Raw genomic sequence first — 62,552 nt, forward strand, 5'->3', positions numbered from 1 at the left:
CAATCTCTGTCATGCCCATAGACATGTTGGCTTAGCAGTAAATTCTGGTCATTAGCAACCAAGAGGTTGTGAGTTAAAATCTCCAAGTGAGGTATAGTCTCAAGTAATCAGCAGCTTACTTCACATTTACAGCAATAACAACTTAATTCTACTGTAAAAATACGGTAACACAACCAGTAGCCAGTAGTGTGCCGTAAAGTTACAGGAACTTTTTAACATTGTAGGATTTCATTGCCTAAAGGGAAAACATGGTGAAGAGGGGAAGAACAGGAAGTAAAGAATCCTTCCCAATATGAAAATAACCCTTTGATGAAAATGGTTCAACATATAACCCTTATGCTTGACAAAAAAAAATATTCAGGAATGTAAAAAGGTGTTACCTAAAACCATTATGGGTTATTCAATTGTCCCAATAGGAGAACCATCTGAAAATATATATTTTTGGTTCCAAGTGGAACCCTTTCACGATATATTTAAGGTCCTACGTGGATCACTTTCATCACTAAAAGCATCTAAGTAGAACCTTTTTCACCAGCAAAGGGTTCTACCTGAAACTATTCTACCTGAATAGTTCTCCTATGGGGGAAATTTTTATTTTTATTTTTTAAAGAATGTATATCTCTCCATTCTCTTTCATTTATAAGTCAAAGTCACTAAGTAAGTGTCAGAGTCGTGTGTATAGGTGGCAGGGAAGTCAGGCGCAGGAGAGTCAAATGGAGTGTAAAATTGAGTCTTTTAATGAATGTCCAAATACATGCTCCATAACACTAATAAGAAATGAACTTAAACAAATATGGGTACGAAGACCCGTCGCGCACCTATACACATAAAAAACAATACTAACAAGAAACAATCTCTGACAAAGACATGAGGGGAAACAGAGGGTTAAATACACAAGAGGTAATGGATGGGATTGAAAACAGGTGTGTGGGAAGACAAGACAAAACCAATGGAAAATGAAAAATGGATCGATGATGGCTAGAAGACCGGTGACGTCGACCGCAGAACACCGCCCGAACAAGGAGAGGCAGTCGTGACAGTACCCCCCCCCCTGATGCGCGGATCCAGCAGCGCGTCGACACCGGCCTCGGGGACGACCCGGAGGGCGAGGTGCAGGGCGATCCGGATGGAGGCGGTGGAATTCTTTTAACATGGAAGGATCTAAAACGTCCTCCACCGGAACCCAGCATCTCTCCTCCGGCCCGTACCCCTCCCAGTCCACGAGGTACTGAAGGCCCCTCGCCCGACGTCTCGAATCCAAAATGGATCGAACAGAGTACGCCTGGACCCCCTCGATGTCAAGAGGAGGCGGAGGAACTTCACGCACTTCAGCCTCCTGGAGCGGGCCAGCCACCACCGGCCTGAGGAGAGACACATGGAACGAGGGGTTAATACGGTAATTAGTGGGCAGTTGTAACCTATAACATACCTCGTTCACTCTCCTCAGGACTTTAAACGGCCCCACAAACCGCGGACCCAGCTTCCGGCAGAGCAGGCGGAGGGGCAGGTTTCGGGTCGAGAGCCAGACCCTGTCCCCTGGTGCGAACACCGGGGCCTCACTGCGGCGACGGTCTGCGCCAAGTTTCTGGCGCCTTATGGCGCGCTGAAGGTGGACGTGGGCTGCCTCCCAGGTTTCCTCAGCGCGCCGAAACCAATTGTCCACCGCAGGAGCCTCGGTCTGGCTCTGATGCCAAAGAGCCCGAACCGGCTGATTCCCCACATTGAAAAGGAGTGAGGTTAGTGGAGGAGTGACGTAGCGAGTTCTGGGCCATCTCTGCCCAGGGCACGAACTTCGCCCACTCCCCCGGCCGGTCCTGGCAAAAGGACCGCAAAAACCTGCCCACATCCTGGTTAACTCTCTCCACCTGCCCATTACTCTCGGGGTGAAAACCTGAGGTAAGACTAACCGAGATCCCCAGACGTTCCATGAACGCCTTCCAGACCCTTGATGTGAACTGGGGACCCCGATCAGACACTATATCCTCAGGCACCCCATAGTGCCGGAAAACGTGTGTAAACAGGGCCTCTGCAGTTTGTAAGGCCGTAGGGAGACCGGGCAAAGGGAGGAGACGACAGGACTTCGGAAACCGATCCACAACGACCAGGATCGTGGTGTAACCCTGTGAAGGTGGAAGATCAGTCAAAAAATCCACCGACAGGTGCGATCACGGCCGTTGAGGAACGGGTAAAGGTTGAAGCTTACCTCTGGGCAGGTGTCTAGGAGCCTTGCACTGGGCGCACACCGAGCAGGAGGAAACATAAATCCTCACGTCCTTGGCTAAAGTGGGCCACCAGTACCTCCCATCAAGACAGCGCATCGTCCGACCTATCCCAGGATGACCAGAGGAAGGTGACGTGTGAGCCCAATAGATCAATCGGTCGCGGACAGCAGACGGAACGTACAGACGACCAGCTGGACACTCAGGAGGAGAGGGCTCTGCACGTGACGCCCGCTCAATGTCCGCGTCCAGCTCCCACACTACTGGCGCCACCAAACACGAAGCTGGGAGTATGGGAGTGGGATCCATGGACCGCTCCTCTGTGTCATACAGCCGAGACAATGCGTCTGCCTTGATGTTCTGGGAGCCTGGTCTGTAAGTAAGGGTAAACACAAAACGAGTGAAAAACATGGCCCACCTTGCCTGGCGAGGATTCAGTCTCTTCGCCTGCAGGATGTACTCCAGATTGCGGTGGTCAGTCCAGATGAGAAAAGGGTGTTTAGCCCCCTCAAGCCAATGCCTCCACCCCTTCAAGGCTTGTACGACAGCTAACAGCTCCCGGTCCCCCACATCATAGTTTCGCTCCGCCGAGCCGAGCTTCTTCGAAAAGAAAGCACAGGGGCGAAGCTTCAGTGGCACACCCGAACGCTGAGAGAGCACTGCTCCTATCCCAGCTTCGGATGCGTCCACCTCCACTATGAATGGCAAAGAGGGATCCGGATGAGCCAACACAGGCACCGAGGTAAACAGAGTCTTCAGGTGTCCAAAAGCCCTGTTCGCCTCAGCCGACCACTGCAAGCGCACCGGGCCCCCCTTTAGCAGTGAGGTAATGGGAGCAGCCACCTGACCAAAACCCCTGATAAACCTCCGGTATTAATTGGCAAACCCTAAAAAACGCTGCACCTCCTTTACCGTGGTTGGAGTCGGCCAATTACGCACGGCTGTAATGCGGTCGCTCTCCATTTCCACTCCTGAAGTGGAAATCCGATGCTCTAGGAAGGAGATGGATTGTTGGAAGAACAAGCATTTCTCAGCCTTGACATATAGATCATGCTCCAACAGGCGACCAAGCACCCTGCGCACCAGGGACACATGCTCGGCGCGTGTAGCGGAGTATATCAGAATATCATCGATATACACCACTACACCCTGCCCGTGCAGGTCCCTGAAGATCTCATCTACAAATGATTGGAAGACTGATGGAGCATTCATCAACCCATATGGCATGACAAGGTACTCATAATGACCTGAGGTGGTGCTAAATGCCGTCTTCCACTCATCACCCTTCCGAATACGCACCAGATTGTACGCACTCCTGAGATCCAATTTTGTGAAGAAGCGTGCCCCGTGCATTGACTCAATAACTGTATTTATCAGAGGTAACGGGTAACTATATTTCACCGTGATTTTATTGAGACATCGATAATCAATGCACGGGCGTAAACCGCCATCCTTCTTCACAAAAAAGAAACTCGAAGAGGCTGGTGAAATGGATGGCTGAATGAACCCCTGACGCAGGGATTCAGAGATATATGTATCCATAGCCACCGTCTCCGCTTGCGACAGGGGATACACGTGACTCCTGGGATATGCAGCGTCTACCAGGAGATCTATCGCACAATCCCCCCGTCGATGGGGTGGTAATTGAGTCGCCTTCTTTTTACAGAAGGCGAGAGCCAAATCGGCATATTCGGGGGGAATGCGCACGGTGGAGACCTGGTCTGGACTTTCCACCGTAGTAGCACCAACGGAAACCCCTAAACACCTACCTGAGCACTCTCGCGACCACCCTGTGAGAGCCCTCTGTGGCCAAGAAACAGTGGGGTTATGACAAGTTAACCAGGGTAGGCCTAGCACCACAGAATACGCAGGAGAATCAATAAGGAAAAGACTAATCTTCTCCTTGTGACCCTCCTGCGTTATCATACACAAAGGTGCGGTGACCTCCCTGATAAACCCTGAACCTAATGGTCGACTATCTAAGGCATGAATAGGGAAAGGCATATCCACAGAAACAATAGGGATCCCTAAACTATGAGCTAAATCTTTATTAATGAAATTCCCAGCTGCGCCTGAATCTACTAGCGCCTTATACTGGGAATGCAGGGAAAAATCCGGAAAAGTGACAGAGACAAACATTAGTGCGACAGAGGGCTCTGGATGAGAATGGTGCCTACTCACCTGGGGTGATGCCAGAGTGCCCTGCCTGCCTTCTCTATTTCCAGAGGAACCAACCCGGCACCGACCAGCAGTGTGATCTCTGCCACCATAGATGGTGCTCGAGCGGGAACCCCCTCCGGTCTCCCTGCGCACCATCCCTCCCAATTCATAGGTTCGGGAGAGAGGGTGCGGGAGGATGGAACAACCAGACCCCGATCTAGACGTCCACGAGTAGCCAGCATGTTGTCCAGCCTGATGGACATGTCCACCAGCTGGTCGAAGTTGAGGGTGGTGTCTCTACAGGCCAGCTCCCGACGGACGTCCTCGCGTAGACTACAGCGGTAATGGTCGATCAGGGCCCTGTCGCTCCATCCAGCGCCGGCAGCCAAGGTTCTAAACTCCAAAGCAAACTCCTGTGCACTCCTCGTCTCCTGCCTCAGATGATAGAGGCGCTCACCCGCCGCTTTGCCTTCGGATGGGTGGTCGAATACCATCCGGAAATGGCGGATGAACTCCTCAAAATGGTCCAACGCCGCATCCTCCTCTCTACACACAGCGCTGGCCCACTTCCGGGCTTTCCCGGTGAGGCATGAGACGAGGGCGCAACTCTTCTCACGGTCCGATGGTACTGGGGAGACCGTGGCCAGATACAACTTCAGTTTAAGGAGGAAACCCTGGCAGCCGGCAGTATCTCCGTTGTATCCAGTGGGTAGGGGTAAATGGATTTTGTTCGGTTCAGGAGGGGACAAAGTGTTCAAGGAATACCCTGGTTGTGGGAGTGGAGGCGCTGGAGAAACTCCCTGTCTCTCCCAGCGGTCCATATTCTGGACAATGCGATCCATGACGGCGCTCAAACATTCAATCTCCTCCGTTTGTTCCCGGACGCGTTCCTCCACCTCCATGAGCGTAGTGTCCTCTCCGGCTGACTTCATATTATGGTCAGAGATTCTGTCAGAGTCGTGTGTATAGGTGGCAGGGAAGTCAGGCGCAGGAGCGTCAAATGGAGTGTAAAATGGAGTCTTTTAATGAATGTCCAAATACATGCTCCATAACACTAATAAGAAACGAACTTAAACAAATATGGGTACGAAGACCCGTCGCGCACCTATACACATAAAAAACAATACTAACAAGAAACAATCTCTGACAAAGACATGAGGGGAAACAGAGGGTTAAATACACAAGAGGTAATGGATGGGATTGAAAACAGGTGTGTGGGAAGACAAGACAAAGCCAATGGAAAATTAAAAATGGATCGATGATGGCTAGAAGACCGGTGACGTCGACCGCCGAACACCGCCCGAACAAGGAGAGGCAACGACTTCGGCAGAAGTCGTGACAGTAAGTTTGGCAACATAAAGAGTTGTCCAATGGATAAGATATTGTAAAAAACCTTAAGGCATCACCAAGTGACCTCGTCAAGAGGTTAGGACCTCTTGGCATACCGGTTAAAGTGTTAGCTAGACATTTATTTGACCCCGGTTTAAGTCCCAGTTGAGGCTACCCCCCTGAATTCACTACAATATAGTCCATCACCTTCATATCTATTCATGTAGCGCTCTATTCTCTGCCATTCAAAAGTCAATGTGTCAACATAAAATATATATCTATTGAAATATGCCACAGATATATTAAAATACATATGAGTAGAGATATGAATAGTGTTCTGTTTCTGAGGTAGATAGGTGAGGTATTTTAGCCAAAGGGAACACAGAAAGATAACTATTGTCAATAATGTTTCCTGGAAAAAGGATAAAAGGCCTTAATGCTGAGCACAAATACTTTTGTTTCCTTTTTTGTTTGTACTGGAGGTGCCAGACTCAGCTTTTCATTGATGGCACTGAAGCACCGATGGCCTCAAGCAACTCATGTAAGAATGCCATGCTATTTGAGTGTTATGTTCCTATTGTCCCATTTTAACAATACAGGTCATATAAACTAGCTAGTGAACTGTTCCTGGGTGACCATTTCCTACAGCAAGCGAATTTGTAAACAACAGTAAACTCCCATGAAGGCTGCTCTTATTGTTGTTCTTGGGAGAGAGTACACGTCTTTGTCTGTCAGTCACTTTTAACCTACAAATTTGAACCTTCCTCTCATCTCTGTTGAACTGAGTTCTATCCGCTTCCTCCTCCTCCTTCTTTTTCCTCCTCCTCCTCCTCCACCCCTCTTGTTTACCTGTCCTAGCCCTGTGTGTGCACACTTGTGTGCACGCAAGGGTGTGTGTGTTACCTCGCTGTGTGTGTGTGTGTGTCACCTGGCTAATGGTGACGTTCCAGGTTGTCACTGCTCTCCTTGGTTTCAACTAGGACAGGTTTTTCACAGAATCAAACCCTGTTTTGTGTGTGAGGGCTGGGGGGGCTCTTTCACTTACGGGAACTTGTCACCAGACTTCCCTGTTTCAACAAAGACTTTCCTGGCATGGACTTGTGAATGTTCCCCCGGCCTCTGTACTGTTACTCAACCGGGATTTACACAAAACACGGTCCCTAGTACAATCTGCTCCAAGGCCTGTGGAGAGGAGAGGACATCTGGGGAGGAAAAGGGAGAGAGAAAAAGAGAAAGTGTGAAGAAAGGGCTGATAACAGAATTTCAGTGAAAAGAGTTACAGTAAACCAGTGTTTTCCTCATGTACTGAGTGACCTGGCTGGATTTCAGCTTGACCTTCATGTAAACCAGTATCAGTAGGATACAGAGTCCTCTATTAACAGTGTTTTTATGTAATACTTGGACAGAGTTTGTGTGTGTTTGTGCACATGTATGTATCTGCTAAGGTGTGTGACCTACAGTAGCTAGAACATTCAGTTCACCTCAGTCATTTAAAATAGATACATTTAATGTCAAATTTACATTGTCTATATTTACCTTCCAACAATATCGTGGTGGCTGTATACTGTATGTCAATGTTAACTCAACCGAACCACTGAAAGGTTACGGGTATCAAGTAACACACCTGCTGCTGTTTACCTGTATGTCTATTTCTAGAAATGTCCCATTCATTTCTACTGTCAACATATGGCTCACAATGATGACCTCACAGGTATACCTGTCCAGTGTGGTTTGGTTTGCCTTAGTGATGACATCCTGTTGTTGTGGATGGAAACCAGGTTATTTAGGGATCTTTGTGTATGTGTGAGTGAAAGTGTGTGAGTGCGTGTGTGTGCGTGCGCACCAGAAGACCACAGAGTGAGGCTGAGGTGACGTCCCACACAGGACCAACATCCTGTAAACACCTGGCTTTATTGTCCCTTGTCGCCATGGTGACCAGGTTTATTGTCCAGGTGTTTGTTCTAGTGAGGTTTAATTATGCAATGACATCTTCGCCGCCATCATCCAATCCATCCATCCGTGGAATGGAACGGAACCTGGAACCGGAATTGCACTTATTCCAATTTCCAGCTGTCATGGTTCCAGAATAATCATGGAGCGTTTAGATGATGTCATAAAGATCCTTTCCTTTCTGACCCGCTGGGGAGGTCTGTTGATGGAGTGGCAGTAGTGCATGGCATAGCTGTTACCATAGTAGCCTAATACGGCTCAAGTCAATAATAGCACAGTATTAATATTGGGTGCGAATTGAGATTTGCCCAGAGAGTGTGTGTGATCCAGAGACACGTCTTTGTTTTTCAAACTTCTGCCCAGCACATATTCTATCAAGGGCCTTGACAGACACACATCTGTCACATAGTTGCATGAGTTCCTTGAATAATACATGCATGGCCGTTGGTTGCCAATATGACATGTCAGCATACATTGTGTTGTGAACAAGAAGGAAGAAACGGAAAGTAACTTGGAAGTAGGAATATAAAGGGGCTGGTCAGCAAGTTTATCTTGAGTAGAAAGCAGGCACACATAGGATTACCCAACAGAAGTTGTGGTTCACGGAATGGCCAGAGCTAAAATCTGGGTCACACTACAGATTAGAAGAGAGATATAGGGAGACCCTCTTCATTGTATACTTGTACTACTATTTGTATCATCCCCCATAGTATCATGTTCTTGGCTTTTAGATCGTTATCTTTCCCACATTGACATATTGCTATGGGATTTAGCACTAGCAGTTTTAATATTATTGGTTTCATATGCATAAGGTTGACAAAACTTTGCACTGGTAGTGTACTAGTGTTATTGGTTGCAGAAGTAGTTTGTTGTTGTTGATGCTGACGTAGGGTATAAAGAGAGAGTGTGATGGTAAATAGCTTGTAGCAGCATTGTTGCTATTATTGTCATTGTCATAATGAGCAGTGTTATACTGGTACGTTGTGTGTGTGGGTGGACTGCACTATAAAACATTTCCTGTAATTTTTACAGAAAATGACTGGCAGATTTACAGGACCTATACTGTAACACAAATCTACAGCATATTACTGGAACACCTGACTAAACCTTTGCAGATTTACACTGCATGTAGCTAGTGCCAACGATGTGCAGTATTTCAATACCTATTTTGTATTTTACTGGCATGATCAACAATTCATGTAGCCTATTTTGGAACAATTGAATTAGAATACATTCATTTTGTATTTTCTAATACAAATATAGACTTGCAAGTAGCCCGCTTAACTACAATATTCTCGCTAACAGTAAAATCATATTTTTCCTTGCCTATGACTGTGGTATATTCTTGTTTACCTTAGTTTAATACACTGACTAAGTCGCTCTGGATAAGAGCGTCTGCTAAATGACCAAAATGTAAATGTAAATATGAACACTTGCAAAGCACACTGCTCGGTATTATTCTAATGATCCGCCCCCAAACAAGGCCACATTTGATCAAAATACAAATAGTTTGAGGGTAGAGCTCATTAGAATAATACCCAACAGTCTGCATTGCAAATTTCCATTTTTAACATTTACATTTGCCATTTAACAGACGCTCGTGTCCAGACAAACTTACAGTCAGTGCATTCATCTAAGGTTTATAAAAAAACACATATCACAGTCATAGCGAGTAAAACATTTCTGTAACCGTTACTGGGAATGTTTTTGTGTTTAAGGATACATTGGTCTTCAAAATTTACTGTATTAAAAACAAGATATCTTTTGGATGTATCTCTAGCTTGTGCAAACTATTTTATTGTAATAATCACAGTAATTTGCCTCCAGATTCCTGTAAGTTACTGGAAAATGTAGAACAATGTCACAGTAAAATACTGAAAAATATGCCTATAAGAATATGCCTGTAAGAAAGTAAATGTTACTGTAATCATGTTGGTGTTTCACAGTATTTTACTGTAATTACATGGGATTAGTGCAAACAGGTTATTACAGCATATTTCTGAATATTTTGTGTTTTATATAACTTGCACTTGTCGGGGCCTCAACAAAGGCTTCTAAACTGGCAGTGACCTCGAATCAAAAGGACATGGCTATCAATCATTATAGGTTTGAGACTTGCTTCCACTCTGATCTGTTCACTGTATACATTTGATTATAGGGAACTACTACCACCTACAGTACCTTCAGAAAGTATTCACACCCCTTGACTTTTTGCACATTTTGTTGTGTTACAGCCTGATTTTAAAATGACACAATACCCTATATGTCAGTGGAATTATGTTATTAGAACTTTTTACTAATGAATAAAAATTAAAAGCTTGTCTTGAGTCAATAAGTATTCAACCCCTTTGTATGGCAAACCTAAATAAGTACAAGAGTAAAGATGTGCTTAACAAGTCACGTAATAAGTTGCATGGACTCTGTGTGCAATAATAGTGGTTAACATGATTTTTGCATATTACACCATCTCTGTACCACACACATGCATGTAATAATGTGTAAGGCCCCTTAGTCGAGAAGTGAATTTCAAGTAGATTCAACCACAAAGACCAGGGAGGTTTTCCAATATCTTGCAAAGGGCACCTATTGGTAGATGGGTGAAAATAAAAAAAAGCAGACACTGAATATCCCTTTGAGCATGGGGATGTTATCATTTATGCTTTGGACGGTGTATCAATACACCCAAAGATACAGCCATCCTTCCTAACTCAGTTGCCGGAGAGGAAGGAAACCAATGAGGCCAATGGTGATTTTAAAACAGTTGCAGAGTTAATGGCTGTGATAGGAGAAAACTGAGGATGGACCAACAACATTGTACTTACTCCACAATACTAATCTACATGACTGAGTGAAAACAAGGAAGCCTGTATAGAATACAAATATTCCAAAACATGCATCCTGTTTGCAATAAGGCACTAAAGTAATACTGCAAAGGAAATGTGGCAAATTAATTAACTTTTATTCCTGAATACAAAGTGTTATGTTTGGGGCAAATCCAACACATCACTGAGTACCACTTAATATTTTCAAGCATGGTGTTGGACACATCATGTTCTGGGTATGCTTGGGAGTAGGGAGTTATTTGGATTAAAAATAAATCGAATAGAGCTAAACACAGTCAAAATCCTAGATTTAAAACTGGTTCAGTCTGCTTTCCAACAGACACTGCGAGACAAATTCGCCTTTCAGCAGGACAATAACCTACTACACAAGGGCAAATATACACTGGTGTTGCTTACCAAGACAACGCTGAATGTTCCTGAGTGGCCTAGCTACAGTTTTGTCTTGAAAATCTATGGCAAGACTTAAGAATGTCTGTCTAGCAATGATCGATGACCAATGTGACATAGCTTGAAGAATGTTTGAATAATAATGGGCAAATATTGTACAATCCAGGTATGCGAAGCTCTTAGTGCAGGGTTGTCAAACTCATACCCTGGAGGGCCTAATCTCAGCTGTTTTTTAAGCCCTAGACAACCAGGTGAGGGAAGTTACTTACTAATTAGTGACCTTAATTCATCAATCAAGTACAAGGGAGGAGCAAAAACCTGTAGACACTCGGCCCTCCGTGGAATGAGTTTGACTCTTGTCTAAAACCTTGTACACACTTCAGGCATAATGCTGAAATCAGTTTTGTTTTTCAAATTCATGTGTCTACTGACTTTTCAAACAACAAGTTGCAAGTAACCAAATCGGATGTGTGTTCAGACAGCAGTCATTTGCTGACAAGGCTATGCTAGTTGTCATAGCAACGACCGGTATGTATGCAGTGGTGTAGGCTGATTGGTGGTGGTGCTGGTGCTTCCTATCACTCAGAAGTTATGTAGCAAGCTACGGTGACAACAAAGCCTGCCATAGACATTTCCAAGATGCTTTGAATGTTAAAAATCATAGGGTAACAACACTTAAAACCTCAAAGGATAACATGATCCAACTTTCAAAATGAGTCCTTTTTGGCTAGCCACACTAGTCAACTTGTCACGACTTCCGCCGAAGTCGGCTCCTCTCCTTGTTCGGGCGGCGTTCGGCGGTCGACGTCACCGGCTTTCTAGCCATCGCTGCTCCATTTCTCATTGATCCTTTTGTTTTGTCTTGTTCCCTGCACACCTGGTTTTCATTCCCCAATCACACTGCATGTAATTATTCCTCTGTTCCCCCTCATGTCTTTGTGTGAAATTGTTTGTGTTACGTGTTCATTGTTGACACGCCAGACTGGTTTGCTTATACCATGTTGTTCACGAAGATGTTTATTGTTAAACATAGATTATTGTGACTGTTTTGCGCATTTTGCACTTTTGCCTATGGGCTGGAGGTTTTGACGCAGTTGCGTCCGTCTGTTGGTTTCTCCTGCCTCAATAAAGTGGCTGTTCACAACTCTCTGCTCTCCTGCACCTGACTTCGCTACCAGTACGCACACACCTGACACAACTAGCTAGCTAGGTAGTTGTTTTGCTTTTTAGCACAGTCACTAATTTGTTTGTAAACAATTAACAAGCTAGTTATCTACCATATGTTCTTGTCAGAGTAGCTAGCAAGCATCAAGATATGCCAAATAACAGTCTAAAGACTAATAAATATATCAGATTTGACCATTCAGATACAAATCTGATCCCTGTCCATGTGTATCTGACTTCAAACCACCTATGAAGGTGGCTATTCAGACTGCAGGAAAAATAACAGATTTGAATCGGATATGCACAATTGTATTTTATTTAAATAGGCAAGTCAGTTAATCTGATTGGGCTACTTCAAAAGTCTCCTGTAGGTATGCGCACGTTCATCCAAAATCTAATTCCAGCATCCTCAAAATGGGTTGACATTAACCAGGTTTCCGTCCAACCTTTTTATGCAGTAAAGTAGCCTACATGTTGGGTAAAAAATGTCATGACATCATGGGAAAGCATGCAGTTTATTCGTCTACAGATTAAATAAGTTATGATGAACTTCCCAGGGTGGTGAAAGTGCACAGTGATCAGGTTTAGGGATCCTGAGTGGCAAAGAGGTCAAAGGCACTGCATCACAGTGCTAGAGGCATCACTACAGACCCGTGTTCACCCCGGGCTGTATCACAACCGGCCGTGATCGGGAGTCCCATAGGGCAGCGCACAATTGGCCCAGCGTTGTTTGGGTTAGGGGAGGGTTTGTCTGGGGTAGGCGTCATTATTGATCCAAGATGGCGTAGCAGTCAGAAGTCTTTGTCCTTCATCTTGTCGTGTCCCATGTATATATCTTTTTAGATCTTTTTCTTCGCATATCTTTTTTATATTTTTCTAAACCGCAACTTCAAAATACTCTCCTGCAACCTTCCTCACCCAATGTGGTGTGGATCTGTTTTTTCTAAAGTATTTTTTTTTACCTCAGAACCGGAATCCCACAACAGAAGCTAGCCAGCTCACTAGCTACTAGCTAGTAGTCAGCTAACCACTGCTAGTGGTCATCAGCTAACCTTCAGCTCGGAAAGCTCTCACCAGTTTGTACAACATGATTCAAACCAGAGCATACCGGACCTATTTTCTCTCCATATCCCCGGATTCCTACCACAAGCTCTGAACCTTTTCACCCGATCATTGCAGCTAGCTATCTGCAACCCAAGTGACTACTCCTGGCTAACGTCTGTCCCGAAGCAAGCACCAATTAGCCTGGAGCTAGCCCATGCTAGGCCCATTCTCCCGGCTAGCTGAAGAGGCCCATCAGCCACTCCTGGGCTACAATACCCGGACCCCTTCTACTGCCGGTACGGGGAACGGAACCCCACCGATCCTTCACGACTGGACTACCGACATAACCTGCTCGAGGGAGTACTCAACTAGCCCCTACGCCACGACGTCCCATGAATGCCCATCTAATAGCCTGCTAGCCACGGCACGCTAGCTGTCTAGAGCATAATTGGACTGTTAGCTGAATAGATCCATCGGCCAATTTCTTGGGCCACTATACCTATTTTGCCAATTGGACGTGGACCTCTCTGCTACTCGGAACCCTACTAATCCATCACGACTGGTCTATCGACGTCACCGCACGTGGAGGCTAAAACAGAATTTTCTCCATTGCGACGTCCTTCTAAGGCCCTTCTGCTAGCTTGCTAGCCCCGGCCTGCTAGCTGTCTGAATCGCCGTGTCTCCAGCCAGCCCAACCACTCACTGGACCCCTATGGTCACTCGGCTACGCATGCCTCTCCCTAATGTCAATATGCCTTGTCCATTACTGTCCTGGTTAGTGATTATTGTCTTATTTCACTGTAGAGCCTCTAGCCCTGCTCAATATGCCTTAACTTCATCGGGATAGGGGGCAGCATTTCGACTTTGAACAAATTGCGTGCCCAAACGAAATTTCCTCCTACTCTGTCCCAGAAGGTAATACATGCATATTATTATTACTATTGTATAGAAAACACTCTGAAGTTTCTAAAACTGTTTGAGTTATTTCTGTAAGTATAACAGAACTCATTTGGCAGACAAAAACCTGAGAAGGGAAATGAGAACTCGATTTTCAAAACAGCGTCAAATGATACCCCTTCTCGTTATGAATGAACAAAGACTTCCTAGGGCTTCCACTAGATGTCACCGTCTTTAGATTTTAGTTATATGATTCTACTATAAAGGAGAGGCTCATAGGAGCTGTTTTAGTGAGTGGTCATCCGAATCTTTCAGTCTCTTTTGGCGCGCTCACGAGAGAGAGTGCTCTCGTTCCAATGCTCTTTCTTCAGACAATGAAATTCTCCGGTTGGATCCTTATGGATGATTAATGTAAAACACATACTAAATATGGATTGCAAACATCATTTGACCTGTTTCTACGACCTGTAACGGAACTTTTTGAGTTTTTGTCTGGAGGGATTGCTTGTGCGTTATGAAAATGGATTCCTGGCCTGAACATGCTAACAACAAGTGGCTAAATGATGGGCTTTATGGAACTTTTCAGTCATTTATTGTCGATCTGGGAATCCTGGGAGTGCCTTCTGATGAAGTTATTCGAAGGTAAGTGCATATTTATAGTGTTTTTGTAGCTTTTGTTGACGCCAAAATGGTGACTATTTCTTTGGCTGGATTGTGCTCTGAGCGCCGTTCTCAGAATAATCTTTTTCCGTAAAGTTTATTTTGAAATATGACACAGCGGTTGCATAGAGGATAAGTTTATCTTTAATTATGTGAATAACACTTGCATCTTTTATCAATGTTTATTATGAGTATTTCTGCAAAATCATCAGATGTTTTGGAATCAAAACATTACTGCACGTAACGCGCCAATGTAAACTGAGATTTTTTAAATATATATATATGCACATTATCGAACAAAACATAAATGTATTGTGTAACATGATGTTATATGACTCATCTGATGAAGATTTTCAAAGGTTAGTGATTAATTCTATCTCTATTTGTGGTTTTGTGAAAGCTACCTGTGCTGTGAAAGAAATGTCTGTGCTTTTTTGGATTTGGTGGTGAGCTAATATCAATATACGTGGTGTTTTCGCTGTAAAACATTTGAAAAATCGGACATGTTGGCTGGATTCACAAGATGTTTATCTTTCATTTGCTGTATTGGACTTGTTAATGTGTGAAAGTTAAATATTTCAAAAAAATATTTTTGAATTTCCCGCGCTGCCTTTTCAGTGGAATGTGGGGGGGGTTCCGCTAGCGCTAGCGGAACCCCAGTCCTAGACAGGTTAACCAACCATTTAGTTCCACCTCCCACATATGCGGTGACATCACCTGGTTTAAACGTCTCTAGAGACAATATCTCTCTCATCATTACTCAATGCCTAGGTTTACCTCCAATGTACTCACATCCTACCATACCATACCGTACAATCCCAAATCCGTAAACACGGGCACCCTCATAGATATCATCCTAACCAACTTGCCCTCCAAATACACCTCTTCTGTTTTCAACCAAGATCACAGTGATCACTGCCTCATTGCCTTATCCGTAATGGGTCTGAGGTCAAACGACCACCCCTCATCACTGTCAAACGCTCCCTAAAACACTTCAGCAAGCAGGCCTTTCTAATAGACCTGGCCCGGGTATCCTGGAAGGATATTGACCTCATCCCGAGACACTCTAGACCCAAACTGCTATAGACCTATATCGATCCTACCCTGCCTTTCTAAGGTCTTCGAAAGCCAAGTTAACAAACAGATCACCGACCATTTCGAATCCCACCGTACCTTCTCCGCTATACAATCTGGTTTCAGAGCTGGTCAGGGGTGCACCTCAGTCACGCTCAAGGTCCTAAACGATATCATAACCGCCATCGAGAAGAGACATTACTGTGCAGCCGTATTCATCAACCTGGCCAAGGCTTTCGACTTCGTCAATCACCACATTCTTATCGGCAGACTCAACAGCCTTGGTTTCTCAAATGATTGCCTCGCCTGGTTCACCAACTACTTCTCTGATAGAGTTCAGTGTGTCAAATCAGAGGGCCTGTTGTCCGGACCTCTGGCAGTCTCTATGGGGGTGCCACAGGGTTCAATTCTCGGGCCGACTCTCTTCTCTGTATACATCAATGATGTCGCTCTTGCTGCTGGTGATTCTCTGATCCACCTCTACGCAGACGACACTATCCTGTATACCTCTGGCCCTTCTTTGGACACTGTGCTAAAAAACCTCCAGACGAGCTTCAACGCCATACAACTCTCCTTCCATGGGCTCCAACTGCTCTTAAATGCAAGTAAAACTATATGCATGCTCTTCAACCGATCGCTGCCCGCACCTGCCCGCCCGTCCAGCATCACTACTCTGGACGGTTCTGACTTAGAATATGTGGACAACTACAAATACCTAGATGTCTGGTTAGACTGTAAACTCTCCTTCCAGACTCACATTAAGCATCTCCAATCCAAAGTTAAATCTAGAATCGGCTTCTTATTTCACAACATAGCATCCTTCACTCATGCTGCCAAACATACCCTCGTAAAACTGACCATCCTACCGATCCTCTACTTTGGCGATGTCATTTACAAAATAGCCTCCAACCCTCTACTCAACAAATTGGATGCAGTCTATCACAGTGCCATCCGTTTCGTCACCAAAGCCCCATATACTACCCACCACTGCGATCTGTACGCTCTCGTTGGCTGGCCCTCGCTTCATATTCGCCGCCAAACCCACTGGCTACAGGTCATCTACAAGTCTCTGCTAGGTAAAGCCCTGCCTTATCTTAGCTCCCTGGTCACCATAGCAGCACCCACCCGTAGCACGCGCGCCAGCAGCTATATCTCACTGGTCACCCCCAAAGCCAATTCTTCCTTTGGATACCTTTCCTTCCAGTTCTCTGTTGCCAATGACTGGAACAAACTGCAAAAATCACTGAAGCTGGAGACTCATATCCCTCACTAGCTTTAAGCACCAGCTGTCAGAGCAGCTCACAGATCACTGCACCTGTACACAGCCCATCCAACTATCTCATCCCCATACAGTATTTATTTATCTTGCTCCTTTGCACCCCAGTATCTCTACTTGCACATTCATCTTCTGCACATCTACCATTCCAGTGTTAAATTGCTATATTGTAATTACTTCGCCACCATGGCCTATTTATTGCCTTACCTCCCTTATCCTACCTCCTTTACACACACTGTATATAGACTTTTTCTACTGTATTATTGACTGTATGTTTGTTTATTCCATATGTAACTCTGTTGTTGTTTGTGTCGAACTGCTTTGCTTTATCTTGGGCAGGTCACAGTTGTAAATGAGAACTTGTTCTCAACTAGCCTAGCTGGTTAAATAAAGTTGAAATAAATAAAAATAAAATTGTAAATAAGAATTTGTTCTTAACTGACTTGCCTAGTTAAATAAAGGTTAAATAAATGAAATACATAAATATAGGTTGATGCTCCTTTTAATAAATATGGAGGGTCTTATTCTTGTGACATGATGATCGATGCTTGGCTGCAATTTGACAAATAAAAATAATATCACACTTTTGCCCATAATAATCTCATCATGTAATAATGGTCCCGTGTGGCTCAGTTGGTAGAGCATGGCGCTTGCAACGCCAGGGTTGTGGGTTCATTCCCCACGGGGGGACCAGGATGAATATGTATGAACTTTCCAATTTGTAAGTCGCTCTGGATAAGAGCGTCTGCTAAATGACTTAAATGTAAATGTAATAAACTATACCTGCACTGTATATGCAAGCTGTTGGCTAGAGCGCACGTGCCAATAACAGAGTGGGCATATTGCTATACCTACTCAACATTTTTTTGTCACAAAACAATCAGTAGGTCTAGAGTACAAATGTGATGGAAACCCATTTAACTTGTATTTTTTATTCAGTACATGGGAATTTCAGTTTTTCAGCGGCATGGACTGGGAGACTAGTCAGGATCGAGGGAAAGATGAACGGAGCAAAGTACAGAGAGACACTTGATGAAAGCCTGCTCCAGAACGCTCAGAACCTCAGACTGTGGCGAAGTTTCACCTTCCAACAGGACAACAACCCTAAGCACACAGCCAAGACAACACAGGAGGGGCTTCGGGACAAGTCTCTGAATGTCCTTGAGTGGCCCTGCCAGAGTCCGGACTTGAACCCGATCTAACATCTCTGGAGAGACCTGAAAATAGCTGTGCAGTGATGTTCCCCATCCAACCTGACAAAGCTTGAGGGGATCTGCAGAGAAGAATGGTAGAAACTCCCCAAATAGAGGTGTGCCAAGCTTGTAGCATCATATCCAAGAAGACTCAACGATTTAATCGCTGCCAAAGGTGCTTCAACAAAGTACTGAGTAAAGGGTCTAATTACTTATGTAAATGTAATATTTCAGTGTTTTATTTTAAATACATTTCCCAACATTTCTAAAAACCTGTTTTTGCTTTGTCATTATGGGGTATTGTGTGTAGATTGAGGGGGGAAACAATTGAATCCATTTTACAATAAGGCTGTAAAAAGTAAAGGGGTCGGAATACTTTCCAAATGCGCTGTATACATTTTGAACAAGATAATCTATTTTGGATGCAATTTCAATGGAATAGATGGAGAGAGAGTGTTCATGTGCACACTGATTTAAAGCAACAATATTCAAGTATGTTGTTAACTCCAACTGAAAAAAAAGGTGAAAAGCCCAAAAAGCCAGATGGAGATGTGTAAATTAGATGTGCATTTAGTCCTTATATTACTGTAGCAAATGCTGCAGCAAATGTAGGTACTACAATGACTTTATTGTGCAATCCCGTTGACTTTTACAATTATTTGTGTGTATATATGTAATCAATCAATCCAAACTGTGCAGCAGCAATTTTGATGAATGGAAAGAGACACCAAAAAGTTTAAATGACATTCAGAGATTGTCAAACCAAGCCTTCGACACTGGGTAGGCCTAAAGTAGTGTCACGCCCTGACCATAGAGAGCTTTTTATTCTCTATGTTGGTTAGGTCGGGGTGTGACTAGGGTGGGTCATCTAGGGGATTATGTTTCTGTTGGCCAGGTATGGTTCCCAATCAGAGGCAGCTGTTTGTCGTTGTCTCTGATTGGGGATCATATTTAGGCAGCCATTTCCCCTTTGTGCTTTGTGGGATCTTGACTATGGATAGTTGCATGTTAGCACTATTGTTAGCTTCACGTTTCGTTTAGAGATTTATTGTTTTTGGTTTTGCTGTGAGTTTCACTTAGAAATAAAAAAATATGTGGAACCCAGATCATGCTGCGCTTTGGTCCAGTTATTATGACAATCGTGACAAGTAGAGATGGCTGTGTTTTCTGTTTGTTGAGATTGACAGTCTATTTATTGTGTTGAAAACGCAAACCATGAAATTGAAATGCCCGAAATCGGTATGTTTTGTTTATTGGTTGTGTGGCGCATTGGCATAAATACCTGTTGAAGGAAAATTTGTTGCATATATTTTTTATTATATATCTGGCATCAAAATGTTGAAAATCTGATTTCCCCCTAGCTGATGACGGATTGCAACTGGCTCTGATCATGAAGTAATAAAACAGGCAGGGAGAGTGAGCTCGTCTGTGGTGATCAGCAAACCTTCAACCTTCTGGTCGTAAACATTATTTTGAGTTCATTCGTAAGCATTATTTTGAGTTAAATATATGAGGGGGGAAGGTATTCAATTTATTTTACAGTAAGAGGGTCATGTGAAAAAAGATATATAAAAAACATGAAGTAGCAAGTTAACCTATTTAATCCCATCGGTCACAATAGTGACCGTAAAAAACTTTTTAGTTATAAGGCTCTAAATCTTTTACTGAATGACGTATCAATGCATTTACAGCAAATATTGAAATAATAAAGGGTCTCAATGAAAGATGTGTAGTGTCACATGTTTAGTGTAAATTGTCACATGACCAGAGCTGTTTACTTCCTGGTTGCACCATGAGAAGAGGATGGCTGCATCAAAGCTCCCAAACAAAAGGTTAGTAAAGTATGTTAACATAAAGATAGGACAAAGATTTTTGGTACACATCATCTTTAAGGTGTCTAGTATTGATACATGCATTTGCAATTACTCAACTTTGTTCAGTGTGGTCATAGAATGTGTAAACATGTTGACGGCAACAATAGTGACCCGTGGGATATCACAGTGCATCTAGGTATACACATACTGATACACATACATAGGTCTTGTTCTACCTAACTTTCTACTCTGTTCTTTCTTTTAGTTTCACTTTGAGTCAAGTTCGGGATATGTTGGATCTAGGTGACTGCCCAGACAAGGCATGCAACATTGCAGTTATCCCTCAAAATGAGAAAGATGCTGTCCTGAGTGATTGTGATAGCGATGGGTCAGATATGGACTATGGACAGGCCATTTGCCAGCCAGGCTGTTGAATGCATATGCTGAACCTATGCTAACAGATCATGACAGGAACAATGTTATCAGTGATGAAGACCTACCCCTCACCCCCCATCCACAACCTCCCCCACCCCCCTCCATTGTTGATAATGAAGAGCCAAGGGACCTCTACCCGCCAGAGGGTCCAGTCAGAAGAGCCAAGGGCCTCTACAAGCCATAGGGGTCAGCCAGAAGAGCCAAGGGAAAAGCTGCAGGTGGCCAAAAATAAAGATTGAGTGTTCAAACGATCGAAGAGGCCTGCCACCGCTGTGATTCCAAAACACATAGTATACAGCCCAAATATGCAAAAGTTTTGCACGATACCACTGAGCCACGGAAGGAGGTCTTTACTGGCTGCTACTGTTGAAGATCAGGCAAGATATGACAAAGCTTCTCACTGGCCAATCAACACGATGCACCGGTTCCAGAGAAGTCGTCATTGTGACAAACGTACTACCTATGCATGTGAGAAATGCAAAGCGCCACTGCACATTGAGTGCTTCAAGATATACCATGGACAGTAGAAAAGGAGATAAGAGCGAATGAAAAAGGGCTGAAAAAGACAATAAAATAAAAATTGAAAAGTCGATAAAGGGTGAGGAGAAGCAGTACAACGGACTCTAGGAAGAAAGGAAAAGTCGACAAAAAAGACAATCAAAATGACTGAAATGTTTTTGGAAAAGAAGGTCAATTGATTCAAGACATACTGTATGACAGTAGGTCTGACTCATCACAGTTTAAAATAGTTATGCACAAACTAATCTTGCACTTGGTTCTGAAGCCTACCTCTATGATGTGTATATATATATATATATATATAAGCACTCATTGTGCAGTGGCGCTTTTTATATAAATAATTGTATTTTGTTCAGTGTAGGCCTCTACTTGAATGCATATTCTACAGGCTACCTCTATCCTAAACGTTACCTTTATGTTCAGTGTAGGTCTCTACTTGAATGCATATTCTACAGGCTACCTCTATCCTAAATGTTACCTTTATGTTCAGTGGGAATGAATCACACGACTGCTATACAGTTGTTAGTGAATGTTTCACTAAAATGTCACAATGACAATGTTACAATGAATATTGCACTAAAGTAACAGTGTTACAATGTATGTTACAATAAATTAACAATGTTGAAATACGCTGATGGTTGTTTTTTTGTCTTTGCTCTCAGTGTTCATATCGTGTTGTATAAGGGTTTTTGATGTGTAAAATAGTCACACTAGAACGTGACGGGGCATTCTAGAGGCAATGCTGGGGACTGCCAGTGACAGAGTTTTAAATGTGTTAATAACTGGGTTGGGATTTATAAGAACTTTGATAACTGCATAGGAGAGATATGTTAATTTAGTATACGTAACATTATCCCACCGGTCACAATTGTGACCGACCATAAAACACACTTTTTCACCTACTTTTCCATTAAAATTTCAAAAAAGAATGATTGATTACTTCAAAGGGTTACTAATGACACTTGATTTGGATATTTTCATGTCTGGGAAAAATTTGGGATTAAATGGGTTAAGTGAAGTTGCCATATACCTAATATGTTGACCTTTAGGATATTGGTTAGGCTACAGTGAAATGCTTGTGCTTTTAGATGATAGCCTATAAATACTGAAGCAGCTCAGATGTAGCCCAATGGCTTAATACTAGGTAGGTCAATCGATTGAGCATAAATGAAAGTGATGACAATATTTAGCTATTATATAATTCAGTAATCTCGGGTTTTCTTTTGAATTCTTTTTTTTTTTAAAGTCAATCCTTTGTGTCCGACTAGTTAAAGAAAAAAATATTCCAGTACGAGGTGAGTAATCGCTGTCCTGATATCTAGAGACGGTGGCAGAAACATTATGTACAAAATAAGTTGTGAAAAAAAACAATAGCACAATTGGTTAGGGGACCATAAAACTGCAGCCATCTCCTCCAGTGCCATTATCATGTGATCGTATACAAATGTAAGCAAGGTTTGAAATGATTATGTTTTAGTCAAATATTATATCCGTTTGGGTTTCTTTCAGTCAATTTGCAGTCTACAAATTATTTGTAATTATGTTCTAGCACCCGACCAGCCGCTCAAGAAAGAAATCTAGTTGATGATCCCTGGTGTAGTCTGTTGTTATTATTTTATTTGTTTCCTATTTATTTATGTTATCCAAAAGTGTCTAGTACGGTCATTTATCATCAAGATTGGGGGTAAAATATCACTGGACTGTCCATATTTTAAATATGTAAAGAAATCAAGCCAATTTGGGGTGGGATTTAATTATTAGTGCCAGAAGGACATGGACCAGAATTGAACCCATGCCAACCTGGTAGGCCTATATGTGCATGCTCAAGTCAGTGACCCTAACCACGAGTCCACCCCAGGCCACGATTTAACTGAATTTTTACCTTAGGATACACTTGCATGCCGTAACCTAATGGCATGCAAGAAAATGATTTTGATGGGAGCAAGCCATGATCCCAATGACTGCCCACTCATGGGGAGAAAGAGAACTGCTCATTTTCAGAGACTCACCAGGCTCATTTGAATTTCCTATGCAGCAGGTACATTTTCAGCAAAAAAGAGTGATCAAGTTAAGATCTGTACTAAGCAGGATCAATGAGTTGGCCAGCTAACTTTGATAAACAACCCAAATTATCTACTGATTTTCAAGAACATTAAGAAAGCCAGACTTCAATGTGTTTTTGGTTGTTAAGTCAAATAGACAATGTTCATTTCAAGCTATCCTTTCTAAAAAAAAGTAAAAAAGGATTTCTGAATATTTAGGCAAGTTAGCTGGCCAACTCATTGATTCTGCTTTGTAGTATACCCCTCAGATGTTGCGCCCCTATCTTATTGTGTGGCTGTTTTATTGTTGTTGTTATACCTGCCAGCTAACCAGGTGTAGAGTGGGGAGGAGAGAGGAGGGGAGCACGGAGAGCCAACTCTCGACCACTTGGTGCCCTGTGGTGAGGAAGTTCATGGTTTATCATGGACTCTGGATCAATGAGGGCACCAAAGGATTTTTCTCTCTGTATAACCGTGTTGTACCTCACGTGCTGTCCGCAGTCAAAGAGCAAATGTACTGTCAGGACCATGACAGAATGACATATAGGATTATAGTACCTAACAACTCAGAGCTTTTTCTGGTCAGGAAAATCTCCAGTCCCCGATAATAAGAGGTGAGAATTTGTGCGAGATGGCTGTCAATAGAGATACAGTACTTTTTTAGGAAAATGTAGGGAGGCCTGGTATAAAGAGGTCATTCAGGTCATATACTGTCACCCAGGATGTCACACACAGAGCAGGCCCTGTCCTGGCCCCACTTCGGCAGGAATGATAAGAATGGACATTTACATTCACTGTTGTGAATGGTGTTTTTTGTTCATTTGTTTGTTTTATCAATTGGACTCAGGCCAGGACCTTCAGAGGGTCTTTGTCATTGGTCAACACCAGTAGGCAGCCATTGTCATTGGTCAGAGCATGTTCTGTGAACTGTGAAAGAACCTATGAGCATCAGCAACATCATCAGCAGCTCTGCCATTATACTGGGCCAGGGCTACATTTCCTGCAACACGGCAGCTGCATTATCACACTTTACAATAACACAACACAGGGACATGAGTGGGTAAGCCATCAAATACAACCCTTCTCTTTCATACCATACTAATCTACCTTCAATAGGTACACTACACTCTTTCTGTTTCACTGAAAACCATGCCGTTCACCTTTGGTTCACCCACCAACAACTGAGTGTTTCCCTTGCTATAATGAAAACAGATAGCGATTGTTTGAAGCAGAGGTGCACTAGAAACACAGTTATTGACCAGGGGAGGGATGGTTGAATGATTGAACGAACAAGAGCTCTGCTTCAGTTTTCACCAGTGCCGCCAATTACCACCCCATGTGTTCCTCTTTGAATGACAGGATCGACCAGGTGGAGATGTTTGTGAGAGAGGGGGGCATTTTGTGAAAGAGGTGGGTATTCCACTTCAGACAGAGCACAGAAGTTCCCTTCACAAAGACAGATCTTGTGCTTGACCTTGATGCCCCCCCTGGCAGTGGTAATTTTAGCGTTTCAATCTTGGTGGGGCAAAATAACAAATAAAGGGGGGATTCATGCCAGCAAAGCCACTACACAAAACAACACTAAACAATACATGAATTGCACTATAACAGTGCCCACAAACTGTTAGGGCCTACACAAAGCTGCTCAAAAGCAGAGCTTTCTTTTCAGCAGCATTTAGTGAATCCTTACCACTGCTACACCTCGCTATAAGCAGAGCCTTGTCTGGCGGAAAAACAGTTAATTCAGCCTTATTTACTGCTTTAAAAAAAAAAGCTAAAAATTAAGACAGCTGATATGGCTGACTTGCTTAAACAAAAGTGGTTTCTACTGACAATTGAGATGTACAAATTATGGCATAAGGGGACAACGAGAAGATAAGAGGTAATCTGTAATTTTGATTAAGACATTAATGAGAGAGCTAGGACGGACGTAGTCAATATAACCATTTGTTCAGGACTTTTGAAATGTACAGCGACAGAATTCAGAACATGGGCCGTTCTTACAGTATTATCCCTGTACACCAAGTTAGAACTGTAGGATAAATAAAGGGGCATAAAAGCAGACAATGAAAGCTCTTACAATATGTGATAATAACATTTCTCTAAAACGGGCAATAGGCCACATGTGCACCATCAAGTCAGAACAGTAGGCTAAGTTATGAAGGGGAAAGGGACCAAATTATTAGGGTGAGGCACATGTGCTACTAATGGCTTCCTACACAACATACACTTAGTATTACTGTCTTAGCTACAGTATACATATCTCCCTGGCATATTACAATTTATGTGGTAGCATACAATACATTTTACGACTCACCTTGTTTTGCTGTGCTCACTTTTACAGGAAGGTGGCGCTGCGGTCCTTCTTGTGGGCAAATTTTGTCATCAAACTTTATCATCAAAGTCTGGCATTCTCTGGATTTATGGTGCTTTCAAGACAACTGGGAACTCTGAAAAAAACAAGGTTAAATCATGACATCAGTGATCTTCATGTCGGAGCCTTGGAATTCCGAGTTCGATGACTGTTCCAAACGTATTTTCCCAGTCAGGGTTCCCAGTTGTCTTGAACTCACTGAAGTCTGATATTTCCCAGTTCTGAGTTTCCAGTTCTTTTGAACACAGCATGCTGGATTGACAGCATGGCCAATGTATTCTAACTTTTCTGGCCCATGGTGTTGAATGTTTATCCTTTTAAGCTTAGAAAAGAGACCCTTAAATCCAGACATGGACCACACACTCACTCCACTGAATAGCAGGCTAGTGATTGCTTTGCAACACTTGCAGTTAGCCACTGATTCCTTTCAAACCCCTCATTGTTGAATTTGTGATTTCCAACTTGTGTCATGTTTATGTCCAGTGGCCGATGAGCACCGATACATTTTATCTATAATTTCTCTTTATATGACAAGGATTTGACAGTAGATTGTTGACGTGATTCATGATGATGAATGCTTGTCTAGCTTTTTAGCTACGATTTTGAAAGTATGATGTTGACATGATCAGTCCAATCAAAGCTACGGTAGATATAACGTGATTTGATGTAATTTTATCTGTGGCTAATGACCTTGAGCCTTCTTGGATGTGCACTTCTAATGTAACTCTATGGCAGCACCAAAGGGGCTTGAACTTTCGAGCTCTCCCCATAGATTTTACAGTGACGTAGTGTCCCCATGAGTGACAGAACACTGAGCCAAACACGGTGCAACGAACGAACATTAAACCCCTACGCTCCATATTTTCCGCTGGCTGGCCCACCACCACAGAAAGCACTGAGCTAGGCGGAAACACCTGCATTTTAGAGCTGCCTTAGTCAAGAAAGCAAAAAAAAGAGACCATGTTTGTATCCGGCTATATTAAACGCAAAGATTCTTCTTTTTTTACATTGTCACATCAGTTTGCAAACACGTGTATTAAATTCCAAAATAACATGCAAAACAGGCAACAATACGTATGTATATTTTTAGCTAAACAGGTGGGGCAGAGCGGGTCGTCACTGCCCCCTGGCTGCAAGCAGGTTATTTGTTTGTGTGGGAGAGATGCTCGGTTCTCTCTGGTCAAGGTCATCAGGTCTACTCCATGTCTCCACCAGGCATATCTCTCTTTATTTATATTTGAGTAATGTATGTGTGTGAGAGTATCCATGACTGAGTGAAAGAGAACATTTGAACCTCAGCTCTCACACAAGCTCCCTCACTTGGCTCTGTTTGTCCAGGCCAGGTAGGCCAGGAGAACAGCCCAGGGAACAGGTCTGGGCCTCTGAGTGTGGAAACTGGGGCCTAGAGCAACAGAGCAAGGTGACACCAGGCACCACAGAGAGCCTGTTAGGCTCACTTAACACTGGGGAGAGCAGGGCTCTGGTCAAAAGTAGTGCACTACAGGGAACAGGCTGCAATTTGGGATGCTGGCAGACCAGGGGGAGCTGGGGGCATAGCTGTGTGTGGCGGGAGCCTCTACATTTTGTTCTAGTTAGGAACTCTTTCAGTGGACCTGGGTTGCATTTTAAAACAAGCAGCCGGCGTGAACGCAGTACACACACAGGTGCAGGGAGGAATGACGTATATAGGCACACACAATCGCAAGGATACTCTTTTCTCTCCCATCTCCACCCACTAACTAAATGGTCACATTCTGCGAGCAGTGTGAGCTACAGGGGAGGCAGAGAGGGGAGGCAGGGAAGAGAAGGGAGGCATAAAGGGCAGGCAGGGGGAGGAGGGGAGGTGGAAAAGGGACCAAAAGCCAGCTCTGACTGACTTCCTATCTCACAAAATGAATATTGAAAGATACATTTGTTGCCATGCATTGCGCATAAGAAAGTGTTCTCACCCATGCTTTGCCACCAAGTTCAACTCTAAGTTTGAAAATTGGCCTGAAATGTTAGTGCTGCTTTGTAACAATGTCCATTCTGATTCCGAATGCCTCCACCTAGGCTTCAGTGTTTTGGCTCCAGTTGGCTTCTGTGTATGTGTGCATACCTGTGTGTGTGCGCACTGGTTCCTTTTGGCTTGGATGCAAGTGTGTACGATTGTGTGTGGGCAAGAGCCGGATGGAAAGAGTGGGAAGTAAAATAAAGCACCATTCAGTTCCACAGTCAGTAACACACAGACAGAGAGCCATAGTGCTGCACCAGCACCGGCTGCAATGACACACTCATTGCTGAATCAGTGCAGAGCCAGAAACAAACCAAATCTTGGCCAAACAAACAAGCACAAATGCCATAAACAATTATATAAATGTCTGACCAAGCTGACTGCTTATTGGCCACAGGGACATTCTATTCAGGCATTCCTCTACAGATGATTAGAGGTAGGAACAAAAGTATTATGACACCCTTGATGCATGCGTTACCCTGAGGTCAGAGTGCAGGGAAAGGTCTACGAGGGTGTTGTGAAAACACTCACGCTGCCTTCCCAATATGTTCAACATCTTAGCTATTTCATTCACCATCGGCCAATCGCTGAGCCGTTTTCCAAGTTGTCAATCGGACCATTGAGAAGGGTTTAGAGTTTAGGCAATAACATGTAACCACACAAAAAGTGAAGAGGGAATGGAGTAGGCATGTGGAAAGGATGGAGGGGGAAGCAGCTGGATGGCTTGTTATTCTCCTACGAATTAGGCCTGCGTACACAGACCGCAGCAGTAGGCCAGGCTTGTCCTGTCTCTCCTCTGAAGATTGTAGACTCACAGGGCCCACCTCCTCTTCTACCGCTTTACTACTGGCTGAATACGATACACAGGCCAGGTACAGAACCATCCTACTCAGGTAGAAGAGATGAGAGGATGAAAGGAGGCAGGAGAGGGTAAGAGGAGAGCGGTGGAGGGGAAAGAAGGACAGGAGGAGAGAGATGGGAAGGGGGAATGGATGTTAGCCCCGGGGGCAAAGATATGCACTGATACAGGTGGCTGAATGGGGGCTCAGCAGGGAGAAAATGAATGGGTGTTGGTGACACACATCTCCCAGACACTGGTCAGTTTAGATTTTTTTGCTCTAATGGTTTTGGCTAGTATTGGGGGAGGGAAAGCTGATCCTAAATCTTTGCCTGGAGGCAAATTCTACCTGGAGTGTTCCAAAAGGGAAGCTCCCTCATCGCTTACGTAAGACCAGCTAGATCAATGGCTATAAGCTGGGCCACAAACTAAAGTGTTTGGTCCTGAGGCAAAAATACCAACATAATTTAAAAAAAACAAAATTCTGGCAGTCTGACTAGGAAACGGTCCTTAAAGCGGCAATCAGCAGTTGAAACAGTAACAAAGTGGCCTCCCCGTCACAGTTTTGTTCAAAGCTGAGGGATGGGGCTGGAGAAATGTAACCACTCTCAATTTCACAGAGCTATGGCTGCAAGGACTGATGTTCCATGATATCAAAATATAGTTTTAACCATGTTTCGATGGTATCTAGAGATTGTTTACATTAACTTTCTTTACAAATATCGGAGTAAAACAAGCTTATATTGTGGGTTCTGATGAGGTACAAAAATGTTACTAAGCTCAAAAAGTTATATTCGTCAAGAATCAATGGGTACATATCAGTGGAAGCTGCTGAGGGGAGGACGGCTCATAATAATGGCTGGAATGGAGTGAATGGAATGTTATCAAACACACACATCAAACACAAATGTATGTAACGACTGCAGATTGCCCCTTTAAGACAACTGCAGTCTACGGCTGGTGTGGCATTAAATTGTTAATGTGGCCAGATTATATTAGTGATACTGACGTTTAACTCACTGAGTACAGTACGTTTGTTTAAACAACTTCACCACCTAGTGGAGAATAGGCACTTGAACAAGATCAATGCCAGCATCAAATTAGTCCTGTCCACCAGCCTGATACTGGTGGTGGTGGGGGGGGGGGGAATAAGGATGATACTCAGATTAGCAATAGGCTGACATGTGTAAACAAGTGTGCCCAAAAGAGCTGTTGATATATGCCCCAAATTGCTGGCCTGTTCGAAGGCAGCTAGCTGACCCAGCACTGCTCCCTGCCTCAATCTCTACCCGGCAGGAATAGGACTGCAGAGTCATCACTGTCTTTCTCTCTCTCTGCCCCCCACCCAACCCACTCTCTAATACACACATGCGCATAAACACGTGTACATGCTCACAAAATGTGATTATTCCATACATCACTTTCATTACAGCTGCTGATTAATTCCCAATGACAATACACAAACATGAATGGTGACATAACTGTCTGGCAAGTGGTAGATGTACTGTACATTCACAGCAGTATTAAAAGTACCCTGAACTCTTGAAGTACTCTTCTGAAGGGAGAGGTAAGTTACACATGACATGGTGGAGTGGCTTTCCACTGTATTATGTGACTAAACAGCAACACAATACAAACCTACATTCTATTTTCACAGGATTACATTACAGTGACAACCCAGTCCTTTGAAATGTCATTCAATGTTTTGGTATTTCAATTTCATCTTCTTCAAAAATTGTAAACTGTCAAACGTTATGTGCTTAAGTTAAGTAACATCCAGTAGTAGATCAAGGTGGTCAGAATGATGATAGTGTGTGAATTACTCCGCTAAACCCTCATAAGATTCTCAAAGAGGAACGCATCTTATTCTCAATCCCACTCAGGGTCACGGTCGAGATAAAACAGAATCAGATGATATTGGTCAGGAAATGAAAGAGAAGAGAGAATGCAGAAGCAAAAGGTTATGTCCCAAATGGCACCCTATTCCCTATGTAGTGCACCACTTTTAACCAGAGCCCCAAGTAATACACTATAGGGAATATTTGAGACGCATACACAAGATCTGGATAAAATATAAAGCCTGTTTTAATAAGCAGCATACGAGCTGGTACCTGCTTTGAAACTGTTGTGGCTATGGTTTTCTGTGATGTGGTGGCTGGGGTTATTACAAACAGACTTTACACAAAAGTCAAGACTAATTTCCCTTCCTATACAGTCTCAATATTATGAAGTGATGTAATAAAAAATAAAAAGGCATAACACAGTATGATTAAAGAAAGTTGTCATGGCATAATTTAGATCATAACATTATAATGCTGATGATTCAATGGCTCGATGTTATGCTGACTAAACATTGATTAATTTTATATTGAAGGACTGTGCATTCGACACACCATTCCATAAAGTAGACATGTGAAATTTCACCCGAATGCCTAAAACAGACTGATGGCCAGTCTTGAGAAAAAGCTTCAAACATTTCGTACAAATGTCTGAAAGATACTGAAGGCCAGAAAGTAGCTTTTCAAACATCTTCCTATTCCCTCCTAGTGCCTCATGGACTGGATATATCATCTCATAGCTTCCTTGTTCCTGCTCGTCCATGTTTGTCTACATCCGTCATCATTATAAAACATGGCCCAGGCCAACACCACTAAATGCTGAAGCCATGGCACCTCTCTTCTTCGACCAAGCAATGCAGTCGATGTTCATTGACCGCACTGAGCTGAGGCTGGCGTGCAGCTCTCGTCTAGTGGAAACCAGACAATGCCTTCCTGAGAGATGAAAGTCAAAGTCCTTTAATTCCTGAAGTGTGTGTGCTAGAGATCAGAGCGGTGACATACACGTAAACGTGCAAGGGTGTGTGTACACACACACTGGCTCAGAGATCAGAGGGGCAACATCAATCCATCTGACCCGTCTGTCTGCAGTCTCAGTAGCGATGCACAGCAGAAGTGTGTGTGCCAACACCACTCCCTCCAGTCTCCTGAGAAAAATGCTGTTGTCTGCCTGACTCAGGTCTGCATCAGACTGCAACAGACAGCACTGGTTACATTCAGACTCACTCCTAGGAGGAGAGCACAAGTCTCAAATCAATTTCTATTCCCTGCATAGTGCAATGCTTTTCATCAGAGTAATACATCATATAGTGCACTACTAATGACCAAAGTAAGCAGCTGTGAATAAGTGAAAAGATTATGGATATTCATCATAGATCTTTTCAATGGCCTTGATGCATCACCCTAATTTAGCTAGAAGGGAGGGTGAGCGACTCAATGATATCATGATGGAAAGGCAGAAGTGTTGGTAGTCCACTGTATAAACACTGTGCTCAGCTGCTGAAGGGTGTATATCAGCAGCATTAAGATGACACAGAGCTCCCTGTATCTCAACATTAGGGGTCTGCCATGTTACAGAGGTCACAGGGAGGGCAAGTCAGTCAGCCCAGGAAATTAATTCACTTCACACAACAATACTATTTCCCGCAAGCAGCTCCTCTACTCTGCCTCAGGCCACAATACAGGCCCCAGCTGGTTTCTCCTCTACTCAGACTCAGGGTCCATCCCAAAGTCCACCCTAATCCCTATGTAGGGCATTACTTTTGACCAGGGACCATAGGGCAGTAGTGCACTACATAGGGAACAGGGTGCAATTTGGGACACAACCTTACACACATCCAAGGCTTCTGACTATCCATTCTCCAACTGTCTGCATGGCTATAAATTTGTCCAGGCTTCATTGATGGACGACGGTTTCTCAGTCCAGCAGAGGAAAGAAGCGAGCCACATCAGGCAGTAGCCTAAGCGAAAGGACATGATGCAACTGCTTCACTGCTCTGTAGCGATCCAAACCACAAACCACAGTTGGAGGGGTGAGAGGAGAGGGAAAGACAGGGCACAGGGTTTGAAACCAAAGAGAGAGGAAAGGGGGGAACGAGTATCCTGCATTGCACTTCCGTGGCCCATCATTGACTCTACATCCATGGGCACACTGCCCTCAGAGAAGTGAATTCAGATCATAGCATGACATTCATTAAGGTCAGGCCCATCCAAAACCAGAGTCATCAACATGCCCAACCAGCTGGTCGGCCTACAGTCTCAGACAATTTAATAAGGGGTGATGACACCAGAGATGCATGTAAACGTATCAATGGATGACACCTGTTTTGAACTCATGAAAGCATTTCTGAACGAAAATAAACAATTTCATCATCCCTTGGGAAGTCCGTCTGTACTCCCTGTCCTTGTGGTCACCCTGAGTATAATCAGACCATGTGGACCTCAGCTGGCCTTTATTGGCAGCACAAAACCACAACAGATGTGGAAAAGAGCCTAGCACCCCTTCAACCAACCAACCAACACACACACACACTTACTTTTGTACTTCAGAGGCCATTTGACAGTTCAGGCAGGAATTTACTCCACAAAAGGGTTAGAATGCAGGCTAAAAAGAACATCAATGGAGCGTACTAGTTCCTTTTGAAGTGCCTTGGTCTAGGAAAGTCAGCTGCAAAGACTTCCATGTCAATCTTCACAGTCTATTGTTGTTTTCGAGCTTGAGAGCAAGAGCGACAGAGAGAGAAATGGTGGAAAAGAGCAAAGTTGAAGGACCACTCATGGCATCACTAAGTCTCCACAGCAACCTGTTGTGACACGAACACATACTTTCCTCACTGACTGCAATACAGTGTTGAGTTGGTGGAGTACTGCAAGTGCAGCTTTCCTTGTGTTTCAGAGCACTATTAGGGCATCACAAAAACTAAAATCAGCAAAAAAAAGAAACGTCCTCTCAATGTCAACTGGGTTTATTTTCAGCAAACTTAACATGTGTAAATATTTGCATGAACATAACAAGATTCAACAACTGAGACAAACTGAACAAGTTCCACAGCCACATGACTAAAAGAAATGTAATAATGTTTCCCTGAACAAAGGGGGGGTTCAAAATCAAAAGTAAGTCAGTATCTGGTGTGGCCACCAGCTGAATTAGGTACTGCAGTGCATCTCCTCTTCATGGACTGCACCAGATTTTCCAGTTCTTGCTGTGAGATGTTACCCCACTCTTCCACCAAGGAACCTCAAGATCCCGGAAATTTCTGGGAAAAAAGGCCCTAGCCCTCAGCCTCCGATCCAACAGGTCCCAGACGTGCTCAAAGGGATTGAGATCCGGGCTCTTCGCTGGCCATGGCAGAACACTGACATTTCTGTCTTGCAAGAAATCACGCACAGAACGAGCAGTATGGCTGGTGGCATTGTCATGCTGGAGGGTCATGTCAGGATGAGCCTGCAGAAAGGGTACCACATGAGAGAGGAGGATGTCTTCCCTGTAACACACAGCGTTGAGATTGCCTGCAATGACTACAAGCTCAGTCCGATGACGCTGTGACACACCGCCCCCAGACCATGACGGACCCTCCACCTCCAAATCGATCCTGCTCCAGAGTACAGGCCTCGGTGTAACGCTCATTCCTTAAACGATAAACGCGAATCCGACCATCATGCTCTTCGTCAGGGAAGAGCACTTTTTGCCAGTCCTGTCTGGTCCAGCAACGGTGGGTTTGTGCCCATAAGCGACATTGTTGCCAGTGATGTCTGGTGAGGACCTGCCTTACAACAGGCCTACAAGCCCTCAGTCCTGCCTCGCTCAGCCTATTGCGGACAGTCTGAACACTGATGGAGGGATTGTGAGTTCCTGGTGTAACTCTGGCAGTTGTTGTTGCCATCCTGTACCTGTCCCGCAGGTGTGATGTTCAGATGTACCGATCCTGTCCAGGTGTTGTTACACGTGGTCTGCCACTGCGAGGACGATCAGCTGTCCATCCTGTCGCCCTGTAGCGCTGTCTTAGGTGTCTCACAGTACGGATATTGCAATTTACTGTCCTGGCCACATCCGCAGTCCTCATGCCTCCTTGCAGCATGCCCAAGGCACATTCATGCATATGAGCAGGGACCCTGGGCATCTTTCTTTTGGTGTTTTTCCAGTCACTAAAGAGGCCTCTTTTAGTGTCCTAAATTGTCATAACGGTGACCTTAATTGCCTACCATCTGTAAGCTGTTAGTGTCTTAATGAACATGCACCTGTGGAACGGCCGCTAACTGTTTATGGTTCATTGAAGAAGCATGGGAAACAGATTTAAACCTTTTACAATTCAAATCTGTGAAGTTATTTGGATTTTTACAAATTATCTTTGAAAGACAGGGTCCTGAAAAAGGTTTCTTTTTTATTGAGTTTACTACTCCCCCTAACCTATCTATACAAACCTGAATTGCATTTGTTGTATTCCGTTGTGTGTAAACCTACATAGGGAGATCTTGGCCCATCTTACTTAACAATGGTGACGTAACATCTTGCATCTGGGTGCAAAAAAACAAAGCCATTATGCACACAGATGGGGAATATCATTGAGGTTTCTTGTAAACTAGTCTCATCTCACTTTTGGCACACATTGCTGTTTTGAGCAGATGAAACACTGGAGAAGTACCACAGACAGAGAAGAGGAAATGTGGGCAATAAGTGGTATGTGTGAGCTGGAGGTTGTGTCTTCTTCTTTTTGTGGAAAGCACCAGCCAGGACAGGTTTCAACCAGCTCCTCATCCAGCGCTAAGGCTGCAAAGACAGTCATAACAACTTACATCATCCCTTAGGGGGGGGGGGGAAGAAGCAGATTAGTGGGATATGCTGCCTTTGATCAGGAGCAGACAAACCATCTTTCAACTGTTAGGATCACACACATTTAACTAGTTGATCCACAGGACATTGCCTAACCTTAAAATACCACCACATTTGATCCATTTCATATCCAACAAAACCAGTACATGTCATTCTGCCGATTCATCCAACTAACAGCGGAATTGAGATATATTCTGTGTGATTAGGGTGCCACTCTGTGTTCAACTTTGAAAACTACAACAGTATTTAAATTTGCATTGACGTCTTAGGCACTTCTAATCCAGAAAAATGCATAAAATCAGAGATATGCAGCATAATTTCTGTTCTCAAACTTTATTTGAATAACGTTCAAAATCCTGCATGAATTTAAAAACCAGATAACACTTGTTGGGTTAACCACAGCAAAAACAAGAACCAGAGTACATAGGGGTTGAATCTTAAATTCTCTCAGCCATTCTGTTGGCTGTCCATCCATGATCGACAGGTATAAATCTGTAGAGTGCAGTATGCATGTCGAGTGTTCAACTGCCATGTAGTCGCAATGCTTTAAAAAGGAGTGGCCTCAAGATATTCTGATGCTGTGAGCTATAGGGGTGTAGTCTCACGGGTGACACCCACCTCATCATTTACTCCAAATGCTCTTCCTGGTTTGTTCCTATTGGTTCATTTCCTGAGGTCAAAGGTCTTCGTGCTCTTCTGGACGTTTCACTGTTTCTGCCTCATTCTCCTCTGAAGGTAACCAAGACAAAACCAACAGCACTTGAAAATAAGAACTGACCAGCACAAGTCCCACACCCCTCAACTCATGTGCTGTACAAGGCAACACAATATCCTTGTGTTTATTTTGTCTTCACGTATAGTGTATGCTGCAAAAGGAATGACCTCATTGAGGACAATGAAGTATCTCTAATTATAACATACATTACACATACTATCCATTAGCTTGCCTGATCACGCACTGCTGTCAAATACAGTGTCAACCAAGAGTCATCTGATACAACTGCATCTGCAGTATTTCGTAGAAAGTATACGGTTACTGTAGTAGTAACTACAGTGTACTTAACCTGCCAAGTCAGTGATTTGATTTGGATTTAATGTCATTCATGGTTGTGGTTGACAAGACTTATTTAGATTGCACAGTTACATAAAAACAATATTTCAATAACACAAGATAACTATACTCAATTAATGTCCTGTCATCATGTATATATTGCATTTTAAAATCATAAATAAACTAGTCCAGATCTTTATTATTGATTACCTGGCTCTGGTATTTTGACACAGACTCCCTCCTGTTCCTCGTACCCGCTGGCACAGATACAGATGTAGCTTCCTTTGTTGTTCACACACTCCTGGTTCTCCGCAGTACACACAGCATCAGTCTGCTCACACTCGTTCACATCTGAACAGATCAACAATCAAATTGGTTTTCGGCACTGGCTGATGACACAATTCTGCCAATTAATATAATTTGTTATATTTACTGAAACCATTAACTCCTCCCAGTGTGCTAATTTCATGACTCAAGATAAATGTATTCAAAATAGCTTCTGAAGTTTTATAATTGTATGTTCGTTAATGGGAAAAATAGGGTAATTCTTTCCAATTTCCTGAAAAGCTGTTTGACACAAGAGGTTATCAGACAGAGAAGTTTTATAAAGTCATTCTACATCAACAGTTGGCAAAGTACTTGTATAGTAACAAACAGAACCATCCTCAGTGAATGTCAAAAAAGTGAAACATTAAAACAAAAGTGAACCTTTTTAGATAAAACACTACTAAATACATTCACATCACCAAATAACTTATTAAAACACACTGTTTGAAATGAAGGTCTACAGTAGTCACCAACAGCACTCTCTTGGGTAGCAACATGACGTAGCCGGAGGACAGCTAGCTTCCGTCCTCCTCTTGGTACACCGACTTCAACACAAAACCTAGGAGGCTCATGGTTCTCATCCCATTCCAAAACTTGCACAGTAATTATGACAACTTCTGGAGGCCATCCTCCAACCTATCAGAGCTCTTGCAGCATGAACTGACATGTCCATCCAATCAAAGATTCAAAGAATGAATCTAGTACTGAAAGCATACGCTACAGCTAGCTAGCACTGCATTTAAATGTGGTGGGTTGTTGACTCAGAGAGAGGAAGACAATAGAATAACAGTTTTGAGAAAATGTATTTCTTAAAATTGAGACGAGAAAGCTAGCTATATTTAGTGGTATTTCTTTCATGGTCACTTAGCTAGCGAAAGCCTACACTCAAACAGAGAGGGATGCTATTTTAACTAGCTAGCTATCCAACACTGGAACGCTTCCAAGTCAAGGTAAGGTTTTGGTTTTATTAAATTTATTGCCACCAGGACCCGCCGGTGCAACTGCTAAACTGCTTACTAACTGTACACTGTACTGCATGATTGCAGCGAGGTCACTAATGTGTTGGTTCTAGTAGCCATGTTGGCAATGACATTAGCTAATATGGTGGCAACAATGTAGGCTGTGTGTAGCGGTTATGATATGACAGCTGATGTGTTTTGCACTGAAGTCCACAAAGGAAGGGAAAAGGTGAGGAGGAGAGTACATAGATGCAAGAAGGAATTATTTACACAACGAGCAAAATTTTCATGCTGTTCGTATGTGGCTGCTATGAAAGTGAACTGTGTTTGCGTGTGATCAGGGGTGTATTCATTCTGGCAATTCTATTGAAAAATGTTTCTAAACAGAATGGGGATAAACATATCTGAATTTGTCCAATAGAAACTAATTTGCAACTGTTGGACTAATGATTACACCATAGATCAGCTAGATGAAGGCAAGAGTGTGCAAGGCAGTATTGAATGTCACCTTGATTACTTTAATTTCTCTTGACCTGTGTACCTACGTTGTTAACTTTCATTCATAGGCTAGGTTGTAGCAACCTCATGATGGGTATCGTGGAAATTTGAGTATTATGTAGTAGCCTAAACCTATCGATGTTACATTGAGCTGGGTGAATAGAATATGAATGACAGTCATCCAATATGCTGCATTAGAAATTAGGCCATGCTCATGAAACATATAATTGTCCTCCCTCATCTAAAACGTCACCAACCGCCAAGGCATTACAAGCACGTAAATAGGCATTCAACAACATCCATGTCATTCCTTTAAAGCTGCAATATGTAACTTTTTGGGCAACCAACCAAATTCAAATTGACAGATCTATAACTCACATTTCTTTCTCATTGAAACCAAGTCTATGAAACGGTAGATCTGTTCCATGTGTTATTTCTATGCATCCCATTTTTTTGGTTATGACAAATTAATTTCACAGCAGTTTAGATGGTGCAATGATACTATGCACTTGTTTTGTCAAACTGAAATTAGGCAAACCATTAGAATTTCAGCAACCAGGCAATGGCAGAGCGATTTCTGCATAGCGCATCTTTAGCAAATCTTTAAAGCATAAATGGATATTTAAGCAAAGTATCTGACTGTGACTTAAAACATGGATCTAGGTTTAGCATGTAGAGAAATGTAGGGATAGCATTGCGAGTGGTAATGTACTGTATCGTCCTGCCTTTAAGTTAGTGTCCAGACTATGGACATACCACCATTGTGGACGAGTTACTCTATGTCCAAGACTACTGCCTCTCTTACTGGCCAACAGGGTACACAGGCTGGACAACTGACAGTGGCTTATCAGGGAGAGAAAGAAGGAAGGATAAAATAATGAAGAAAAGGAAGGAGGTAAGAAAGGAAGATACTTCCTCATTATTCCACCAGGGCCATACTGAAAGTGGGCATTGCAAGATAGAAAAGTGGGAGGATCAACACCAGTGCGTGTGTCAAAATAGCTAATTGGGCAGATTGGTTGCCACAACACTGGAGTGGCTGCTTCCTTGTAGCATTTTCGCTAAGCCAGTAAGGTACGTTAGGAGAACTAACGTGGTACGTTAGGAGAACTAACGTGGTACGTTAGGAGAATGAGGTTAAAGTTAGGAAAGGGGTTAGGCTTAGCTAAAATTCTACAAAGAACGCAGCATGCAGCCACACAAATCTGCCCAACTAGTGGTTACTTTTCAATACACCCACTTGTGTTGATCCTTCCACTTGATTTGCAAAGCCCACTTTCAGACACACTCCACGTATGCAGTTTCCCCCTGACTCCCTACCTGTGCAGGTGCCCTCTGTGTCCTGGTACCCAGGAGCACAGCCCTGGCACTTATCAGGCCCTGCCCCAGTACAGCCTGAACACACCTTGTCACAGCCTGCCAGAGAGGAGAACAGAGGTCAAATGTTAATACTTGTTTAAAGTTTATTACAAATAGCTTAGTCAGTATACATGTTTATATTTTCAGTCCCTAATACAATAGCTGTATCCATCCAACAACATAGTAAATATGGTCCTCTCACTAAGTAGTAGACCACAGTTTAACAGTACCTTTACAGGAGAACGAGCCATCCGTGTTCAGACAGTACTGATCCTCTTTGCAGAGAGGAGGGTCGTTCAAGCACTCGTTCACATCTAGGGTCACACAATGAGAAGGAACAAGAAAAGTGAATCTTGATGTCAAATTCATGACAGGGAAATTACTTATTATGCCATGAAAATGTATAAAAATGTCTCTCTCACCAAGACAAGTCCCCTCATCATCCTCCCCCCAGCCAGTCTTGCACTTCTCACAGTCCTCATTGGTTAGACCAGTGCAGGTCTTGCAGGAGGTGTGGCACTCTGTAGTGTAGGGAATTGAGTGGGAAAGGTGGTTGAGATACATGCCCTGCTCCAAATAGACACCAAACCTGTCCCCTAGGCACATTGCTTAGATCTGAAAGGACTGGATTTGTGTAAATCATGGTTAAAATGAACATGCAAACATAATACACCAATTACCTGTGCATAGTGAAAACGTGTCGTTCCTAATTTCATTGAAGTATCCGTCCATACAGTCCAGACAGAACTCCCCCTTGTAACCATGGTCACAGTTGCACCTGCCGTTACCCCCTCGTGTTCCGTCACCGTCACACACCCCGTTGCCATGGCAAGGCCTCTCGGAACCCGCCACACAGGCTGTCAGAAGGAAACAGATGATTCTCATTCACCCATGGCTGGTTGGTATTAGTCAAATAAATGTGGTTTTGGAGGAGTATGTGTTTACCATTGCAATCAGGGCCAAACGTTCCCGTCGAACAGCACACCTTGATGGTATCAACGCAGAACCACTTATACAGATCAGGATGCTTATTTTGCCTGGATTGGAAGAGCGAGATTTCAAAAATCCCAATACACATTTGAATTGTAGCCTGGAAGTTCAGAGATTCCACAAGGACAAAGATAGTGGGGTCTTGAAGTCTGATGTCAATGGCCTATGCTCCAGGAGAAGTAAAAGGTAAGTAAGTAGTAAGGGGTTTTGTGCTAATGAGACATGTGCTGCCCTTTTGTTCTAGCTGAGCAGTCAAGTTCTCACCTCTTGAACCACCAGGTCTCAAAGAGGTCCTCATGCTCCTCTACCATGTGGTTGCAGTCAAAGCTGCTGCTGTCACACAGATTCTCCAGAATCTCAACTAGGCGGATCTCACTGAGGAGAGGGGGAGAAGGCAAAGGGAACAGCCAGAAATCAGCTTCTATTGTGCCACTGGGTCAACAGAGAATACGTGGTCTGGGTCAGCATGACAAACAGGTTTAGCAATCACTGATCAGAGCAAGCAGATACGCGATAAGCACAGCAACAGTCCAGCATTAGGTGGAATAGTGTATTATGATGAGTGGTGTATAGGAATCTTACCTCGTCTCATATTTGGAAAGTGCCCTCTCCTCCCAAGCGGTGTTTCCTCCACCAAAGTTCTGTTTTTTCGTTCGGTCCAATCCCTGTTGGAACAGTAGTGTGAGGATGAAGACTAGCTAACCAGACAGATATTGGCAGTCATTTGATCAACGGTGTAAATGTACTACAGCACTGTCTGATAATCTGGGTTTAAAAAGCACACGTTAGCCAGTTATTAGGTCCGACTCCCACATTATAAACTGGTCTAACGTTAATTGACTGACTAGTACAGTGGTGTTATGATGCTCAGTCACATTTCATAGCCTACATCAAGGTCAGATGAGGAGGGCTTGGTTACATGAATGCATTACAAGCACAATACACCATCATTGGTTGCTCACTGGTAAATAAAAGCACATCAATTGGTTGTGGTTTGATTCAGACCAATTGATAGCACTGCCCAGCTAGCCAAGGCAAATTATACACAGAGGAACATTTCAAACTTACCTTACTGAAGTTATCAGCTATCTGTTTGCAGGTATTACATGAGCTTTTTAAGTTTTTTGCATTGGTGCATTGTGATAGTAAAATAAAAGCTAGGCTACAAAATAGCCACAATAATTGATTGAACGATAGCATTATGGCTAGCTACAGTAGCTGGAAAGCAGTTGAATGACTCAAAGTTTCATATCATAGTTAATGTTACACACTAGACACTTTCCAGCAAGCTTCCTATCCCTAAAACGTGCAGCACAGAGTCTAGACACATATACAACAATTTATTGGGAAATACCTAGCGATATCTATGCAAAGCGTACGAAAGCAATATTTACATGCAGGTAGAAAAATGAGCTACCTTTTTTTTTATTTCCGCGTCAGCCTCTTGGTACGATTGTGGCCTGTCATGATTTGCCATTTTTCCCATCAATCACTGTGAGTACCAATGATATTCCGCCACGCGTGGGACAAACGTCTTCTTTCTACCCACGTGGAAAATATGTTGACATTTTCAGATTTGTGCGCATGCGTCAATTTCCAATATACTTTCACGTCATGGCAGAGAAGAGGGCTGCGTCTGGGCAATCACTGTTGTTTTTACTAATTTCGGTGACTCTATTACATTTGTTTATTTGTCCTTTTACAAAAGTTGAAGAGAGTTTCAACTTACAGGCAGTGCATGATATTCTTTATCACAGACTTGATTTTGAAAAGGTAAGACTGAGAACTACACATACATCAGCCAACTAACGGTAGCTAGCTAAATGTTAGCTAATCTTCTTTACACATGTGTAACAGTATAACTTTAGTACGTCCCCTCGCCCCGACACGGGCGCGAACCAGGGACCCTCTGCACACATCAACAACTGACACCCACGAAGCGTCGTTACCCATCGCTCCACAAAAGCCGCGGCCCTTGCAGAGCAAGGGGAAACCCTACTTAAGTCTCAGAGCAAGTGACGTAACTGATTGAAATGCTAGTAGCGCGTACCCGCTAACTAGCTAGCCATTTCACATCCGTTACACATGTATGGTGCAAATGCTTGTTGACAGTGTTACACTGGATCTTTTTCATCTCTTGATAAAGATTTATGCAACATTACATGCCCGTATATTATTTTGTGCCCACCCAAACAATGACAAATGCCAGAAATCCATTGCTGATGTTGACAGTATCTTACCAATTTCTCACCAGTATGACCACCATGATTTCCCTGGACCTGTATTCCTATCAACGGTCTGCTCCCCACTAATCTACCTGCTGTCACTACTGGAGGCTTCCAAATTCTACACACAACTGATGGGTATGTCTTGCTGCTATTATATGATATCCATATACAGCAGTGCAATGGAGCAGACCTGGGTACAATAGATTTTTCACTTTTGGGACTACTCAATTGTTTCCATAGTGCCAGACAAACTAAATCAAGTATGTCTTGATATGTAAATGACAGGCCTTTCACAAATCAGTCCACTTACTCAAATGTATTGATGTGTACCTTTTTGCTGTCCAGGCGAGGTTGCCTGGGAGTGTGTGTGACGTTAGCTCTATGGCGCATGCAGAGGGAGGTTCGGAGGCAGTTTGGGTCGACAGTTGTGGGACTGTTCTCTCACCTGCGCCTCACAGTTCCATCTCATGTTCTACAGCACGAGACCCCTCCCCAATGTATTTGCACTGCCAATAGGTAAGAGACACTGATATATTGTAGACATGATTGTAGTATAAAACTATCTTGGATGAAAATCTAATATACATAAGTTGTACTGAAAAAATGAAAAAATCTAAATACTGTTGGAGACAAGCCTCATGTAGGATTAAAATCTATAATAAAAATGTCCACCAATGTGTTAAAAGTACTACAGGAAATAATATATATATTTTTTTCAGATAATGTCCATAATATCTGCAGTAATAGTGGAATGATAGTGTTACAGTATTACTTACCCGCAGTGTTGTGATTGGCTGTGATATTCGACTATTGATTTCTCCTGCCATAGTCTCGTGTTGACCTGTTGTCAAAATAGGAAAGCTGTTATGTAGTGGATATCGGATCAAGTGGCCAATGTAAAAATCGCTCTGCCATTTCCTGGTGGCTACAATTCTACACTGTTTGCTCAATTTCTGTGAGAAAAGAAACACTGAATATTGTAGGGAATCATTGTGCCAAAATCAATGTGAAGCACACTACCGTTTAAAAGTTTGGGGTCACTTAGAAATGTCCTTGTTTTTGAAAGAAAATCTATTTTTTTTGTCTATTTAAAATAACATCAAATTGATCAGAATTACAGTGTAGACATTGTTATTGTTGTAAATTACTATTGTAGCTGGAATTGGCTGATGTTTAATGGAATATCTACAAAGGCGTACAGAGGCCCATTATCAGCAACCGTCACTTCTGTGTTTGGGGGTAGAAGCTGTTTAGAAGCCTCTTGGTAGCAGAGATAAGTCTATGACTAGGGTGGCTGGAGTCTTTGACAATTTTCAGGGTCTTCCTCTGACACCGCCTGGTATAGAGGTCCTGGATGGCAGGAAGCTTGACCCCAATGATGTACTGGGCTGTACGGACTACCCTCTGTAGTGCCTTGCGGTCGGAGGCCAAGCAGTTGGTCCCCCTTTGCTGCTATACCAGCCTCCACTCTGCTGGGAAGACTTTCCACTAGATGTTGGAACATTGCTGCGGGGACTTGCTTCCTTTCAGCCACAAGAGCATTAGTGAAGTAGGGCACTGATGTTGGGCGATTAGGCCTGGCTCGCAGTTGGTGTTCCAATTCATTCCAAATTGTTTGATGGGGTTGAGGTCAGGGCTCTATGCAGGCCAGTCAAGTTCTTCTCTGTGCAGGCCAGTCAAGTTCTTCCACACCGATCTCACAAACCATTTCTGTATGGACCTCGCTTTGTGCACAGGGGTATTGTCATGCTGAAACAGGAAAGGGCCTTCTCCAAACTGTTGCCAAAAAGTTGGAAGCACAGAATCGTCTAGAATGTCCTTGTATGCTGTAGTGTTAATATTTCCCTTCACTGGAACTAAGGATCCTAGCCAGAGTCATGAAGAACCATTATTCCTATTCCACCAAACTTTACAGTTGGCACTAGAGGTCGACCGATTATGATTTTTCAATACCGATACCGATTATTGGAGGGCAAAAAAAGCCGATGCCGATTAATCGGCCGATTTTATTTATAAAAAAAATACATATATATCATACACACACACACATTTTTGTAATAATGACAATTGCAACAATACTGAATGAACAATGAACACTTTTATTTTAACTTAATATAATACATAAATACACACACACACAGCTCTGAAGTGACAATGATACTGAAGAGTCTGCTTAGGAGACAAATACTCTCAACTGTTTGAATAAAAATAGAGTTTAAGTTACCTGTGATGAATGTTGAAAACAAAAACTGTCATTTCTATATGCAGGAAATCCTATTTTAATAATGGGCATGGTAAGAATTGACGACCAAAGTGCGAGTCATAATTCCCATGACACCTTCTAGCAAAATCTGAAAAGCGGTTCCTTCATTTATTCCATAGGATATTTTTTAGATTCACTTAAAATAAGGTCTGTGTTTCGTGTAGGCTTACACCACCTTGCCAATTTTATAACTGTGTAGATATCCATAGGACAAGGTAACTCTGATCAATATTGGCTAAATATAAGCGAAGATAAAACATTTTGTAGAGTGGATTTATGAAAATATGTTGACAAACGTTACCTTATCCTAGTGAGATTTACACGGGTATCAAAACGTCGAGGCGGTTTAAGCCTGCACGAAACACAGACCTTATTTGAAGTAGATCAAGACTTTCTCTATGGAAGACATGAACCGTAAAATAACGAAGGAACCCCTTTCAAGTTCAGCCGCAAGTTATTCCAGGAATTATAACGCGTCGACTATTTCTCTCTAAACCATATACCTTTGACTAATCCGGAAACTATCACCTCGAAAACAAAACGTTTATTCCGTTCCGTATTTTATCTAACGGGTGGCATCCATGAGTCTAAATATTCCTGTTACATTGCACAACCTTCAATGTTATGTCATAATTACGTAAAATTCTGGCAAATTAGTTCGCAAAGAGCCAGGCGGCCCAAATTGTTGCATATACCCTGACTCTGCGTGCAATAAACGCAAGAGAAATGACACAATTTCACCTGGTTAATATTGCCTGCTAACCTGGATTTCTTTTAGCTAAATATGCAGGTTTAAAAATATATACTTGTGTATTGATTTTAAGAAAGGCATTGATGTTTATGGTTAAGTACACATTGGAGCAATGACAGTCATAGATTGATTGTTTTTTATAAGATAAGTTTAATGCTAGCTAGCAATTTACCTTAGCTTACTGCATTCGCGTAACAGGCAGGCTCCTCGTGGAGTGCAATGTAATCAGTGTTAGAGCATTGGACTAGTTAACTGTTAGGTTGCAAGATTGGATCCCCCGAGCTGACAAGGACAAAAATCTGTCATTCTGCCTAGGCCGTCATTGAAAACAAGAATGTGTTCTTAACTGACTTGCCTAGATAAATAAAGGTGTAAAAAAAAAAAAAACGTCAAATTGGCGCCCAAAAATACCGATTTCCGATTATTAAAACTTGAAGTCGACCTCTAGTTGGCACTATGAATTTGGTCAGGTAGCGTTCTCCTGTAATCCGCCAAACCCAGATTAGTCCGTCGGACTGCCAGATGGTGAAATGTGATTCATCACTCCAGAGAACGCGTTTCCACTGCTCAAGAGTCCAATGGCGGCGAGCTTTACATCCCTCCAGCCGACGCTTGGCATTGTACGTAGTGATCTTAGGCTTGTGTGTGGCTGCTCAGCCATGGAAACCCATTTCATGAAGCTCCCGAAAATATAGTTATTGTGGAGATGTTGCCTCCAGAGGCAGTTGGGAACTTGGTAGTGAGGACAGACGATTTTTACGTGCTTCAGCACGGTCTCGTTCTGTGAGCTTGTGTGGCCTACCACTTCGCGGCTGAGCTGTTCGTTGCTACTAGATGTTTCCACTTCACAATAACAGCATTTACAGTTGACCGGGGTAGCTTTAGCATGGCAGAAATTTGATGAACTGACTTGTTGGAAAGGTGGCATGTTATGACGGTGCCACATTGGAATCAGTGAGCTCTTCAGTAAGGGAAATTCTACTGCCAATATTTGTCTATGGAGATTGCATGGCTGTGTGCTCAATTGTATACCCGTCAGCAACGTGTGTGGGTGTCCACAAACTTTTGTATATATAGTGTATTTTAGGAGTCTTTTCTTCCAGCAGTTTCTCTGATGGTAATCTTGTGCAGTTAAAGGTCTGTTATGTTTTCTCCCTAGTCCTGTTGGCATTCACTGCATGGATGGGGCAGCGGTACGGGTCTTTCCTATGTCTCTCTACTCTTGTCATCATCGTGTTTAGATCAGAACTGTCTCTCTACCTGGGTCTGATGCTGCTCATGTCATTACTGAGCAGAAGGCTAGGGATCCTTCAACTGCTCTACTATGCCATTCCTGCAGGTGCTCTGTCACTAGGTAAATCTGTTATCAGAAAGACTAATTCTGGTTCTGGATAACTACAGGGTGTGCAGGCTTTTGCTCCAGCCCAGCACTAACACACCTGGCTAAGCTATAGTAGTTAGATGAGTCGGGTGTGCTGTAGCTTGCCTGGAACAAATGCATACATATCCTGTAGTTTTTCAGGATTATAAGTGTTATAAATGTATAAGCTCTTTTAGATGAACGTCTAATTTTGTCTCCTCTCTCTTTCAGCTTTGACTGTCGGCATTGACTCATTCTTCTGGAATAAGCTGATTTGGCCCGAGGGCCAGGTACTCTGGTACAACACCATCCTGAACAAGAGCTCCAACTGGGGAATATCCTTCACTTCACTCAATGCCTGTTATAAACTCATAACAATGTTCACAAAGTCAACTAATTAAATAATTCAACACAGCTTTAGACACCTGCTTTTCCTTGATCGATTCTGAGTTAGTATAAACGTTTGTGATAATATTATGAAAGTAAAGGGTTAATTTTCCACTCATCACGGAGAGCCCACTTTTGACCTGAAAACAACAACTTGCTACCTTTCCTTGACTTTCTCCCCCAGTAAACCGCCCCCTTTCTGTGGTACTTCTACTCTGCTCTGCCCCGTGCTCTGGGCTGCGCAGTGCTGTTCGTCCCCTTAGGCCTGCTGGACAGACGGACACGTACCCTGCTGCTGCCTACTGTAGGATTTATCCTGCTCTACTCTTTCCTGCCCCATAAGGAGCTACGCATTATCCTCTACACCTTCCCTGTGCTGAATATAGTGGCCGCACGGGGCTGCTCCTTCATGTAAGGAGAAAAAGGCTGTTATTGGCATGATTGTTGTCTGTTCAGGGAGGTCAATTTAGTATAATGTTGCAAAAATATGATTATTTTGACATTTTTGGCCTTCAGGATGTTGGAGTCACAGTTCAATTGTCTTTCAGGGGACATGTGGTATGGACCTTAAAAAAGTATGATTCTTGGTCCTACAGTCTGAACAACTACCACAAATCTTGGATGTATAAACTTGGCTCCTTAATCGTGGTTGGCCAGTTGGTGACAAATGCTGCATACTCCAGCATATCTCTGTACGTGTCCCATCACAACTACCCTGGAGGCCGGGGGGGGTGCAGGTACTGCATAAACTAGTACCATCTACATCAGGTAAGAGCAGTGAAGTAGTAGAGGGTAAATGCACGTCAAGGCTGTTTACACGCCTTTCTTATTTTGAGCGAGTGTTTAACCACCTTTTGTGGAAAATGTATTAAAAGTATAGTAGGGAGCGTCAATTTACTCGCTGTTATCAGCGTTTAACCACTATCACTTGACTTGGTAAGAGGTTATAAATTTTTTTGTTATATCATATCAGTTATCAAATCAGACAGTGAGGAAAATGTCATGGTTGGTTGTCCATTGCTTCTCCTCAGATGTCTCTGTTCATATTGATGTATTTGCTGCCCAAACTGGAGTGTCACATTTCTTAGAACTGAACAGAAACTGGAGGTTAGTTTGACTGGGTATTCTATTCTGGAATATAACTGTTTCCAACCTTCTAAAGGCATTCTAAGGATTCAGCTTTGTGTTCTATTGTCAGGTATGACAAGAGAGAAGACATTGGCCCTGGACACCCTGATATGAAGACATACTCCCATGTTCTGATGGAGGCCAATGCCACCCACATAGCACTACTCAAAGACTCCCACGTGCCTTTGGCCTTCATCCAAGGTTACAGCAACATGACGTTGAATGCCTTTCGGTTTCCTTTCTTCAGTATAAACCTGGGAGACAAACTGGTGTTGCTAGAAAAAGTACCTGACCCTCCCAGTTGAACTGAGGAAAGTGATGTAGTTTTTCAGGACCATATTGTAAATAACTAAAACTAAATTGCAGTGTATAGAGTTCTGTTTTCAATCACTCTTTTGGGATATAAGTTGGTTGGAACCAGATATTGGTAGGATACACTGATAGGATCACCTGCTTTGTCATTTACATATAAAAAATAAAATAAAAAAGTCTGGCTAGGCTAGCTTAGATCTCCATTCACATGCAAAGTGTATACAGGCCTTTCATTACTTCAACTGAAAATGATCCATATCCTCCAATTTTACTCCACCAAACCAGGTAACTGGTTTAATGTCTAACACTTCCTCCAAACGAAGTGGTCAGATAACCCCAGTGCAATAACTGCCATCCTTCAAAAGTGTTTTTTTTATCTGAAATAAGTTCAAAGAACTCATTATGCTAGTTCTCCATTTAATGTTTTTTATGTATTTATAGTTTCCTATATGAACAAAACAGCTCATCGTGAGCTTTGGAATAAAACTGAAGAGGAAATGTTTGTTGACTTACAAGGAAGTACTTGTGCCACTTGAGGCAATATTATATGCTTTGAGACCACTTTTCAGAAAGGTTACATTTAAATGTTGCAAATAGACATTCCCTGGTGAGTGTTCTCCCTACTAAACATGACATCACACTAAGTGAAACTGGCAGGGAGTGCCTTAACTTTTCTAGTAAGAACATATTTTCTGTTGCCAAACAGTTTGCTAGTGTCCCCTACCAAACATGGCAATTTTTGTACACAAACCATAAAAATAAACAGGAACAAAGGATTACATAAGAAACCTTTTATTTACAAATAACCACAATTTGCATGGTTCCAGTCTGAATGCTTCCACATTTATGAAATTAAGTTCAACAATCATTATAACAAATGTACAGTACATTTTACTTGACAACCCATAATTTAATCCCTTGAAAATAAATGTAATTGTGCTAAAGACATATCAAACAAATTGCTTCTGAAAAAAATACAGCAATCTTGCATAATATTAAAATATTTCAGCAAGTTAAAAAAAGCAATTTCTAAATCGACAGTACCATGAGCCACATTCATAATGAAATAAATAACAAACTTAACATCTTTCAGTCACAGCATTTATTTTTGGGCAATGTGTTCATTTAGAAGAAGAAAAAAAACAGCATCTTGTTTCTAATATTTTAAGCCATTTAAATTGAAAGACTTGATTTGCGCATCAAAGTATTTACAGCATTTTGACCTGAATTAGTTTTGGATAAGGCACAAGGAGAGAGAAGACAAAATTAAGACACAGGAACAAATATTCACAACCCCTACTGCTAAATGCACCCCTCCCTCCCTGACACTTTTCACTGAGGCTCTGACTGATGCAAGTTCTAAAGTGTTGACAGTAGTATACAAAATGCAATTAAGAATAACTTCATTAACAATTCCAAATGTGCTCATGTTTTGAAAATGAAGCTCAGTGTATTGTCTATTCTCCTTTAGTTACCCCTGAATCTAAAAAGTTACCCCTGTCATTTCACAGTTCTATGAATTGGACCTTGCTAAGGAGCCTCATAAGCAATGTTTTTAAATCAGTGCTGATAATAAATTAAGGGTAGGTTGACCTTTAGAAAGAGAAGCCCCTCCATGTTTTCTAGTAATGGCATGGGCTGATTCAGAGCGCAGTTCACACTGGCTGTGCTGAACAGAATCTCTGCTGGGACAATGCTGGGAGGGCAGCCCACGTAGCGGACAGCGACCTTGGCAAGGTCAGGCCACAGTAACTTCTTCAGGTTCCAGTAGTCCAGTGGATCACAGCTTTGATCAAGTATGTCCTCCTCCAAGTATTCCAGCACTGCCAGCTCTGATGATTTTGGCTTGTCCTCCTGTTTTATCTTGTGTCTGATGTCATCCATGAGCGCCCAGAGGTTGTCCTTGTTTGGGGGAGAACCGCTTGATGAAACTGGGACCTCTCCACCACATCCGTTGGATAGTGAAGGCTTTATCTCAATTGAGGTAGAAAGGGACACCTGAAGTTCACTGATGAGGTCTTGTTTGCATTGCTCCGCCTCTTCCTCTGTGAACAAGGAAGTCTTGTACCGCGGGTCCAGCATTGTCGCCCAAGTGTACCTGGGGTCGTGTAGGGTCGACGACATCCTGCTCACCATCGCTTCCTTCAGAGACTTGAGCATGTTGTCGATGCCCATCGTCTCGTCAAAGAGCATGTCTATCTTCCGGTTGAGGATGTGGATCAGTGGTATGACTTGACCCAAAGTGGCAGTGCGATTGCTCATCTCCCTGCAGGCCACTTCGAAGGGCTTCAACGCATTGCATACCGACTGCATCACTTCCCACTGGTCGCAACTGATCATTTCCCTGAAGTTGCACTCTATTGACATCTCGTCAACCGCTTTCTTTTGTTCCACCAGACGTTCAAGCATGAAGAAGGATGTCCTCCATTTTGAGGGAACGTCCTGTATGAGGCAATTTTCAGGTAGCTGGTAAACCTTCTGCAGTTCTGCCAACTTCTCCTTTGCTTTGTCTGAGCGATACACGCGCTCACAGATCTTCCGAGCATTGCTTAGAAGGTTCTGGACCATCCTCTGACTCTTTATGGCTTCGTTCACAATTAGATCTATGGTGTGGCCAAAGCACTGCACGATGACATGGTCGTTGTCCTCCAGGACGTTTGCAATAGCATTGTTGTCGGTTACAGTGAATCCTTTCTTCAGCCCTAAGGAGCTGATCCAGGTGTCCCAGAAGTATTCGAGCTGCTTCTGTATATTGAGCGTGTCATGGTCACAGTCTACCTGTGACACACTGAGGAGAGCGGAGCAGTGAAAGTCCTCGCCCTGAGGTCTAACACATGATTCGTATGAAACCCAGTGGGCAGTAAGAGTCAGAAATTCCCGAGTCTGGCTAGTGACCCAGATGCTTGTTGTAAAATGGACAATACCACTCTCAGCCTCTTTCAGGTGTGTGAGAACAACCTCCTTCACCCTCTCATACATGTCTGGTATGGCAGTGCTGGTGAAATACGAAGAGGAGGGTAGAGAATATTGGGGTTGAAGATACTCCAGTAATCGGTTCAAACCAGTGTTCTCTACTAAGGCTGATGGCTGAAGATCCAGTGCAAGCATTTCGGCAACGAGTTTGGTGATTATTTTGGCAACCGGTTGGTATTCATCAAATCTTTCACAGTTTTCATCATACACAGAAGTGTCCATGAGTTCGTGTTTAACGTGAATTTCAGCAGACGGCACATCACCTGAGATAGTACTGTTACTTTCAAGAACATTTCCATGAAATCTCTGCATGTGCCTGAATAAACAACTAGTTCCGAGGTTTGTCGTCTTTTTGCCCCGACTTATTGTGCGGCTACAGTGCAAACAAACCACCTTAGTGGGATCAGAAGGGGAAATAGAAAAATGATTCCACAACTTTGATGTCTTTTTACTGAACACAGAGTTGTGTGGCCTTTTCTCTTTGGCAGGGCTGTTAGTCAGTTTGGCTGGAACAGCCTCAGCAGCAGAGAGAGTAGCGTAGGGATGAGGTGAGGAGTCCTTATCATTTGTGCTTTTTTGGTTTTTGAGGACATCAGGGTGCCTTCTCATTAGATGCCTCATCAAACAGCTGGTTCCGAAGTCTCCCCGTTTCCCCCGGCTGATGACACAGGGGCAGTATCGGCAGAGGGCTTTAAGCTGATCCACTGGAGAGACGATGAAATGGTGCCACACTTCGGATTTCACACGTTTCATGATTTTTTTATTTTGTTGGAAAATTGAACTCGCCGGATCCTCTTTCAGGCCTGAGCCCTCTAGAGATAGATCACACAGTGAGGGAGGTAAAGGAACATCCTCATCTTTAAGTCCAAAGCAGAGATTGAGGGAGGAATCCTGTTCTGATTGGTTTATTGTGTCATCAGACTCCTCCTTCACATCCATGCTTTCATCTTCGTTATGGGGCATTTCGCCAGATATTGTTTCTGGGGAGGATGGAGCGAAAGGGGATTCTTTTTTAATCTCCATTAATGAGTCCTGATGCAGCTGAGAGCGAGACAATAGTGTTGGTGGGTTTGTATATGGTGGTGGAATGTTCGAGCCCTGTCCATTTTCTTCAATGACAATTTCTCTGTGGGCTCTCCACATATGGCGAATCAGACAGCTTGTGCCCAGGTCCTTTCCATTTTTACCCCTGCTAAATTCATTCATGCAGTGTATGCATACTGCTTTGGAACTGTCAGCAGGAGACAGGTAGAAATGCTTCCACACAGCCGATCTTCTACGAGAACTTGAGTTTTTGGGAGTTGCAGCGAGGCGCTCACACCCACCTCCATCCATCGCGTCTTCATGGTTGTTGTTGGAATGTGAGGATGAGACTGTGCCAGTGTCGTTTTTGGCACCCTTTTCGAGTTTTGGTAACACTTCTTTGGATGATGATATGTCAGAGCCCTCTGCTGAAGAGGTGGACGGTGAAGAGTTCTTTCGTGAGCCAGGAGTAGTAATGCTAGCTGCCAGGCTTCCGTTATTTGATGAATTTGAGGGGGGTATTACAGATGAGGCAACTGAAGCAGTCAGAGTATTTGAGGAGAGGTCGCCATCTTGTAAAAGCACAGTGGGGTGAGCCCTTCGTACGTGCCTCATTAAACAACTTGTACTGAGGTCCTTCTCGTTCTTACCTCGACTGAACTCTTTCATACAGTACATACAGATTGCTTTGGTACTATCGCGTGGAGATATGCAGAAATGGTTCCAGGCAGGGGATTTCTTCCTGGGATTAGCGTTAGTGGGACTTCTCATGGATGACAATAGGCTTTGAGTGACAGCATCCATCGCAACATCATAAAGAGTGCTTGTGTACCCACTAAGCATACTACTGTAATCATCTGTATTGTCATCTGTATCGTCTCTAGTAACAAAGGGGCCTACAGAACTATCATACGATAACCTTTCATCCTCTTGGGTCCCCTTCATACTGTTTGGATCCTCCTCTTCCTCATTATGTTCAGATGTGCCATTTTCTATCTTGACCTCAGTGTTTAGATTTAGGATTTTGTTTGAAATGGCTGGAGAAGTAGGCCTAAATGAGTCCTCTTTATCACATGCCTCATCTGCTTCATTGACAGACTCATTAATTGTTAATTGTCCATCAACCTGAGAAATAGATAAATTGTCTGGTTCCTCCTCGTGAATAGAAGCCACGGGGGAAGAGTCTTTAGCCCGTGTTTTAGACAGACAAACGGTTTTTGCGTCTGCAGTGTCATGGGGGGTGATGCTGTATGATTTAAACACGTAGCCATCTTGCCCCTCAATTTTTAGCCATGTTCCTTTTGCCTCTCTTTTCTTGTTTTCTATGCCATTAGTTTCTGAGTCTACTACATCTTCTTCACTCTTAAGAGAGAGGTCTTCCTCTCCATCCATGTTAGCCGACCAAAGTTCTGGGAGAAAATCAAATTTTCTTATCTAATGCAGCTTGCCAAAAGGTAATGAGTGTGAGCATTTCTCACGCCAACGTTTCAGTCTTTGTCCAGATCAGAAGGAGCAAGCTTGTAGTCCATTTTCTCTATTTACGAAAGTGTCAAGAGAAGTTTCCACCTTTTCTAGTAGGATCTGGAATGAGAGAGAAATTCAATAAAACATTTGATATTTCAGCAAATAGCAGATAAAAACAAGTTGACAGACTAGAAACTGTTTATAGCATGTCAGGCTGCAATCCAAAGGTCCTCACATTACCCCTAAAACAGATGTTTTAGGTTATATTATATATTAGCCATGCTTAGCAGTATGACAGTGTAGAGTTCTACCTGAATTAATTGCACCCACCTGGTGTCCCAGGTCTAAATTAGTCCCTGATTAGAGGAACTAAAAAAAAAAGCAGTGTAACTGGCTCCGAGGTCCAGAGTGATACTAGCCTACCATTGTTTAGGTGGTATCCCACCCAAAACATATATATTCAATTGGTTTCAATGTTGGTGCGCATTGCTTCCAGCAATGACTAACTTGGATCCTTTAAGCCCAATCTATGACAAAATGTAAAGTCTAGCATTCATTGGTGACATTTTATCAATATTCAAAGTAGGTATGTTGATAATTTAATGTAATTAAGTGATGGGAGTATAATTTCCCAATTTATGATTGAAAAATAGCCTAGAACACAACACACAACACATTGTTATTGGTTATCAAATTAATAAACGGTTTCATGGTTGCCACAGTATGTAAACCTTTTATTAGCAACAATGTCTTTAATTTGCCTAAAAATTAAACTGCTTATTTACACAGGGATATTGAGTGTTCTATAAAATAAACTAACCCAGAAGAAGAGACAAATGGGTAATTGATCGTTATTCATGCAAGCAGCCAGTAAGCTACCAGCAAACCACAACGAATGTTGTGTTTCACCAAGACTGTAGCAACCATAGACATAATCCGATCGGATCATAATTATGTCTGGAATCTAGACAAAACAACTAGTGGTATCATACTCCTTTTTCTAACTAGAACGTTATCCAACTGCTAACGAGATAGTTAGCTTGACAGCTAGCTAGCTACAGGAGCCTTATTTCCTGATACAGCGTTAGTTGGCTGGCTAGTACTTTTCCGGGTAGAGTTAGCTAACGAGCAACATCCAGGATTAAGGTGTGACACATTGATTTGCTTTAAAATAGTAGCTATTTCACTCAATTTATAAATTTGGAGCCAATTGAGGTAATGCTAACCCTAGATAGCCAGCCAAGTTAATAGCAGTGTCTGAGGCTAGCTAGGTTAGCTACACAAAAAACATGCACGCACACACACCGTATGCGTTTCTAAAACAGAAATCGGAAACCATAACTTCACAAACCGACTATCCTTTCAACTACATATATGAAGCAGCCTGTGTATTAACTGGCAACAGCGTCCGATACAGTACGGAACCTGGTCGTGCCAGCTAGCTAGGCCACACTGGGCATAACCTGTCTGGTGAGACAGAACCAGATCCTTCCCTTGTAATGGAACAGAAGAACCACAGACCAACCGAATCAGCCCAGCACATTACTCACGACGTTATTTTAACAAAGAGACCCCCTAGAAATCACAGACCAAGATAGTATACATACCTTGAAATCTTAGTGTATAATTCACTGGCTTTCTGTAACTAAACAGTTAAATACGACACATTTGATTGATCCATAGGGGGATTTACTTCGTTGCTTTGTCTCCTAGCAGTTCACACTCAGTTGAAGCAGGTCCACACAGCGTCGGACGGAAGAAACACGCTTTATGACGTCACTGGGTTGAAGGGTTTTCCAATATGGCGACAGGGACAATAAAAAAACACTAAAAAAATTCGTCGATAAAGCAACATTTCTTAATAGATCGATACGTGCATACTACTTCTTGACAGACGTTATGATGTATTATTGGCATTGTTTGCATATACCGTCGCCAATACAGGGACAATAATCAATTTTCCCAACGGTGTTGATTCTTTTTCTCCTGTTATTACTGCTCTTAAATTTTAACCTTACCAACGGGGTTTCTTGACCTGAAGTGTCTCTCCCAGGGGCACTGAAATCATCACGGGTGGGCATATGGTTTACACAACAAAACTCGACACATTTATGAACATATTTGACTTGTCTTATTTCTAGAAGCACAGGTATAACACATTGTTATGAAAGTCTTGTTGTATAATAGTCATTGTTCACTAATCACTGCTGAGAACAATGAATGTGAACTCTAAATGCTACTATATGTGGAGTGAGTCTAAATTTAGACAGTCTGTCTCAACCAGCATGAAACACACATTAAATGGGAATTTGAATGTTAATACAGACTGAATTTAGAGCAAATTACTAGGCTGCATGTATGTAAATCCTCATGCATGCTTTGAGGCTTCACAGGACAGGGGGCAGATGGGGCCAAAGATGGTGTATAGTTTACTCTGGCCACTTGTGAACATATTTGAAAGGTTCCTGTCTGTGTAAGTGGGCTTTCCCTCTCTCGCGTGAGCATGCTTTCCCGCATGAGCTCATGGTTCCTCCGTAATATCTGCCATGCTCACGCGAGAGAAGCAACATCTGGCTCAGAGATATTTTTGTTATTTTATTAGGATCCCAATTAGCTGTAGCGAAAGCAGCAGCTACTTTTCCTGAGATCCACATGAAACGTTCTGTCCTTGACAAGAACTGCTCAAGGACAGAACAACATATATTTAAAAACAGCACACACAGCCTACATATCAATACATACACACAAAATATATAGGTAAAATAGGGAAGAGGCTTGAACAGACTTTGAGGTATGTTTACTCCCGTTTGGTCGGTGTGGCGAGGTGTGACATAATAATGCCGTGTTCAAAACCACTGGGAACTCGGAAATCTCCGACTTCTGATTTCAGTGCTTTCAAGACAACCGGGAACTCGGGAGAAAAACAGCTCCAATTAGGAAAAATAGTTTTGAATGGTCATCTAATTCAATATTCCAAGTAAGGAACTTGGGCCTCTTTGTAGAGCTCCAACTTACCGACCTGAAGATCACTGATGTTATGATTTAAAATCAGATTTCCCAGTTGTCTTGAAAGCACCATAAAGCAATGATTGATGTATTTAAAGGGCAGTGGCCATGCTGACAGCGATCCCCAATCCACAACCCGTTTTTCAACTATTTGTTCAGTACTGCATCGTCTGTTAAATTGAACGTTCCAGAATTTAAAAACTTACTGAACACTGCCCTGTTATATTTAGTGTCCCCTCAGTACTTATAAGGCACACTTGAGGACTTGAGTGGCTCCGTTTCTATGGTAAGCTTAAAGGGGCAGCTGAACATTTTTGTCTCATCTGTGATATTTTGTCTAAAAGACTCAGGTCACAAAATATTAAATTGAGCAAAATACCACATTACTTCTTATTAGTCATACACTCCTTGTTTTATAAACATTACTAAGCATGCTCATCCATTTTGATTTGTGTTTTTTGGTGTAATTAATGGCTGGTAAAAAATCTGAGTGGCTGGTAGATTTTTTTATTTACCTGCCACAGTGGCTGGTAGACAAAAAAGTTAGTTGTAGGCCCTGGTAGCAAGGACTGAGAAGTGAGAACGAGATAGTCAGGTGTCATACATACATACGTTCACTGTCACTCACCAAGGCAGGATAGGAAGGGTATGTCGTGAAAATTCTACACATGGGACATCTTAAATTAATCATTCTTTATTAACAGCAAGCTGGAGATGTCACCGTCAAACTTAGATGCATAAAGTACCGGTCTGAAGTCCTGTACGTTCTCTTATATACTGCTTACACAGACAAGTCATATTTGCATGATTTAGCTTATTCATTATTCATAATTAATTCATCATTACAACTCCTGGCCCTAGCTATAGTATATAACCAGAGCCCAGAGTTTTCCTGAGGGGTATACTATGATGCACGCTATATAAACATTAATTCAAGCAATTCTATTCATGATTTACAGTCCGAATTGTATTATTTTTGTAATATCAAGTTTTCCAGTGAGTTGTGACGTATTTAACCTGTGTATTGATGTGTTGATGCTGTCACTGTTAGAATGGCTCTTGAAGTGTTTTTCTCTATTTACAGTGAACCCCTCAGTTTGCTTGTAAGTTTATTATGAAAGATCTCACCATGAACGCCTTAACACATCAACATGACATCTACGTGTACATCATGCTATTAAGTCGTGCACATGTACACGCGACATTTACGTGTCACGTTGTTAGTTTACGTGTCTGTTTAGTTTATTATTAAAGATCTCACCATGAACGCCTTACAAACGCCTACATGTACATGATTTAGTAAAAAATATTTTTCATTTGCCAGAGTAATGAAATTCATTTCATTTGTTGATTTAGCTAAAATAGGCATATCACTTTAATACAACAATTATTAGAATAGTTGATTTGTAGCCAGCCACCATTACTGTGTAGATATGCCTAATCAATACGGACACAAGGGCTTTTTTGTTGGAGGTAGCCCTATTCAGAAATAAGAGGTAGCCTAGGTCTGGAGTGGCACATTCAAAACCACTCGGGAACTCAGCAATCTCTGAATTCCGACTTCAGTGCGTTCAAGACAACTGGGAACTCGGGGGGGAAACACGAGCTCTGACTAGGATTTTTTTTTTGAACGGTGATCCAACTCGGAATTCCGAATCAGAAACTCTGGCATCTTTCTCTGACCTAAAAATTACTGATGTCATGATTTGACCTTGTTTTTCCCCTAGAGTTCCAAGTTTACCACAAATGTACCGGTTCAACAGACACAATTACTGTCACCATGCAATCCTTAGGCTATACAATTCTGTGGATATGTCTTATGGTTAAAAGCAGGGCTTGAATTGAGGGGGTATGTGAGGATATAGGCCTAAACCTTGTTATTTAGGCGTGCAAAAAGCATATGCTACCCCTTGTTTGCTTAGCCTTAGAAAAAAAACTGTCCAGGTTATATCAAATCAAATCAAATTTATTTATATAGCCCTTCTTACATCAGCTGATATCTCAAAGTGCTGTACAGAAACCCAGCCTAAAACCCCAAACAGCAAGCAATGCAGGTGTAGAAGCACGGTGGCTAGGAAAAACTCCCTAGAAAGGCCAAAACCTAGGAAGAAACCTAGAGAGGAACCAGGCTATGAGGGGTGGCCAGTCCTCTTCTGGCTGTGCCGGGTGGAGATTATAACAGAACATGGCCAAGATGTTCTAATGTTCATAAATGACCAGCATGGTCAAATAATAATAATCACAGTAGATGTCGATGGTGCAGCAAGTCAGCACCTCAGGAGTAAATGTCAGTTGGCTTTTCATAGCCGATCATTAAGAGTATCTCTACCGCTCCTGCTGTCTCTAGAGAGTTGAAAGCAGCAGGTCTGGGACAGGTAGCACGTCCGGTGAACAGGTCAGGGTTCCATAGCCGCAGGCAGAACAGTTGAAACTGGAGCAGCAGCACGGCCAGGTGGACTGGGAACAGCAAGGAGTCATCATGCCAGGTAGTCCTGAGGCATGATCCTAGGGATCATGAGGTTGAACCTGAGGTTCTCTCTCCGAGAGAGAGACAGAAATAGAGAATTAGAGAGAGCATACTTAAATTCACACAGGACACCGGATAAGACAGGAGAAGTACTCCAGATATTACAGATTGACCCTAGCCCCCTGACACATAAACTACTGCAGCATCATTACTGGAGGCTGAGACAGGAGTGGTCGGGAGACACTGTGGCCCCGTCCGACGATACCCACGGACAGGGCCAAACAGGCAGGATATAACTCCACCCACTTATAACCCCCACCCCCTCACACCACAAGAGGAATATCTTCAAACCACCAATTTACTAATCTGAGACTAGGCCGAGTATAGCCCACGAAGATCTCCCCCACGACACAAACTCGAGGGGGCCCCAACCCGGACAGGAAGATCACGTCAGTGACTCAACCCACTCAAGTGACGCACCCCTCCTAGGGACAGCATGGAAGAGCACCAGTAAGCCAGTGACTCAGCCCCCGTAATAAGGTTAGAGTTAGAGAATCCCAGTGGAGAGAGGGGAACTGGCCAGGCAGAGACAGCAAGGGCGGTTCGTCGCTCCAGAGCCTTTCCGTTCACCTTCACACCCCTGGACCAGACTACACTCAATCATAGGACCTACTGAAGAGATGAGTCTTCAATAAAGACTTAAAGGTTGAGACCGAGTCTACGTCTCTCAAATGGATAAGCTGACCATTCCATAGAATGGTTTTATTTGAGACGACTGTAGAATCATCAAGATTAATTGTCAGATCAAACAGAAGATCTCTTTGTTTCTTGGGACCTAAAACAAATGTTTCTGTTTTGTCCAAGTTTAAAAGTAAAACATTTGCAGCTATCCACTTCCTTATGCCTGAAACGCAGGCTTCCAGGGAGGGCAATTTTGGGGCTTCACCATGTTTCATCGAAATGTACAGCTGGGTATCGTCCACATAGCAGTGAAAGTTAACATTATGTTTCCGAATGTTTACATCGCCAAGAAGTAAAATATATAGTGAAAACAATAGCGGTCCTAAAACGGAACCTTGAGGAACACCGAAATGTACAGTTGATTTGTCAGAGGACAAACTATCCAAAGAGACGAACTGATATCTTTCCGACAGATAAGATCTAAACCAGGCCAGAACTTGTCCGTGTAGACCAATTTGGGTTTCCAATCTCTCCAAAATAATGTGGTGATCAATGGTATCAAAGCAGCACTAAGGTCTAGGAGCACGAGGACAGATGCAGAGCCTCAGTCTGATGCTATTAAAAGGTAATTTACCACCTTCACAAGTGCAGTCTCAGTCCTATGATGGGGTCTAAAACCAGACTGAAGTGTTTCTTATACATTGTTTGTCGTCAGGAAGGCAGTGAGTTGCTGCGCTACAGCGTTTTCAATTTCTTTTGAGAGGAATGGGAGATTCGATATAGCCAATATTTTTTTTATTTTCTGTGTCAAGGTTTGGCTTTTTCGAGAGAGGTTTTATTACTGCCACTTTTAGTGAGTTTGGTACACATCCGGTGGATAAGGAGCCGTTTATTATGTTCAACATAGGAGGGCCAAGCACGGGAAGCAGCTCTTTCAGTAGTTTAATTGGAATAGGGTCCAGTATGCAGCTTGAAGGTTTAGAGGCAATGACTATTTTCATCAATGTGTCAAGAGATATAGTATTAAAAAACTTGATCCTAGGTCCTGGCAGTGTTGTGCAGACTCAGGACAACTGAGCTTTGTAGAAATACGCAGATTTAAAGAGGAGTCTGTCATTTGCTTTCGAATGATCATTATCTTTTCGTCAAAAAGATCATTAATTTATCACTGCTGAAGTGAAAGCCATCCTCTCTTGGGGAATGCTGGTTTTTAGTTAGCTTTGCGACAGTATCAAAAATAAATGTTGGACTGTTTTTATTCTCCTCAATTAAGTTGGAAAAATAGGATGATCGAGCAGCAGTGAGGGCTCTTCGATACTGCACGGTACTGTCTTTGTCACGCCCTGACCTTAGATATCTCTGTTTTTCTATATATTTTGGTTAGGTCAGGGTGTGACTAGGGTGGGTACGCTAGTTTTGTATGTCTAGGGTTTTTGTATGTCTAGGGGTGTTGTATGTCTAGGGGTTTTGTATGTCTATGTTGGCCTGATATGGTTCCCAATCAGAGACAGCTGTTTATCGTTGTCTCTGATTGGAGATCATATTTAGGTAGCCATTTTCCTCCTTTGTGTTGTGGGATCTTGTCTACATTGAGTTGCCTGAGTGCACACCTGTAGCGTAGCGTAGCGTAGCGTAGCGGTCGGTCGGTCGATCGGTCGGTCGGTCGGTCGGTCGTTTGTTGTTTTGTTAGGTGAGTTTCAGTTGATTAAAATTATGTGGAACTCTACTCACGCTGCGCCTTGGACTCATCTTTATGACGAATGTGACAGTCTTTCCAATCTAATCGTAAGACTTCCAGTTTGGTGTAGCGCCATTTCCATTCCAATTTTCTGGAAGCTTGCTTCAGGGCTCGGTTATTTTATGTATACCAGGGAGCTAGTTTCTTATGACAAATGTTTTTAGTTTTTAGGGGTGAGACAGCATCTAGGTTATTACGCAAGGTTAAATTTAGTTCCTCAGTTAGATGGTTAACCAATTTTTGTACTCTGAAGTCCTTAGGTAGGTGGACGGAGTCTGGAAGGGCATCTAGAAATCTTTGGGTTGTCCGAGAATTTATAGCACAACTTTTGATGATCCTTGGTTGGGGTCTGAACAGATTATTTGTTGCGATTGCAAACATAATAAATGCTGGTCCGATAGTCCAGGATTATGAGGAAAAACATTAAGATCCACAATATTTATTCCACGGGACAAAACTATGTCTAGAGTATGACTGTGGCAGTGAGTAGGTCCGGAGACATTTTGGACAAAAACCACTGAGTCGATGATGGCTCCGAAAGCCTTTTGGAGTGGGTCTGTGTACTTTTCCATGTGAATATATATTATCTGCCATTACTACAAGGTTCGATAGGATCTCAGTGACGAATGCTATGTACGGCCCAGGAGGCCTGTAAACAGTAGCTATAAAAAGCGAAATTTGGTATCGTAAATGTTAGCAAAACCTCCGCC

General features: G+C 42.9%; 2 protein-coding genes, 2 long non-coding RNA genes and 1 pseudogene across 7 annotated transcripts; 3 read left to right on the forward strand and 2 right to left on the reverse strand.

The window, feature by feature from the left end:
* Positions 1-19,963: 19,963 nt before the first annotated feature.
* On the forward strand, positions 19,964-20,351 carry LOC139534108 (uncharacterized). Its single transcript, XR_011666911.1, has 2 exons — positions 19,964-20,028; positions 20,276-20,351. It is a non-coding gene; the product is annotated as an uncharacterized lncRNA (long non-coding RNA).
* A 14,843-nt stretch (positions 20,352-35,194) lies between these two features.
* On the reverse strand, positions 35,195-41,600 carry LOC139534110 (cysteine-rich with EGF-like domain protein 2). Of its 3 annotated transcripts, none has more exons than XM_071332876.1 (10): positions 41,479-41,600; positions 40,644-40,726; positions 40,326-40,436; positions 40,017-40,108; positions 39,752-39,928; positions 39,494-39,592; positions 39,302-39,385; positions 39,033-39,128; positions 36,139-36,279; positions 35,195-35,606 (listed from the first exon to the last, which is right to left on the reverse strand). In XM_071332876.1, exons 1-10 carry the CDS (start codon positions 41,545-41,547, stop codon positions 35,554-35,556), a joined length of 1,005 nt encoding a protein of 334 aa, XP_071188977.1. In that variant the 5' UTR covers positions 41,548-41,600; the 3' UTR covers positions 35,195-35,553. The 3 variants fall into 3 exon arrangements, with proteins under 3 accessions (XP_071188977.1, XP_071188976.1, XP_071188979.1); XM_071332875.1 differs by having other exon boundaries at positions 41,130-41,488; XM_071332878.1 differs by lacking the exons at positions 35,195-35,606; positions 41,479-41,600 and adding an exon at positions 41,130-41,461 and having other exon boundaries at positions 36,145-36,279; positions 38,953-39,128.
* Positions 41,601-41,628: 28 nt separating this feature from the next.
* Positions 41,629-47,078, forward strand: LOC139534111 (uncharacterized). 2 transcript variants are annotated; one of them, XR_011666913.1, is made up of 5 exons: positions 41,694-41,834; positions 42,316-42,424; positions 42,635-42,805; positions 46,545-46,657; positions 46,895-47,078. It is a non-coding gene; the product is annotated as an uncharacterized lncRNA (long non-coding RNA). The 2 variants fall into 2 exon arrangements; XR_011666912.1 differs by lacking the exon at positions 46,545-46,657 and having other exon boundaries at positions 41,629-41,834.
* Positions 47,079-47,237: 159 nt separating this feature from the next.
* On the forward strand, positions 47,238-48,705 carry LOC139533302 (dol-P-Man:Man(7)GlcNAc(2)-PP-Dol alpha-1,6-mannosyltransferase-like; annotated as a pseudogene).
* A 561-nt stretch (positions 48,706-49,266) lies between these two features.
* On the reverse strand, positions 49,267-55,697 carry LOC139534109 (zinc finger BED domain-containing protein 4-like). The gene is made up of 2 exons (XM_071332874.1): positions 55,558-55,697; positions 49,267-54,067 (listed from the first exon to the last, which is right to left on the reverse strand). Exon 2 carries the CDS (start codon positions 53,876-53,878, stop codon positions 50,051-50,053), a length of 3,828 nt encoding a protein of 1,275 aa, XP_071188975.1. The 5' UTR covers positions 53,879-54,067; positions 55,558-55,697; the 3' UTR covers positions 49,267-50,050.
* Between the last annotated feature and the right edge of the window lie 6,855 nt (positions 55,698-62,552).

Source organism: Salvelinus alpinus, chromosome 11 (assembly GCF_045679555.1).
Source record: "Salvelinus alpinus chromosome 11, SLU_Salpinus.1, whole genome shotgun sequence".
Classification (NCBI taxonomy): domain Eukaryota; kingdom Metazoa; phylum Chordata; class Actinopteri; order Salmoniformes; family Salmonidae; genus Salvelinus; species Salvelinus alpinus.

What these genes read in the sequence shown, in the direction of transcription:
- LOC139534110 (XM_071332875.1), bottom strand. Translation starts at nt 41,261, where the DNA reads ATGCTATCGTTCAATCAATTATTGTGGCTATTTTGTAGCCTAGCTTTT. An exon ending in TAGCTGATAACTTCAGTAAG is followed by an intron (nt 40,727 to 41,129) that starts GTAAGTTTGAAA and finishes CTGTTCCAACAG; the next exon opens with GGATTGGACCGAACGAAAAA. An exon ending in CACAGAGGGCACCTGCACAG is followed by an intron (nt 36,280 to 39,032) that starts GTAGGGAGTCAG and finishes TGATCTGTTCAG; the next exon opens with ATGTGAACGAGTGTGAGCAG.
- LOC139534109 (XM_071332874.1), bottom strand. Translation starts at nt 53,878, where the DNA reads ATGGATGGAGAGGAAGACCTCTCTCTTAAGAGTGAAGAAGATGTAGTA.